The sequence below is a fragment of the Molossus molossus genome, unplaced genomic scaffold (genome assembly GCF_014108415.1).
Source record: "Molossus molossus isolate mMolMol1 unplaced genomic scaffold, mMolMol1.p scaffold_m16_p_11, whole genome shotgun sequence".
Taxonomy (NCBI): Eukaryota; Metazoa; Chordata; class Mammalia; order Chiroptera; family Molossidae; genus Molossus; species Molossus molossus.
The window spans coordinates 54,021,787-54,093,875 of NW_023425346.1; the positions used below are offsets into that span (position 1 = coordinate 54,021,787).

The 72,089-nt window shown below is 38.7% G+C and overlaps 1 protein-coding gene and 1 long non-coding RNA gene across 5 annotated transcripts; both read left to right on the top strand.

The window, feature by feature from the left end:
* The first annotated feature begins 13,122 nt into the window (after positions 1-13,122).
* LOC118625115 lies at positions 13,123-16,108 on the top strand. Its single transcript, XR_004958621.1, has 3 exons — positions 13,123-13,168; positions 14,906-14,999; positions 16,064-16,108. It is a non-coding gene; the product is annotated as an uncharacterized LOC118625115 (long non-coding RNA).
* A 2,409-nt stretch (positions 16,109-18,517) lies between these two features.
* Positions 18,518-53,375, top strand: FTCDNL1 (formiminotransferase cyclodeaminase N-terminal like). Of its 4 annotated transcripts, none has more exons than XM_036254536.1 (6): positions 18,518-18,552; positions 20,628-20,754; positions 23,359-23,454; positions 24,674-24,826; positions 43,784-43,969; positions 52,480-53,375. In XM_036254536.1, the coding sequence occupies exons 2-6, from the start codon at positions 20,640-20,642 to the stop codon at positions 52,914-52,916; spliced, it is 987 nt and encodes a 328-aa protein (XP_036110429.1). In that variant the 5' UTR covers positions 18,518-18,552; positions 20,628-20,639; the 3' UTR covers positions 52,917-53,375. The 4 variants fall into 4 exon arrangements, with proteins under 4 accessions (XP_036110429.1, XP_036110428.1, XP_036110430.1 ...); XM_036254535.1 differs by lacking the exon at positions 18,518-18,552 and adding an exon at positions 19,014-19,142; XM_036254538.1 differs by lacking the exon at positions 18,518-18,552 and adding an exon at positions 20,857-20,911 and having other exon boundaries at positions 20,683-20,754.
* Positions 53,376-72,089: the final 18,714 nt, after the last annotated feature.

A 72,089-nucleotide genomic window follows, 5' to 3' on the forward strand; every position in this document is an offset into this window, starting at 1 on the left:
TTTAAATGTCTTTGCAGATCTTCTGCCCATTTTAAAATTAGATTGTTGTTTTTCTCACTATTCAGTTTGTAAGTTCTTTATATATTTTGATATTAATCCCTTATCAGACATATGATTTTTTTCTTATTTAGTAGGATGCCTTTTTATTTTGTTGATGGTTTTCTTGGCTATGCAGAAGCTTTTTAGTTTGATGTAGTCCCATTTGTTTATTTTTGGTTTTGTTGCCATTGCTTAGGGTGTGAAGTCCAAAATATCATTGTCAAGACTGATGTCAAGGACTTACTGCTTATGTTTTCTTCTAGGAGTTTTATGGTTCAGGTCTTACATTAAAGTTCTTAAAACATTTTGAGTTAATTTTTGTGTTTGTAAGATAGTGGCCCAGTTATTCCTTTGTATGTGGCTGTCCAGTTTTCTACACACCATTTATTAAAGAGACCATTTATTCCCCCATTGTATAATCTTGGTTCCATTGTCTTAAAGTAATTAAAATATATATGCATGGGTTTATTTCTAGGCTCTCTATTCTGTTCCACTGATCTATGTGTTGTATTTATGCTAGTACCATACAATTTTGATTACTATAGTTTGAAAGTAGGAAGTGTGATGCTGCCAACTTTGTTCTTTTTTCTCAGGATTGTTTTGGCAGGAGAGACATGATTTTATCTTTTCCTGATATTATCTTTAAACATAGATAATGTATAATCAAGCATTATGTTAAAAGGTAATATAATGACAAAAAATTTAAAATTATGAAGATGCTAACTATGTCATAGATTCATGACCACATACTAGTCATAAAAATTACAGTGAGGTATTCTGAGTGGGACATGCCCCATATTTTCTTTCTGCTGTCTGGACGATAAATGTAATGGTTGGAGGTAGAGTAGCCACCTTGAATCACAAATTGGAAACTGAATATTGAGGACGGTAAGAAGAGCCTGATTCTGAATGTGTACCCATAATGCCAGTCCTGACCCACTTTCTGGATTTTATATGAGAAAAAATTTCTCTCTTATTTAAACACTGTTACTTGGGGTTTTCTGCCTCTCACAGTTAAACCTAATCCTAACAGTAATTACTGCTGTTATATAAAGTTTTATTGTGATAAAAATAAATGTGAGAGTTACTAAAGCTATATGTGGTGTCATTTGAAAATCTTAGTCAATAATGAGAATGTCATATTTTAATGCAATTAATACACATGTTGCCATTGTTACAGCTTCTTAGTTACAATTTTTGAAAATTTTTTTTGGCAATCCAACATAAAAATTGTAGCACACTTCAAAATGAAAATAAACTCAAGATGAAAATTACAGAAATATATTGTTAAAATAATTCTTTCTGATTCCATGGTAACCTTTTAGAGAACTTTGCTATGTCAAAAATAAAATTTATTGAGACAACAGAGGGACTCTCTTTTCTCAAAATTTCCAACCTGGTTTCTAGCTGTATTACACCAAGCCAAATGTCCCATATCCATATAAAGTACTTAGCAGGTTTAGGATTGGATGCAAAACATATGCTTTAGTATGTATAAAACTGGGGCTAATGGTAGAAAATATGAACTTTTGGGGAAAGTTCAAGTATCAACTAAATTAATCAAGGAATTAAAGTTTAGCATTACTGTTAGTGCTTAGAAAAATGTCTTCTGATGAATGAAGGTGAAAATCCTGTTCTGGAAGTTGACCCATTGTGCCTAACTGTGTGGTAGTGAGCATCACACGTGTAGGAGGTGTTGTTTTTAATCTACTTCCATTGTGTGCTTAGAAGGTAGGGAGGAACAGTAGGGTTGGATTTGGGAACCTACAGAGAACATGAAGAATCAGAGTTTGATTTTTAAAAGGGAAATTTAATGTTTTATAACTAACATATTTTAAGAAATTTCTCTCTTTCTTTTTATTATTTTTGCATGCATGATGCATTGAACAGGCCCAAGCAGGAAATTGAGAGGGATGTTTAAGGCATTTAAAATAGATTTGAAATAGCCCTGGCCAGTTTGGCTCAGCGGTTAGAGCGTCGGCCTGCGGTCCGGAGAGACCCGGGTTCGGTTCCCACTAAGGGCACGTACTTCGGTTGCAGTTGGTCCCCGGCCCTGGTTGGTCGTGCGGGTGGCAGCCACTCGATGTGTCCCTTCACGTCGATGTTTCTCTCTCTCTCTCCCTTCTTCTCTCTCCCTCCCACTCTATCTGTACAAAAAATGGAAAAATACCCTCGGGTGAGGATAAAAAAAAAAAAAATTAAAAAAAAAAAATCCTCAACCGAGGATATATACATATAAAAAAAAAAATAGATTTGAAATAGATACTATTACTATTTTCCTAAATGTTGTTTTTAAAAAAATAAACATAACTTCAATTTTATAAACTGAGTAAGTTGGATTCCCCCTTTTTTATTGAACATACATTCACTTGGGAATCTAGAGGCACTCTCTGATGCCGTTAGCACTACTGCAGAGCATCTCACGAGGGTTCCATTTTAAGATCTCCCAGGAGACAAATGCAATGAGTGCTGAGTTCTGTTTCCTCCTTTCTAATGCCAGAAGACCAAGCTGACCCTGTCAGGATTTGATCCTTTAGCTCAGTGATTTCTCACTAGGTATCTGGACCATTCAATAATGCTTTAATTACCTTTTTCTTATACTGCATTTCTAGTCAGGGAAACATAACATAAGACCTGTCCTTAAGCCATTTTACTTATCTTATAATGATCCCCATTTCTTTTCATGAGGCATTCTCTTGATAAACTGCTGTTTTTAAAGATCACTTTTTGCCTGGAAAATATACAATAGATCAGGTACTCAAGGTTCTTGTTGGGGTTGGGATTTTGGCCACATGTTGCATAATCTGAATACTGTATTAATGTTCCTGATTTTGCTCTTTGTTTCTAATTTGTATAATGGCTATTTTAGCAAATTACACTGTCTAGGTTCTCCCCAAAACAAAGCATACTCTTTAGCTAAACTAAGGAACTAAAAAGCATACAAAAATATTACCATGCTTAGAAAGATCCTTAGAGTACTGAAACTGTTAAGGAAGAAAGAGAGAGAGAGAGAAAGAAAGAAAGGAAGAATGAACAGTCCTATAAGTCAGGTCACATTCCTTGAATTCAAATGTTAATTATTCCCCTTGAAAATTACCTTGGTAATTGATTTATAGAGGTATGTTAGAATTTGAATCACTTACCTACATTCATCCCTAGAAATCTAGCAGTAGTTTAAAGAAGACTTACATGGTAATTTGTCTGTACTTATTACACTTGGAGGAACACTTAAAAAGCACTACACATAAACAAAATACAAAGCAGGCACGTCACTGTGGAGTACAAGTTCCTTCGACTGACAATAACAATTAGTATAAAAAGAGCAACGTTGGCTCCACTGAGGACTACTATTTCCTCAAAAGCAAAAGAGCAATTTAGAGGAAAGCTATGGGAATTAGTCACCATATCAGTGAGCTGATTGTTAAATAATGCCCTGAAGTGACTTTGAAATAACACATGGGTATAGCCATGCTATTGGCAAATGGTACAGAAAAAATTTCTAAATTCATTTACATTTACCTGATCTTTTTTATCCAGTTTTTTAAACCACCAAGAAGTCCAGAAAACACCTGCCCCTCTGTTCATTTTTATAGTATTAGATTTATACTTCTAATAGAGGATTAAAAGGCTACTTTGTAATTATCAAGCACGAATCTCAAATTCACATTCAAAAATAAAGTTAATGTCATACCCAAAGTCATGGAAAAATTTAGAAGTGGTGTTTAAAATAGAAATTTAGACTACTGACTTGAAATCCCATGCTCTGACCACCAGACCACACGCCTGCCCAACGATACTTAAATTTTTTACGGAGGTATTCTTCTTTGTAATTAGATGCAGTGATTAGAGTGTTTTTTGCATTACTCTGCATTTTTCTTTTAAGTCAGGGTTGTAAGCCACATAGGGACTGTCCCCTACAAACTAAACAAGGGCTTTCAGTCTTGCAATACAATCTCTTGATATTTGTTTATAGGTTTCACACATCAAAAAAACAATGAAATCTGTAATTTTTCAAATTACAATCTTTTCATTCTCTGAGTTATGTGCCTATGAGAATTTGCAAATCTTTTGAAGAGAATGTAATCTTTATGCTTACCAAATGTTGGCTTTCATATTTGGGTACAATTACAAATCAAGGCCTTTTTTCCCCCCATAATAATCAGTTTCTCAAAGTTGTGGGTTTTCCTCATTTGAAAATAAATTAATGGGAATTTAAAAATATAATTCATCCAGTTATTAAATCTTTTCAATCTTTAAAATTAGAAACCATTTCTATTCTCAATCTCCAAAGAAGTAGTGGCAGAAAATGCCTTATAGCTTATTACAATTAAATTTTTTAATTGAGAAAATAAAAATGAACAGCTAAAACCAGTTTAATTTAAATTTAAAAGGGAAAAACTTTTATGTGACTACTTATTGTTATATCTTTTTTTGTGGCAGGTATATTTTGTGTGCTTAGATATTTAGTTTTCTTCTATCAAGTACCTTTTAAGAAAGAAGGTCAATTTTGGACCAGTGAAAATTCAAAGTACTACAGATGTTTTTCTAAAGGAATTCAAATTAGATAATATTTAATGTTGCTAAAATCAATGATAACCTCTATAGCTCAAACATCAGTTTTTTAAATTAGAGGTTGATATATAAAGGAAATAATTTTGCATAATTATTCTTTTTAGATTAATAAAGCATAGTTACTAAATTATACAGTTATTTTGTATAGAGACATATTTTCTGAATGGTGTCATATAATTATTTAGAAATTTTATTCTCAAAACTATGAATTTTTGACACAGGTTACTTTTTTTTCTATTAATACCCTGTTTTGAGATGATAATATAGTTATTCACATTATTTCCCAGACTTTCCTGGAGAAATCTTCAGGTTAGGGAGTGGGAGTTGGGGGAGTAGGGTAGCAATAGACACATGTAAAACTTGTTAAACCTTATATATGAACAGGCTTTTGGTGAGGATCTAAAGAGCCTCCCAGAGGGAAAATAAAGAGGAATCAGGAACATTAGTGCCCATACGAAGAGGTAGTCTTCCAAGTAGTGATTGCTCTTTGTCAAAATTCTAGAAAATAAGCTTGGAAGGCAGGTTCTTTATCTAAATTGCTCAATACTGTACCTCTGGTGTCTAGAGTAGCAAATATTTGTTGAATGTATAAATGAGTAAATGAATAATGATTCTTTTGGATACCTTTTAAATCAAGTTGCCAAATTAACATTAATAATCATAGGTAAACTGAAGGTGACCCCACCGATCAGTGAGTGGTATAGGAGGTATACACATGGAAGACATTTGAGAGAACAGAACCATGGTTGGGATCAGGGATTCTTGAGGGCAAGCAGCTACTTGGGTAACTCGAACTTTTTCAAAGGTAAGTCTTAAAAAGACCAATGATATAGTGACATAAAAAACCTCCTCTTAAATGTATGGATGAAATATGATAACTGGGCTTTTTAAATCCCACTTTAAGGGGTATGGTGGAGGAAACAGGAAAAAATTGATGGAGTATAGATGAAATAAAATTGGGTACATGTTGATTATTGTTGAACTAGATACATGGGATCCATTATATTCCTCTATGTTTGTGTTTGAAATTTTATATAAAAGTCAGCAAACACATATCCCTCCTAAGAGCTTGACAAAATAAACATTTATACTGCCTGATATGTAGATATCAGTGTAATCTTAGAAAGCCCTTTTTACAATATATAGATAAAGAAATTTTAAAAAATATTTGTCTTCATGACAAAAAAAAAAATACTTTTAGCTCTAGATGCAATAAATTATAATAGAAATTAGTACCATATTACTAATAGCAGTTTTTTTAAAAAATATAATCTTGGCAAAAAGCTAAGAAGGTTTGCCTAAACTTATCTTTACCCAAAGCCCAAGTCATCCTCAGCACATCTTCACACTCACTTGGAGGAGGGCCAATGAAGTCAAGGAGATTATTGGAAAGGTATCCAAATAAACAAGGTAACTTTTGTAACTCACCTACTGCTGGCCATGTGCAGAAAAAAATATGCCTTCATGTGATTCTCATTGCTTGATCATGAACCAGATTTATTTATCAAATGAAATTAATCTTTGATTCTGGCCTAACAACCATCTTAGTCCAATCAGCTGCCATAAAAGATAGCATAGACTGGGTAGTTTATAAACAACACAGAGTGATTTTTTACAGTCCTGGAGGCTGGGAGTCCAAAATCAGAATGCCAGTGTGGTCGGGTTCTGGTGAAGGCCCCTCTTCCAGGTTAGAGATTGTAGACTTCTTTCCGTACCCTTTTATACCTGTACTTAGGGTCTTTTATAAGGGCACTAATCCCATTCATGAATGCTCCACCCTCATGACCTAATAATCATCTCCCAAAGACATGAAGTTTTCAATACATGAGTTTTTGGGGAACACAAACATTTGACCACTGCAGACCCCTTAAAAATTTTCCACGTCCTTTAAAGTCTAAAATTTTAACAGGGGATGCACGTATTCAACCCCTGCCTCTTCAGAGGACTTTTTCAGCTCAGTGATTTGTGACTTCATAAACAAACAGTCTAATATAAAGTACTTAGAGTACAATAAGTTTGACTTCTCAGTTTATCTTTAGAAACCATCACAAATGATGTGATGAGTTTAAGTAAGAGTTTATGAGAGGTGATTGTTCTAGCCCAATCCCCATGCATTCCTATTCAAAGGATATTTTCACTAACACTGATTTGTGAATGTTTGGCATGGAAGCTTAAATTAAAAAAACACACAACTATATATTACAGGGTTGTACACGTCAAGAATTATCTTTTCATAGTATCTTTTTCATTTTCTTATAGTAGCTAATAAATAATTCTGTTGCATAGTAGACCCCAATACCTTTCTTTGCAGCTGTTACCATTACTATCACCTGACACAGCCTGTCATGAAAATAAATGACTCCATTCTTTATCAGTGTTAATCTGAAAAGTTAAAGCCAATCTTGTTACTGAATTAAGAAAGTATACAATGATATCGATACTAAGACGGAAAAATCAATAGTGTAACAGGGCAAGGTCAAAATTGAGTGAGCTGTTCACTTTAAATTGTACCTTAAACCTAATGTTCATACATTATATTGCAGTTTCCAGCCAACCCCTCAAATCTACTTACAAGAAGAGAGGTTTATAATTCAAATATTGTAGGAAGAGAAAATCTAATTTTGACCTTTGGTCAAATTGATGCTAAATAGAGTTTATGGTTTTCTTTACTTTATAAGCTGTAATTGCAAATACAGTTTCCTTCATCTAACAAACTACTCCACCCTGAAATTTTCAAACAAAAATAGTTTGCAGAAACATTGACAAAAAACATGTTCAAAAGAAACTAACTACTTTCAACTAGAAGGAGAGGGAGGAAAGAGATGGTAGATATTTTTTAAAGGGATATGTTTAAATATTTTGGACGCTTTATGTCCAATTCCTGTTGCTTAAAAAGAAAGTATTTCTCATTTAAGATTTAAAAATACATTAGTAATTTAAATGTCCTTAGTTTGTAAATAAGATAAAAATAACATAAATGTGTATGAGATTGCTTTAAGAGAAAAACACAATATGAATATCTTTAAATATTAAATAGAAACAAAGTTGTCATCAGCAAATGCCATAAAATACTAAGTTATGAGGGTCCATATTATGGCATTAAAATATAGAAATTAATTTAACAAAAATATTTTGAATGATTATATTTAGCAGAATATTTGAAATATAACCATCATTAAGGCTAATAAATAAATTATGTTGGTTGCCCTGAACACTGTTATGCATCTATAGGTTAAATTTAAAACCATGCTTAATGTTGAGATTAACTGACTCATCACCTTTGCCACAATTGCCTAGTGTTCAACATAAGACATGTCATGATTCTGGTTTTGTGAAGTTAGTATATTATTTCAGTATGTGAGAGGTTGGTGCAGGGTAAGAAGTTCGCACTCAGTAGAAATGTTATCCCCTCTTACTTATTATTGCTGCATGTTCCAGGTTCTTACACTGATCTTCTTAGTTCTTGTATATAGATAATTCTGTATGTGTGTGTATATGTATATGTATATGTATATGTATATGTATATGTATATATACATTCTCATACTCAAGTGCTTTAGATTCCAGTGAATATTGAACATGGACTTTCATTTCATTTTATTTATTTTATTTATGTTTTCATCACCATTTATTCCCTCTATGCTCTCTTCCACTTCCTCTGCCCCCACCCCCTGTAATCACCATACTATTGTCTATGAACATGGACTTTCATCACCATGCTCGGCCAAGGTATCACAAAGGAACCCACTAGAATAGTCTCACAGTTCTTTAGTTTACCTTTGGATTAAACTTATCAAATACTGAAATCATAGGTGCAGTAATGAAATAAGAGATACCTGAATCACTGAGAGGACCTAAACATTGAACTAACTAAGGTAGTTCATGTATCCATTACATGAACATCCATTACATGGCCATCCTCATGTTAAAGAGAAAGGTAAGAGGTTCTTATTTGTTTCTAGGAAGAAATTAAATACAATGGAAACAAAGGAGCTGGAGAAGATCCAGAGAAGCATCATACCTTCCCAGAATGGCATCTGTGTCTGGTCAGGTTAAAATGATAGGTTTAGAAAGATGAAACCATTTCCTGAAGTGATATTCCCCCCCCTCCCCACCCATCCCTCCAAATCCTGCCAGATTAACCAAACCAAAATCCACTAAATTAAAACAAAAACAATCAGAAAATGAGATAAGATAAAAATGGATTTTATAATCATTAAAATGGTTAGTTATAATGGCCATTGTGAATATCCAAGAAGACAATACATACACCAAATGGTGAGACCCAAACTTATTTTGATTGTGGAAAACTTAGCACCTCAAAGAGTAAATGTCCCATAGGCCCTCTTTGGAAAAGATTTTAAAGGGATATATGATTGTGGTCTGTAAAATATGAAAGGTTCAAAGAATTGCAACCTAGATTTTTGAATAGTAGAATTAGGAGCTATCTTCTGAAATTTGAGGGAAATACTTACATGTAAAAATTCTTTCTGCAGCATTGGTATATATAGAAAATAAATGGTATTAAAAAAAGTTTAAAAAACTTAACAGATAGTACTTCTACCTTTGATCACTAGAAGGAGAAATTAGAGGTGATCTTGTTAGATCCCTAAACTGTGCCGGGCAGCACTAGTCAAATCAGCCCTTGGAATATGAAAGGAGAATATGAAGGTCGGGCTGTGCTCCCACCCAAGAGGACATTCATAGAATCTTAACCTGTAAAGCCGAAAAGGACATGATAGAATACCTTGTCCAGCTCCCTCATATTACAGACATAGGAACTGAGGTACAGAGAGCCTGAGTCGTTTGTCCAATGTTATCCACTTGGTTACAGCCTGGAATAAAAATGTGCTCCTTCATCTTTAGTCCAAAGTTCTTTCCACTATGCTATATTGAATAATCAGGGACCTCTCTGTATCCACTCAAAGCCAAAAATGTGTTATTCATAGAATTGATTGCCCTCTTACAGAGATAATGTAGATTAAAGAGAGTTAAATACCATTACAATTATTGTCATGGTTGTTAGATTTTACTGCTCTGATCCACCTGCTGGGGCTCTATTTTAAGCCACATTGGTTGGAAAAGTAGTCCACTGTCCTGTAACATGAAATAATTACTTTGGAGTCAAAACAATTATGTGGTAGTTCCTGCATAAAAGTTCTCTTTTTAACAACCTTGCCTTTTCCCATTTCTCAAAGTAATGGTACCTTTATCTTAGAGAAGAATGGATCTTGGATACCCAGTTGTCCTAGTCTGAACCTGGTTGGCAATGCTTGGTGTTTCCATTTGAGGAGATGAGCAAAAGAGATGATCAAGGAAGAAATCTTTTATTATATGGCTATGCTAAGTTTATCTCATGAAGAAGAAAAGGAGATTGTGTACTGAGATGGAAAAACAAAAAAAAAGTTATAGCAATGAAACATTTTGTCTATAAAATTATATTTTAATTACCTCTGGCAGTAGAAACGCTTTATCCATATCTGCAGTCCCATGTAGGCTCCCCATACTCCCCTTAGCATGTGATGCGCCTGGAAGTTTGTGCTGAATATCTTTCAAGTCAGAAACAAAACTCACATGTTTGAAAAAGAGAAAGAAACTTCAAATCTATTATGTTTTATATCATCTCCTTTCCATTTTACTTTCCTTTTGATTTAGAGTAGAGGTATATAAATATACTTTCAGCTGAATACCAAACAGTGTAGTATTATAGCAATAATTTTCAAAGGCTAAAGTTAGATATCATCATAGAATGAACTTCTTGGATGTAAGAAATATGAAATGTACACTTTATTTTGCACTTTTACAATAAAAAATCTCAATAATTAAAAATTTTAAAGTTTGATGCATGGTACAGGAACAAATATAATATTCAGATTATTGTGAATCTCTTTCCCTATTTCTCAATTGATCAACTTAAAGATTCTTATTGGTTTTTTATATAAGGTTATTAGCTTTCACAATCTTCCCTAATTTTACAGCACTTTGCTCTTCCAATACTTCTAGCACATAAGGGAATTTTAACTCCAAGTTATATCTGTACATTCAAAGTGGATATTCAAATATTAACTGGCTCATTGCAATGGCCTTCCTTGTTGGCATTATGCCCCTGCTTTGCTGACTGTACGTGATGCAGACATCATGATGATGACGTAGGTGTGTGGCTATTTGATTTTCCAAAGGCTTAAGAGGAGTCTGTAGTTGAAGCCAAATAGATATCTTGAGCACATACAAAAGTCAAAGTCAAACTTCATGAAGTCCTAGTTCAGAATACGGTAGAACGTTTAAATAAGTAAAGACAATCCTCATTTTGTTTATAGTTTCTGTATTCTCATTTCTTCCTTTTCTGGAAAAATAGACATTTTAAACTAGAATTAACAAATTCCTCTAAAATCCACAAGATGGTGCTATGAAGTGGTGTTTACAATTTTTTAAAACACCATATGCCTTCTAGGTGCTATTTTTAGACAGTGCCAATTGAATACCATTTAATAACATTGACTACAGATAAATGCTATTTAAAAAACAACAACAATGTAAACCACAGTAGTTGGTATAAGGAGGGCATATCTTTACTCCTAATGTTGTTTCTTTTTGATACTCTATCCCATAAGTTAATCTTCTGTTAACTCTGTTATTGATATCAGGTTTTAAGAATATTTTCTGAGAAGATTGGGAACTGAATTTGAATCTCAGCAGGGCTAAGTCATATGTAAAATGTACTGGACTAAAACACAGACCAGAGCTCTAATCTCTGAACACCTAAATTACTACATCCAGCTGTTGTCAACCAAGGGCAAGTTATCCCCTGGGGGACATTTAGCAAAGTCTGAAGACATTTTTTATTTCACAGATGACAGTGTGGTGGAAGCTAGTGTTAGTGGCATCTGGTAGGTGGAGGTCAGGGATGCCACTAATGCACAGGACAACCTCCACAACAAAGAATTGTCCTGCCCAGATATCAGTAGTGCAGAGGCCTGAGAAACTTGACCTATTTATTCACTCCTTTTTTTGGTTTGTCTGTTCATTTATTAATTAGTTCACACATTCATTCATTTATGCACTATTCACCCATCAGCCTATTAATTCATGCCGTCAACAGATTTTTACAAAGTGTCTACTATGACTCAAGATTGCACTATGCTCTAGGGATTGCAGAAACAAGGATTATCCTATTCTTGTCCAATCTAACTGGGGAGAGAGACACTTATGAAATAATATTACAATAATATGTGATCAGTATTTCAGTGGTAAGTGTAAGATGTTATGAGAATATACAAAGAGTGTGATGAATTCTGGAGAATGTGACAGATTCAGGAAGGCTTCACATAGGTGAAGGTTGTGTATTGGGTGGGTGGAGGGTGGTCATAGAAGGAAATCTTGAGCAAAGCACAAACAAAGCCAGAGACATAGAGTTGTCCAAAGTGTGTTTGGTGAACAGTATATTGTTGTGGTATGAGATTAGAGTGAGCAGGAAGGTTGGGAAAAGAAAAAGAGAAAATCTTAAAAATGTAGACTGGGGCCAACCACCATGATTAGGGCCTTGGCCTTTATCCTCCAGGCATTTAAAATATAAAACAGAAGATTGATGTCAGACATGTGGCCTCAGTTTCACACCGTTAAAGTATTTGGTGAGATACATTTCAGATTTCCTTTTAAAATCTTTAGAAGGTCAATATATTAGATATATTAAATACTGTATATTCTTAGATTTATATTACAACTATTGATAAAGATCACACTATAAAGCATATATCTTTTTTATATGCAAAATTGTATTGTCAAAGGTATTTACTTTCACTATAATGAATCAAATGTAATATATTCCTATTAATATATTTGGTGTTTGTTTTAAGGCTGAAAATACTTAAGAAGATCAAGTTATTGTGCAGAATATACAGTCTTCCTATTAGTTTATTCCAATGTCAATAATGACTTTAGGTTACACCCAGGATACATTTTTGAAATATTTTTTCTCAACCTTCTCTATTATTGGTACTTTTATCAATATGTTTTAGATAATCTAGTTATATCTAAGTGGCTTAACCTATGTTTTATAGTTTGAATAACTACTTAAAATATTAGACTTCAGGGAAATAAAACAATAGAGTATTTTATGTCTTACATTAATAAATGAAGAAAACCCAAAGATTAACAACTGTTTGGATTTTACTTGAATAAAATTAGTAACTATTATATTTTATATAATTTGTGATTTACAAAATATATTCTCATTGTATATTTTCACTCAGTATGTTTATACTTGTAATTTAAATTCAGCTTTAAAATATTGGTAGCTAAACCCACGGACACAGACAGTTCAGCTGTCGTTAAGAATTAAGCCCAGAGATAGCCTGGCATCACGTGAGATTAAAAAAAAGCTGGATGGGGGTGGGGGCTGCTGCAGAATAGAAAGATGGGCTCCATATCTGAATTTAAAAAAACCAGAAATGTCCTCTGAGGAAAACTGTCATCCTGTTTCCCCAAACAGAGAAATGAAAACACTGGTGTTAGAAGTGGCCCCGGGAAGGGCAGCGCGGTGTTACAGGCTCCTGAACTGGTTAGTGACTCTGTGACTATGCCACTTTCTTCCTCGCCTGTTGTCTGACTGTCATTGTCTACTCTATTTGATTGCATATTTTGAAATCCTTTTTTCTCCTTCCTCCAAATCTTTATCCTGGTTTCTGTGCCACATTATCTCAAGTATTAATTAAAGCCTCTGATGGATTCTTTCAGATATAAATACCCATTCATAATTATTCTTCTTCACAAAAATTATTATCAAAACCCACCCAATGATGTAAAAAGTAGTGTGGATTTCCCATAGTGCCTGCATTCTGAGAGAGCATCATGGACTTGTTTCAAGATAGAGGGTTAATCTTCGAAAGATAATAACCTTGTACGACCTTATAAAAAGGGTTTCAAGCCCGGAAGTGTGGTGGAACCAGTCAGTGGGTTTCAGAAGGACTTTCGTGTTCACAGAGGGGCCACAGGAGAAGCAGTGTACTGGGGATAAAGTGCAGGACGCAGGACGCAGGACGCAGGACGCCGGACGTGGCCCTGCCCCCCCCACCCCATCCTGCTTTATCACAGGCTCTGCCCCCACCTCGCTGCCCAGCTCTTCCAGTCCGATGCTGTTTGCACAAAGGCTCCAAGGAGGTGCTAGATGATCTCGAGGGTCCCTTCTGAGCTGAGGCCTATACATGTTTACTTTCAAATTCTTCCCAAAAACATAATAACTGAGAGGCACAAGGTAGGGTAAAGAAAATATGAAAAACAACAGCACCAAAAAATTAATCTTTCCCATTTCTTCCTAAGGAATTAGACATTTTCTACTTACATGTACTTAAAATACATTTAAAAAATTAAATCCCTTTGAACACTGCGATATACAGTAAAAGACAAACAAATCAACAGGAAAACCTTCACTCAACCTCCAATTTGAATGTCCAGTAGGGACAGAGCTTGGACATACGCCCAAGAGCAGAAGTGGTTCTCTTCAGAAGGGCTCCTTCCTGTTCCAAGCAGGGGCCGCTCTGAGCGCACGAGTGAATGAGGACATGCAGATCTCACAGCAGTGCTTCTGTTCAGGGCCTCTGGCTCCCGTTCATACAAGACGTTACCCTCCGCGTCAGTAAGAGCTGGCATTCACTTGCGTATACATGGGGCATTAAATAACCACAATGCAGAAGTGCCTACAGGTGCACCAAGCATGACTGGACACTATTGCATATCACAACGTGTGTCATTTTTCTTAATGCAATTTGGCAGTTATTACCCACTGGTTAAAATTTTCAGGTAAATATTCATTGATAAAAACCTCATAACCCAACAAAAATGTATGTTACTAAGGGGAAAATGTTTCTAAACATTCCCAGCATTTTTTTCTGGATATAAGAAGATACATTTTGTGAATTACAGTAGTTTCAGAAATAATCTTTATGTAGTCCTATAAGTTAAAACAAATGTTCAGTAAAGATTCAAAGTCTGTTTTAGGAATTGCTTTTCATCTGCAGTATAATTCATAGCTATTAAAAATAAACAAACAAACAAACAGCTTCAGAAAGAGGCCCCAGGAGATACTTTATTCCATTTAGTGCCTACCTAGGTCCAAGAATAAAGGAGTGTACACTGTATGACCGCGTGGAAGGTATAAAAAAGCGCAAGGAATGAATTATGGGGTGGATAGCTCATAGACTTTTAACTATTGGCTGCTTACATGAGCTATTTCTAGTGTGAGTGAACAGAATGCATCTAGTGATTTCAACATAAGCTAATAACTATGCTTCCATTCTAGACAACTGGTTTTCCATGATAAAGAGATCAGCTGACTACAGAGGAAGAATCCAATTTATGTTGTGAAAAGGGAAAGACATTTCCCAAACTTTAAGGTGAAAAAAGGGTTAATTCTGGAAATTTTATGTGTTTTTTTTCTCCTCCTGCATTAAGACAAAAATTGCTTAGAGATCATTTTCCATAATTTGGGCAGAAATGAATGGGCAATAGAGGTATTTCTGTCAGTTGCTATCACTTTTTTTCTGGACATCAAGCTCCTTGTCTTCATTTAAAATAAATGAATACCATAGCTTCTCTCACTCCAAACTAAAAATGACAGCAGTGAGACCCATTTGCTATTTTAGAAAATGACTAATAAAACACATATTTCATAATATCATGTGATTCAAATAATTTAATACAAGTAATTAAAACACTTTTGCACTTATTTTGAAATGACAAAGTCACTTTAAAAAATCTTTCACTTATCAGGCCATATTTATATGAAGATAAATTTTTTTAATGTTCTATGAGGAGAGTGGGAGGTAGAATTAAATCTGACATAGTACAAGAAGATGAAAGTGAAATCTTCAATGAAAAAAATTGCATTAGGATTAGACTTATGCCCTTCTAAGGGAAATTCTCTGGTCATGTTTTCCAAAACACACATAGATGCTCGCATATGAAAACAGAAAACACCCATAGCATTAATGAAAATGTTCAAAGTTCCATAGTACAATAGGAACCTTCTTAATTATCATATTCTGAAATGTATTAGGTCAGTAGAATTGATTATTTTGTCAGTTTTAGTAAGGTTTTGCCTTCCTGTAAAGTAAGTTGGTCAAATCGTGTATATATGTAGGTCTAGGCAACTCTTGAACAGATTATAAATTATATGTATCCACTGGCCTGGAAATTTCTACCCCTGACATTTCTGGTTTTGTTGCCCATTTTGGGACCCAAAGAGAGGATGCAGGCAGAGCTGAGTGGTGCAGCTTCCTCTCAACACTACAATCAGAAACAGGCTGGCACAAAGGGGACCGCAACCACTGGGCAGGGATCAGGGGGAGGCAAGTGAGACTAAGTCAGCAACTGCAGGGTAGAAGCCAGTCTTTATTTCAAATGTTGCTGTTGTGTTCATTATGGATTTCTAATTTTGCATTAATTTTGATTTTTTAAGGTATTACATTACCAAGTTTTTTGACACCCACTGAAATTTTGCTCCCAAGGTACGTGTCTCACTCACTCACCCTAGTCCCAGTTCTGCTCAAGTAGCACCAGGTTCCAGTGGATCCATGGAACCACAATAGAACACACCCTTTCCCTTCTACCACCTCAGCATTGATGGGCCAGGGAAGGCTCCTACAAGAACTACATTCTCCCTGCTTACAAAAATGAAGTGTCCTCTTTGTCTCCCGGGGCACCATTGGGAGTGTCAGGAAACAGCAGTCACTGGTAGATCTGATCCTGGACTTTTAGCTGTGCTCTCTTCCAGTGCTCCTGTTTCTAGACAGGCACCACAGTGAGCAAAGGAATTAATGCCTGGAACATGGGTTTAGAGGGAGAAACAAGGAGTCAGAGTAACACACTCACCCCCAAAGTATGAAAAATCCCTGCAAACGTGGTAAGTTAAATAAAAAATGAGAGGCTTGATGTGCATATGTTGTAAATGTGACATACAGCTCTTTTAAATCATGAAATGGGCAGGATTACATGTGGTAGAGCTAAACTAACACCAAGGGTACCTTCCCATTTGAAGAGAACAAAATAATACTTTCAATCTTATTACTAAACCTCTCATCAGACTTGCTGATAGCTGTCTCCTTGTCTTTTCCCAAAAGACATGCTGACAGTCCTGAGGCAGGGCCAGTTGCTGCCCCTCCATGAAGAGTGTGGGGTGGGGTGGGGTTGGGGGCTGCTTTCTCTTCATTTGTGTTTGATGCGAGTAGAGTGGAGAAGGGGACTAAGGTTTGCTAACTCCTGGGTGCTTATGCTTTCAGAAACATTATCTTACTTGATGCCCAGGCAGCCTGTAAGGGAGAGGTATTCTCACAGTGAGGGGAAGTGGGGAAGAAGCTCTAGTTCTGGCATTTGCTACAGCTAGAGCCATAGACCTAGCTGTCACACTCTTTTCTGGAGGGATACGATAAGACGAAATGTAATGTTACTACCCTCTCTTTCATTTTAGCAAGTAGTCTCATCATAGGATTGTTTGGAAACATGAAATACAGGGGCTTCAGTTCCATCATCCTCCATAGAAGTCAACTGTGGACACTGGAGTACTTTTTGGAAATTGGAAGCTAAAGCTGTAGGTAATAAAAGCTCTGAAAGAAAAGAAGAGAAAGTTAGGGACATCAATCTGATTAGAAAGTTCTCAAAATTATCTGCTGATATGAGATGGGTATTTGTCTTTAGGTATTATCATGGCTATCTATCTATTTTATACATTTCTATGCAGATTCAGTAGAAAAGATACTTACATATATATTTAATTCCATAGGATCCCAAAGCACTTGAGGATTTTAAACTGATAAGCCAACCTCAAAGGGACTGATTCTTGCAACTAAAACACAGACACCTCTGGGGTGAAATGTGGCAACAGTTTGACAGGCATAGCAGTAGCTTAGGCCAGAAAGGATTTATCCAATTAAAATTATGGGATGAATTTTGGCTGGCAGAATGTAATTACCAGCCTTGGAATGGATCCAGGATCCTGAGGTTAACACCCCTCCTCTTGCCAACAACCCTCCTACCTGCCAACACTCTGAGATGGGGAAGGCTGGATCTGACACAATCGCACATAATACTGTTGTGACATCTAAGTACAATGATGATGATGTGAGAAGCTTCATGAACCTGATTTTTTTTAACACTCATTATGTTACTTATTTTTATGCCACATTAGGCTAGAAACCAAATGTCCACATAAATGTTAATTTCCTCAAATCTGTGTTTAAAAAGTATAATTAGAAAATAAAAAATAGATTTAAAAATTAATTTATTCTGTCAAAGTAGTTATTTAGTGATTACTTCAGTTTAGGAATGAAATTGGATCAAAATGGTGACATTTAATCGTTGCTACATTAAAAAAAAAAAAAGCAGGTCCTGATTTTTTTGGAAGAGAAATGTGTTCTCAACGTTCACTGGTCTAGAAAAAAGAGAAATGCTTAATGCTTACTTCATATTAATTGTAACTTTGGACTGAATGGTCATGTGCAAGTACTGCTTTTGTCCTGGGGTGGGTCCAGTTCATATTTACAAGTGCTCGTGGGCAGTATTTCTCAGGAGGAAATTGACCTAAGGGATGCTCGTGCGTGGGTAAAGCAGAGAGAAGAGCCCCCTGCTGGTGTATGATCAATGGTAATGACCTCATCATTGGATTCTAATGCCCTTTTAGAAAGCCCTTCCTTTGCAAGAAAACTGGGGAGACTTCCAAGATGAAGCAGAGGCGGTGAGAAGGCAGTGCTGCAGAGAATCTTACGCTTTCCTGGACGCGGGCACACGGGCGGAGGGCCGGGCCGGGGTCAGGGTCCGGGTCCCGAGAGAACGCAGGCGGGAGCGCGCCCTGGGCGTCCGGGAGGCGGGGCTGGCGGCGGAAGCTGCGCGCCGGTCACGCGCGGCCACTCGGGCTCGGTGCCATCGCGGTCCGCCGCCCGTCTGCACGCGCAGGTCGGTTCCCCTCCCAGGCCGCGGAGCGTTCGCGCGGCCGCAGGTTCGAGCTGGCCCCGGGCTGCGCCGCTCGGAGACCGTGCTCCCCGCGGACTTCGTGGGGGCGGCCGGGGACTCCCCCGGGGCCCTTGCCAACTCCTTCAGGTTCCTCCTCGGGCCACGTGGCCCTGGGACACTCCACACCGGAACCGGGACGGGACGGGGCGGCGCAGAGGGGTCCCAGCCACTGGTTCCGGCCCCAGCACATGCTTCCCTGGTGCGCGAGTCTCTCTGCGACCCTAAAAGCGCTGCTGGTGGAGCGTGCTCAGGGGGGCAGGTGCTTGGCGAACCGTCGCGCTCTGCTCCACCCCGCGCTCGCCCTGCTGGCACCTCCCGGGCGAGGCAGGTTTTGGCCTATCGCCGGAAGTCACCGAACGATGATTGAAAGGCTGGAAGGTGTAGGATCCCTCTCCCACAAAGGTGTTTGGAGGGCTTGCTCTGGGTCACTTTGTTAGAGGAGGAGGGAGAGAAATTCCTACCCTTTTGACTAACAAGCCAGAATGCTCTCCAAAAGCCTGGTACTGCCGCTAATTTCAGCTTTTGCTGTGAAGGTAGATTTTCCTACCATGTTTGTATGATTTAGCTGTCCACAGGGAATCAAAATGTGGAATGAGAAGATGAAACTAATCCTTTCTCTTGCACTGTTAGGGGTTGCCATAAACACCATTTGTTAAAAAGCATAATTATGTTGGGAAAGTGCCTGATGAGACAATTAAGCTACATAAACACACCGAAAACAAATGAAAGCCAGAAGACGCCCACACCCCTTGTGTAAAGCAATTTTTTGTTTACATAAAAACCAGAGGTCTGCACTGCTTTAATACAACAATGTTATTAATGTCTAGAAAAAGCTAATGACCGTATTTTTATGAATTGTCGATGCGATGATGGTCACAATATGAAAATCTGAACTAACCATGAGCTCCATACTCCCTCTAGATTAGGATGGTTAGGCCAACAATGCTAGTGAAGGGGAAGCCAGTGGATTTATTCATGGAGAGCGCTTATTTGCACCCAGCACATTTAGCTTAATCTCATAAGCTTAAACTCATAAGCTTAATGTTTGTCTCAGAGCTGGACACCATTCACTAAACTGTCCCCCACACTGAAAATGTTACCTGACACAAAATGACCTTTGTCAGATATTTGTTGAATGAATTCATGAGGGCTACTTTCATTTTTAAATAGGACATTTAAAAGGCCAAAATATGATGGCCTGATCTGGAAAAGGGGGATTTTTTTTTCTTATTATTTTGATTTATTTAAATTTCTTCATTTTATGTCATTTGAAGTATGGAAAGATAATGAATTGAAAAATGCCTTTCTAGACTGCTAAAGAGAATCAAAGCAACTTCCATAATGTGTGTAATTAATCCATTTTCAAGGAAAGAAATCAGTCACATTTTTGGCATTATTGAGAAACATACCAGGGTACATGTCAGCTTTCAGTTTTAGGTACAGAGTCCTGTGAAAAGGTTTTAAACTGATTTAGAAACTTTGGAGATCAAAGTACAAGAACATAGTCAAATAGTTGTCACTTAAAGCCCCCAAATCAGTCCCTTCATTTCTTTTTGCTAGAGGAATGGTTTTTATAAGAATCGGCATATTAAATAATGTCCCTCATTCCTCCTTTTTGCATTCCTCCAGTAAGTCTCATTTAACAAAAGGATGGTGCTTATTTGTTACATAGAGAGGACCTGGAAAACAGGGATAAGCTAAGGAAGACTATGCTTAAAAGAGAATAACATACTTTAATGAAAGTTTCACTTACAGGACAGAATTCAGGCTGAATGACTTGAAGGATATTTTCTAGTGTTGTTACTATGTTCATATGTGCATGGCCACATACACAGTTTCCTGATATGTTAATCTGAGGATTTTATCACTTAGGTGTTCTCTAGGAATGAAGTGTTAATACTATGACTAACTGGTTTCCAAAGAGCTATATGTTTGTTTGTTTTTTTGTGGTTAATAAACATGAAAATATGAATGAACTGTAGAGACTGAAATGAAGATTCCTTTTTCTCCTATTCTAGAAAAAAATCAGCATGTCTTCCTCCAGATTGGGGCTCCGTTTGGCTGTCTGTTTACTAAACATTTCAGAAGCCAGAAGAAAACACATTGTTGAGAACATAGCAAAAGCAGCTCTTCTTGGAAAAAATGGTAGGAACAACAGACAATTGAGGGGGATATGTAGTGTTTTAATAATACAGTAATTTTTATACTCTGCGACAGTATCTATAGAACATTCTTCTTTCTTCCTAGATTTCCCCTCTTGCTCTTGGGCTGTTACAGTTTCTGCAAGACTCCAGGATAAGAGGTAGAGCAGTTATGCAGATGTGCACATATGGTCTTTTCCAAATGCCTGCATGTGTTCAGCAGCATAGTTTCTGACACTGGAGCGTGAGTGTCTGAAATGCCCACTGTTTGGGATATTGACACTCTCCTGAGGAGGGTATAGTTACATTAAGGATAGATGTCCCCCTCATAGGCTGTTCATTTGGTCATTAATAGAATGAGCTTAATTGGGCATTATGCTTTTTTTATTCAGCAGGTTACATGAAAAATAAACTTGCCAAATACCAACTACGTTTTAAGGCATTCCTGCCAGCAAAGCCCATACTATCATTGCAGTATTATTATTTCTATTATATTTTCTCTGTATAAAGAAAGGCTCTGAAGCAATTGCATTTAAGTGATGTGTGTAAGGTCACTTAGCAATTCAGAAGACTGGAACTCAAGCCTCCTTACTCCCTGGGCCAATATTTACTGTGAGTGATGTTCATGTGATGACAAGTTCTAGACATCATTTATTTTTACACACACCTCCCCCACAGTGAGTTTACAGACTTATAATTATTTCAATAATTGTAATAATTATTGATATTAATTTGTAACATTATTGTAATAACTTGTTATTAGATGAAGTTTTTGGCAACAGGTGAGCATTAGGACCTTAGCCCGGAAGCATTCAGACAGTATATTTTAATTTCTGATTGTCGCTTTTAATTTAGTTACTGATTAAGCAAGTGTTTCCTTCAGCCCATTTCTAATAATGAGCACATTTAAATGACTGTCTTGCAACTTTCTAGGAGCTGCAAATGTCTATGAAAAGTCCTGATAACTGCTTATAAGAAAATCCTCAGGAGTCAGCCAGCTGTGCTTTTGCATCTCTTTGTGGGAATAGGCACATTTGGGCCCCTCATTGTCCGACAAGTACATCTAATGGGATTGGGTTACCTGTCTCTGTGATTAAATGAATGTTCAGAGACATTTGGGGAGGCCACACACTGATGGATGCCTTGTCTCATCTCACAGTTGTTATCAGCTTATTAGTGGCAGCAGCTCAAATGGAATTATAGCTATTATACTCCATTACAAATACCAAACAATTTACTTCGGCTGAGATTCAGACTGACAGCTCCTCCTGCCAGCAGTAATTTTTTTTCTGTATGTATGCTTAAGAAATTGCAGGAGAAAGTGTTTCATTCTTTCAGCATTTGATTCAATTGAATCATATGAAACTGAGAATAAAAGCTTTTCAGAAGAAGATTTAGGATGAAAAAATGAAATCATCTCTTTTCTTCTAGGAGCTAGAGTATATTGAAAAATACATTAAGAAGAAGGTTGTATGATCTTGTTCTTGCTTCATCTTTTATAGTTATGAAAATGCAGAGAAGGTAGCACTAGTTGAGAAAATGACCTATTGTTTTACAAATACTTTTAAAGGCATCTATTTTTAAGTGAGTGGAATTAAACTGTATCACCTATAATTTTTCTAATTAAGTAATGTTAAAACATTAAAATAGCCTAAAAGGTCTAAGGCAAAGCAACCTGAGTTATAAATTTTAGACCTACACCAGGGCAGGGCTGTATAGATGCTCATTTGGCTATGAGCGAGTGACATAAATTTATCTTTTCACATCATTAAAGTTAATAACATAGGGCTGCTATAAGCTCTGTAGTTTCTGCGTGTAACTTATTTTTCCTCTCTTCTGAAAAGATTAATTGTTAAGCTGCCAGGGGACAGGGCGACAAAGGTATAATGGCATAGCGAAAGGTTTAATTACCGCCTGAAAACTTTTGTCCTTCTCTTTGAATTTGCTTTTGCAGGCTTAAGGGGGACTTTTAAGGGGCCTGAACCAGGCTTGTAAACTTCAAAAATAACTTTGGGGTTATGCGTGGCTGCCATACAGGGTATGGCAGCTTTCTCCTCCAGGTTATACATTCAAGTGAGTCACAGGCCACTGAAAGCTGGAAGTCATTAACATCTGAAGGCTGTTGGTGGCCTCTGAAAAGGAGATGGTGGAGTCAGAACAGTTTCTAATAGACAGGTGCATGCATCCCAGAAACCTGCTTCAGGCACTAATTGGCCTATCCTAGTTTTTCCAGATGGCAGATTTTTATCCAGACAGTTTGTTTTCTGGGTTTGGGAAGGAAAAAAATTGATAAGGCCTAGAAGATGAGATTGAGAAGGAATAGGATTTAGAGTGATACGATGTGTCAATTGAAAGAAGAGCCTCCCATCTTAGGCTGAGTTAAGAGATACCAAAGGTTAGTGTCTGAGCTGAGCCATCTGGTTATGTAGGAAGATGCTGCAAGAATGGACATTACTACCCATGAATTTCATGAATGGCCAATGTCACTTCAAAGGTCACACCCCAGAGTATATCTGGTAAATGAAAATGTAATTGTATCAGAAGAAATAAAGCATTAAGGCTTCATAACAGAAAAATAATTCTTGCATTTATATCTTTTTCTTTACAGGGAAGAAACATCCTGAAGTATCAGTGCTCAATATATTTTCTGATCAGGACTACAACAGATCAGTCATTACAATAGCAGCTTCTATTGATGAATTAAGTGAGATTTCAGTTTCTTTCTTTACATATATGTCTGTTGATGGAGGTAGACCTGAATGCTCTTTAGTCATTGATTTCCTGTGCAAATGTGATAGTCCATTACATGGAGAGTCTACCTCAAAACTAGACTTCATCACTTTTCCGAACATACATATCTCAAACATTTCCCACTTCCTCTTCATGAAAATGAACCTTAGGGTCTAAGAGTTCATACCATTCTTTCCCTAAAGATGGTCACATATCCTTTATGGTTAAGAAAAACATATTCAAGTTTTAACCTGTGGAATAATAGTGTTGAAGTCAGTCTTGATTTCAGTGATATGTTGGCATGGAATGAAACATGCTAAGCGGTTGTGTTTTGGGTTGGGGGCCTGAAATCGGGAGCTGGTTCATGGGTTGAAATGAAATGGGCTCCATGTCTCACCTTGAAAGTTTTAGTGGGGCAACTTGAATTTGAAAGATCATAATTTTTTAAACAAAAACTTGTATTATCTTAATATTGATTAGTAAAGGGTCCAAAATATTATTAAATAAACTTTATTTCAACTCAACAGATTGCCTTTTTCCCACAGGTATGTTTGTTTAAAGAACAAAGAGTTGACTGAAAACTCCCAGCAAACAGGACAAATTATCTTGAATGTTAATCATGCAATGTAAAATTTGCTGCTTTGTTGTTTATCTTTCTTACTAAAGTGGTCTTGTCTTACTGTACTGCTAATGAACACTCAGAGTAATAACATAACACTCTTAAGCTTCTATCATATGTATTTAGGTAAAACAATTTAATGAAAAATCTAATTATTGGAGAAGAGCAAAACTAAAATAGTCTTTTAAAACTTTTTGTTTGTGAGTATATTTTAATATAAATTCATAAAACATTCTGAAAGTAAAAAGGAATTTTATTAGATTAATTTATAAAATTGAAAAAATTTAAAGTAACCAATTGTAAAAAAAGAAATCCCAAGGTGTTTAAGACTCATAAACATTGCACAATTCCTCCACTTTGGGGAAAAAAGAGTTGGAAGAAATGTGAAACTTTATGACAGCTGGGAAGTGGGACAAGGGGAAATCTTGGATATTTTATTATTCTTTATTTTGGATGAAAAGAGACCTACACAGATTACAAAAGAAAAACAACCAGCGGGACGATAAAATATAGCTGCTTCTTTAGCTGTGTTTGGAAGTCTAATGATTGTTTTTTACCATTTTACCTTTTTAAGACAATTCTGTACTGGCTGCCTGCTTGGAGGCCTTCCAGTCTATTGATATGGAGGTTCAAGAGGGAATCCACCCTTGTTTGGGAGCAGTGGACCTGATTCCCATTTACCCTCTCACTGATGTTGGAGTGGAAGAGTGTGGAGCTGTGGCCAGAAGTAAGAGAAAGTTTGGGGTAGCATGTTACTTCTTAATGGAACCATTTTTACAAATCAGAACAGCTTGTGACAATATAATCACTCCTCAACTCCCTGGAAAAGTCTACCTTGAGGACCTGCATCAACAGTAAGCTTTCATGGGTGGCGGTGGCACATTGTGTCTCTGTGACTCATCCTTCTAGTTTCCACGCACGCCAAAGCTCCATGGAACACTGACGGCTGCGGAATGCAGCAAATCAATCATTTGTCCCTTACAAATTTATGATGGATCATGAGCAAACAACAGTAGTTTCTAATGAGTTCCTTAGACTCTTCAGGGCAGAATGATGGTGTGTTTTGCCCATCTGTGTCTTATTTTCTTGAGCAGGGGTAATGATGAGGTTGAAAAACCACTTAAATGTTAACTCCTACCCCTTTTTACTCCTTTTTCCCCCCCATGCATGACTCTCTTTAAGATTTTCTTTAGAACTGAACTGTCACATGCTTGATTTCAGCCCCAGGGGTAAGTTTAATTTGGAAAATTTGAGCTATGTCACTTGAGGTGTTTTTGAATTAGGCAAATTGGGAGAAAAGAAAAGACCTTTTGCCTGGACTGTCTAGCTGCACCATGGTTAATTACGACATGCAGAGGCTCATAACCTTTGGGGAAAAGTCCGCCTTAGGATAATTGCATTCTTCTCTGTATGACCTCAGAAATCCCTGTATGATGTTGCCTCATTTTTATTTAATAGTGAATTGTCTACCATTTGGGATGTAGATTTGGACTCTAGCTGAGCGACATCAAGCACTAGGAATAGGAAATGAGACTTGTTTCCAAAGGAGAACTTAACTGTTGTACTTTATTTTAATATGACCTGACAATCTAAGGATTACTTTGCTGCAAAATCTTAGCCCAAAATTTGCTTTACTTTTTATCCAAGAAAGAGTTAAAATTTAACTCTTCACATAAAAATGAAGAGTTCAGAATTTTTCAGACCAGAATAATGATTTTAATTGTCTTCAAAACAATTATGTTCAATTGCATTAAATCTCAAATTAGCTAGTACATGAAGTTCTTTATTACATCAGGACTAGTCCACCCCAGATGTTCATCCTGCATAGGAGACAGTTGACAATTGGAGGGTCTGGACACAGTATCTCTCCCTTTCCTGCCCTTTTGCTTCATTGGCAGCTACTGTACCTCATGATTTAAACATGGACATTTCTAATTAAATGAGAGCTCAGCTGCATTCTTGAACTAATTTATAACATTTGATTTGAAATGTAATAGCTTCAATCTTCATCTGATTAAAAACAGTCATATACTGTACATGGTTACTATTTTGATACTCTAACATGCAGTTTTTATTTTTACATTCCCCTTTCTGCACAGCTGTTCATCTAATATCATCCAATTTTTTTTTTTTTCCTGGTAACATGCTCAGACATTCTTACAAGGCAAAAGTATTCAAATTCCAGTATCTGGCTGTTCTCCAAACAGTGAAGGGATGTTTTTCACTAGGATAACCCCTTCTCAGGGAAACCAACTTCAAGTTAATAATTTAACTCTCTTTGGGAATAAGGGCAACGGAGAACAGTCCAGTGACATAAAAGATAGTCGATACTGGTAATTGATATTGATAATTCACATACGCTTTGTATGCAAAAATTCTAAATAATATATTTCAGAACTTTTTGATGTCAGCTATAAGCTTGCTTATACCTTAAGGAAGGGGTTAAAGTGGAGTATAAAAGGGGTGTTGAGACTTATAAATACTGTCAAAATCACTTGCAAATTTTTATTCACGTGCTTTCGTGTATACATACATAGACACATATACTCACACATAATTTTGCATATAAGTTTAGTTTAAGAACTTCTAGAATAAAGGGCACAGCATTGCAGAGGCTCAGAGGTGAGAGTGGCCTGGGCTTCAGGACTTGCAGAGGACTTCAGTGTGGCTGGCCAGAACTTAGAGAGGGAGAGGGTGGGGAAAGGCATTCCTGGGAATGTTAAGAAATGAAGTTCAAGAGGTACTTAGAGGTCAGATCATGAAGTCTTACATGCCAGATGAAGAAGTTCAAACCTTTTTGTAAAGCGATGGGAACCACCGAAGAGTTTTATGGAAGAAAATGGTCTGATTGGCTTGAATTTTAGAAAGATCACTCTGCTTGCATGACAGAATGGACACGACGCAGGCAGACCAGTTTGGAAAGTTGATGGTGACCTAAGGTAATAGAAAATGGAGAGACTCCATAGGATGTTGGGGGTGGGGAACAAAACAGTGATAGGTAAGTGTCATCACTTACCAGTGATGAAGGGAAGGAGATTTGGGGGTAAAGAGCATGAATGTATCCTTAACATGCTGCTATTTGGCAGTTGAACGCACTACAGTTGACAGCTAGGAGACACATAGACCTCCTCTGTATTTATTTAAGGTTTACAGTTTTTAATGTTCTGGACTTTGATTTTATTTTCTATAAAAACCACATTTGATCAGGTAGGCTACATCTTATTTTTATCTCTATTATGTCTCTAGGTTTGTCTTCTCCCTTTTTTCCCTTCCTCCCTCCACCCTTCCCTCTCTCTCCTTCATCCTTCCTCTCCTTTTTTTGGTTATTATCAAAATGATACATGCATGTGGCTAAAAGTCAAATGTTCTTCAGGGTTTGTCCCTCAGACTTTAAGGACCTACACAGCCCACCTTTCCCCCCATTATACACAGACTGCAATCCCTTCTCTCCTGAGCCAAGTACTTTCAACTCTTTCATTTTATTATTTAGGATCAACTCTGGATACCTAAATATCAACGGTACGTCTTAGTTTTTCAGTTTTAGGCATTATCTATTGACTTCTTGCAGAAGATGATAATTTAGTTTCTGTCACCCCACCCCTCATCCCCAACACACAGACACACACATACACACACACACACACACTCTTACACTTTTACTTCCCAATTATTTTTTTCAATTATAGTTACATCAATACTTCGTGGTTACATTATTATGACTATATAAACCTTATTCACAATAAATTATTTAGAATATTATTATTTCACCCTTTCTGTAATTTATTTTGCCAGAGTTGATCATTATCTTTTTGATTGATTACTTAGCTTTTATCTACTTATCATGCATTTAACCTTAAACTCTCATTAATAACGTTTATGCATTTAGGTACAACATCCCATGTGTTGAGTGTTCTATCAGTTTATCTTCTTGAAGAAATATCTTCTAGAACTCTCTGACCTGTTCCAATTAGGCTGTTTACCCTCAATTTGTTGTGCTTTTAATTTACTCTCTCAATGTTTCTTTTCAATTTATTATTTTAAATCACATCCTAGTCGTGTCTCGCGCAAGTAGTATCAGTGGATAATTTTTTACTTTTTCTTCTACCTGTTACCCTGGGATCTCCTAGGTGTTCCCTTTATCTTTCTCCATGTTGGACTCTCTGGCTCCTGAATTCCATGTTCTCTCTCTCTCTCTTAAAATGTATGTCCTTGTTTTGGAGGAGCCCATCCTTTGGTAGCTTTAAAAAGGGGGGAGAGGGTAAGTATATTTCTGACAACTTTCAGGTCTGAAAATGCCATTATTCTACCTTCACATTTAATTGTTAGCTTGGCTAGGTATAGAATTCCAGGTTAGAAATAATTTACCTTTATTGTGAAGACATTGTGTCATTGAATTCTTATTTCCATGTTGCTGTTGAGACTTATGACGAAATCATTATGATTCCTGATCTTTGTATGTGATCTGTCATTTTTCTCTGGAGTCTTGTAAGATCTTCACTTTGTTCCTACAGTTGTAAAATCACTCTAATGTTCCTTTGTATGGGCCTGTTACATTCATTGTGCTGGAGACTTGGTAAGCCCTTTAAATCCTTGAAACTCTTGTCCTTCAGTGCTGAGAATTCTCTTGAATCATTCCATTGATAATTTCTTTCATTTGCTCAGTTTTTTCTAGAAGCCCCATTATTTGGATATTGGAACCCTAGTACTAATTCTCTACATTTATTTTCTGTCTTTTTTTCCATCATTTTATATGTTAATAATACTTTCTGTCAAATTTCCTTTGCTTTATATCTGAAACCTTCAATGAGGTTTTAATGTCTTCTGTATTAGTTTTGAAGTGCTTTTTAATTTACTCTCTCAGTGTTTCTTTTTATTTATTATTTTAAATCACATCCTAGTTTTGTCTCACGTAAGTAGTATCAGTGGATAATTTTCTACTTTTTCTTCTACCTGCACAGCATCTGTTCTCCAGCCCCCAACCCCAGGCTACTTTTTCTTGTTTGTTTCAAAGGCTTTCTCAGATGTCTGATGACACATGGTTGGCAGCTCACTCTAAGAGTGGACACTGAAAGACTGAATGAATACTCTGAGTGTGTAGATGGGGTCTGTTAGCTGTAGGCTGATCTGGAGACCTCTTATGTCTCTATTTCTTTGGTCTTCCCTCTTGGGCTGTTCAAGTTTCCCAGAGAAGGATCTTCCAATCTTTAGCCTATAGTGTAGACATAGCTGTCTGTGTTTTAGGAACTAAGTTATGGAGGAGGGCTGAAAAAATTTTAGCATTTAGTTTGTAATTCCCATTTTCATTCATCACCCCTGCCTTCAGTATCCCCCAACCCAGACCCCTTGGGTTCACCTCTTGTTCTAATGCCGTGGTAGGCGCAGGGAGTTTCCTGTCTGTGTGGAGGAGGGGGTGTTCCAACTGCTGCTTAAACACCAGTGTCCCTGTTTTATGTTTGTCTTTACCTTCCCTCCCAAAGTGAGGCCGCTGGTTCTGAGAACTTTCAGGTGCCTGTGTTATTGAGTCAGGTTGTTGCTTGTTTCTCTTGCTGCCTTAAGTCTGTTAAGTAACCACCACTCCTGTATCTGCTCTTCAAGTCCCAATAGTATTACCTCCTCCTCCTTTTCCATTTGTTTAGGTGAGTCAATGTTTTTTTAAAAAAAATTTTTTTCTTAATTGATTATTTAGAGAGAGGAAGGGAGAGGGAGAGAGAGAAACATCCATGAGAGAGAACATCGATTGACCGCCTCCTGCCCCCTACTGGGGATCGGGCCCACAACGTGGGCATGTGCCCTGACCAGGAATCGAACCAGTGACCTCTGGGTGCACGGGTTGATGCTCAGCCACTGAGCCACGCTGGCCAGGGCTGAGTAGATGCTTTTAAAAATACCTTTTTACCATCTTTTTCTTACGGTTTTTGGAAGAAGTGAAAATAGACATAGGGATCTACACTCCTGTCTTTAATTGGAAGTCCCCACTTCTCTGATTCTTCTTTATAATTTTAAATTTTCTTGGATCCTTCAAGAACAATGACTTCACCTAATTTGGAATCAGTGGTAAATTTACAGAAACATTAGTTTTTTTTGTCTGACATCTAACTCAGTAGTGAAGATATTTAGTCTCATTTTCTGGACTTGTATAAGTTTTTCATAGGCAATTTTTCTGAAGGATTCCTGTGGGTCATGCTGCTTCCTGTGTGTTTTCCACTTCCTTACCCAGTGTCTCCACGTGCAGGAACCAGTGCCTCTGAAACATGACCCCGTTTCCCATTAACATGCCTTCCTGTGAAGGGTGGAGTGAAGGCAGGAGGGGTCAGGGCAGAAGGTGCTTAGAAAGTCTCCCAATGATTTACCAGTGAAAATGGGCATACCTAACATGTAAGTTCATACTATTCAGCTTTAAAAGTCTGGACCAAAGCTATGAATCTTGTAAATGATATGGAAGCTTGCTTTTTCTTTTATGTCAGTAATCAAATGAAATAATGTTTGTGCAATGCTATGTAAATTGACAATATTCAGAAAGATAAAGTGCTAGCTAAGTTAGTTATATGTGTAAAGAAATACTTCCTGCATGATTGATTTTTTAAATTTATCTTAAAATTTACAAAACATTAATGAATTTGATTAGAATTATCAGCCTTGTTAGATGTTTTTTCAAGTATTTTTATGACTTGGAGAACTTGTGCCATGACAGATTCACACTACGTCAACACTTGTGTGATAGTCTTGAGACCCTTTGATTACTTTATTACAGATTGTCAAAACATGGGCTGATCTGGCAAATCAGGAACAACTTTTCACTTCAAGGATTTTCTACTCTGATTCTCCAGTTGCTATGGAGATCGTCTCATAAAACAGCCTTGAGTTTGGTTAAGATTAGTCCATTTGGATGCTGGGTTCTAACACAGTTCTCTCTATCATCAGCACTACCCTCACTGCCACAGCATTGAAACACGGTCGATTTTACAGGCACATGTTCACATAGTTTTAGGACATCGCATTCAGTTTGAAAGTTATATAATACTGCCACCATATAAAAAGCTGAATAAACAAGGGATGGTGCATTGGGAGAGTACTTAAAATACTAAGATCTTTTTTAAAATTATTATTTTTTCTTTATTGGTTTTAGAGAGAGAAGAAGGGAGGGGGAGCGAGATAGAGACATCGATGAGAGAGAACTTCTACTGGCCACCTCCAGCATGCCCCTCACTGGGGATCAGGCCCACAACCTGGGCATGTGTCCTGACTGGGAATCAAACCGGCAACCTCTTGGTGCATGGGTCAGTGCTTAACCACTTAGCTGCACAGCCGGGCTGAAATATTAAGATTGATTCTAGTGACTTGAGTACATTTTATCTATGAAGGAGAGTTACCAGGTTGTTCATAAATGCATATTGCTACAGGCTTAATAAATGAACAGGATTATATCTACCACTATAAAACAGAAGTACTAGTGAGGAAGGAAAAGGCCAGATGGGAGAACCAAAATATACCTACTGCCCTGGCCGGTTTGGCTCAGCAGTTGGAGTATCGGCCTGCGGACCAGAGAATCCTGGGTTTGGTTCCTGCTAGGGGCACGAACCAAAACACAAAAAATATAGAATATAGCTACTTATTCTTCTGGCAATTATAGATGAACTCAACCATGCTTGAAAAAGCTACACTCTTTTCTCTTATTTTGACTCTGCTGTAATCTGAAGTCCAAGAAAGTTAAAACCCCACAGGCCAACTCTTGACAGAGCTGTTAGATAAATGCTCCTGTCTTTTGTCCCTGAGATGGGTAATTCTAAGGCCCATATTCCAGCAAAATCAAGCCCCCGTTGTTCATTATAGTGACTGGCTGGATAACACACCCAGTATTAGCTTCCTCTCCTTCCTGTTTTCTCTCTTGATGTATATTGAATAGTGTTTATTGAAAATACTGACAAGAATAAATGTACTACAAGAATCTCTAATTGGAATGAGTAAGTGAAGTGCATGAAACGTTGCTGCCTGAGTATATACTTCTTGTAATTCTTTCCTAGTCTAGAAGTCACTTATAAGATTTAGAGTTAAAAACTGGGAGGCCCATCTACCCACTGCTACTTGACCCAGGGAATACTCAGGATTAAGCCAGGGTTATTGCGGGACACATTAATTAGCATTCACCCCTTACTAGCAAAGGGAACCTTGGGGGCACTAAAAGTTTAGGGGCTATAGATTTTCTGATTTTGAGTAGTTATCTACAGCCCCAAGAGATTGATTTTGTATGATTACTGATGTTGTTTTAGAGAATGTACTTGTGTGACCCAGTATTAAGGCCACCAGGGTTGGAAAAGTCTGAGGAAATGACAGTGACGCTCAATGGCCTGTGAGATTTAGTGCATCAACCCAAGTCTCTCCACACCCTCAGGCCCCAGCTGTCAACCTGCTCCCCATGGTCAGGAGCCTCAGAGCATGTGATAGTGAGACAATGTGGTCATAACACATTAGATTATTTATCATGTGTTGTTTGACTATTACAGTTACATACTTTAAATAACTCATTCTTCAATTTTAATTAATCAAAAATATATAGTAAAATAATATCTTGAGATATCAATTATTGTGTGTTTCTGTCCCCAGTAGCCTGTGTGAGTTTCCTGGGCGGTCTGTGTTATCTGCTGCCCTGAGGGGTGGAGAATTGTTACAGTGAGAGTGAGGAAGTAACTGTTCATGTGTGAAGTTTTGACAGCTGAAAGGAGAGGCCTTGGGAAGGCAGGACACAACATTCGGTCTGTAGACTAGAACAGAGAAGGAAGGAGGCCACCTCTCTCCCTGCCCCAGGAAGATGAGGACCGGGGCACTAAAAATAGCACACTTCTTCCTTCCCCAACTTTTGGACCAATTCAACAGTAGAGAGAGGCAGATGAGAAGCGGAAATGCTAACTATTACTGATAAAGCTGATAGTGACAGCTGAGCTTACCCAGCGGGCCAGTTAGACATACTCCTCCTGCCAGTCTCAGGCAGCACTGCTGACAGGTGGCTCCTAAGAAGGAAGAGAGGAAAAAGTGGACCTACACAAACCCAGCTTCTCTCCCAAACTTCTCATCATGGAATGCTGGGAGCAAGCAAGGCCAGTGTTTAATTTCCTAGAGCTGCAGTAACCAAGTGCCACAGACTGGGTGGTTTAAACACAAGAAATTTATATATAAACCCAGCTCTGGAGGCTAGAAGTCCAAGATCAAGGTGTGAGCAGGGTTGGTTCCCTCTGAGGGCTGCCAGGGAAGGGTCTGTTCCATTTCGGCTTGTGAATGGCACCTATGTTCACATGGCATTGTTCCTGTATATTGTCTGTGCCCAAATGTCCCCTTTTTATGAGGACACCAGTCATATGGGACTAAGGCCCCACCCTACTCTGGTATGACCTTATCTTAACTAATTCTGTCTGCAGTGACCCTATTCCCAAATAAAGCCACATTATGAAGTCCTGTGCTGGAGGCTAAAAGCACGAACAGCCCAGGGGCTGTGCCTTCAGCATAAGAGTTTGGGCCCAGGGGCTATGATTTTAACATGAATTTGGGGAGGGGCACAATGTAACCGATAACTGCCTGCAAAACCAGCAGAACTCTCTCCGTGTGGGAGGAATGTCAGTAGTGGGCAACAAGCATTTTTCTGCAAAATGAGATTTAAAGAGGTGGCATGGGCATGTGGACATCCCTTGAGAGGTGGCAAAGAGGAGAGGGACTTGGGAAGGGGCAAGGGCGGACTTGACCCATTTGGGTGGAGGCAAGATGGCGAGAGTTGGGGCTAGGTTTGAGACTACTGAGAGGTGGTTGAGTGTTGTTGGTGGCCAGTGGCCAGGAAAATGTGGTTGCCGAACACACACAGGAAACCAAAGTAACTCATGCACACTAACTGTGTGCCGTTTTGGGAGCACTGGTTGGGCTGAAGGGCACTCTTCATTGCTCTGGGGAGTGGGATTTATGTCGAAGGCTATTTACACATTGCTGGTACATTTACCAGCCGGATTCTTCGCTATCCCCAAGGCTTTGCCATGTCCCATCTGAACTACTCTTTGGGGCAGCCCCCTCTTCTCAGTAGCCCCCTGAAAGAGATTGAGAGTGCCTTACAAAGGGGAGCACTTCATGGAAGTGACAGGCCCAATCCTAATCCCACCTAGGCATTACATATGTATGTGTATGTGCTCATGAGTTGCCGATCAGTATGAACCACATAACATTACATCGCGTTGAGTGGCTACAAAGGGAAGCCAAGTGGTAAGTGGGCAAAATAAGAATTTTGGAGGTAAATAAACTTGGGTTCAAATCCCAGATCTGCTACTTAATTGCCAGCTGACTTTAAGAAAAAATTTTAGTCTTTTACATAGTCTTTCTTGTTTTTTTATCTATACAGTGGGGGATGATATCATCCTGTGAGGATGGTTATGGGAAATAATGCCTGTAAGTAGAGCCCCTGGTTCTCTGCCTCCCACCAGAGAACGGCTGTCACTACTTCAGCGATTCTCTGTGGCCTTGCTGAGGTGGGTGCTGAGTTAGGACTCAGGCTGTTCCCCTCCACCGTAAAGAGAATGGATCACTCTGCTTTGTTTTATGTTATCAAGATTCCCAGTAAGGTGCCTTTTAAGAAAAGGGCTTATATGACAGGATGTTTGACAACACTGCGCTGGAGATCTCTGAAGTGCTTTCAGTTCTAAAACCCACATTCTGGCAGACAGCTTCTTCCTTATTGCTTCTTCGTTTGCAAAATGATGTTCAGTATGTATGTCAGAGTAGTATTAGGAAGATAAGTGGAGAGGTATTTGTGTTTCCATTTCCCGCGGTAGATGCTATTGTGGCTATCAGAGAAGTGTAATGACACCTTCTTCACGACAGCTGTGGCCATGCAGGCTGCACCTGAAACAATCAGTACCACAGGACGGGACGAGACAAGTTACTGAATACAATATGTTGTATGTGTTAGGCCACTCGGGAAAGTATAATTTTTTAAAAATATGTTTTTATTGATTTTCTAGAAAGAGAGGAAGGGAGAGAGAGCCAGAAACATTGATGCGAGAGAGAAACATTGATCAGCCACCTCCGCACGACCCCCATTGGGGACCAAGCCTGCAACCTGGGCAGGTGTCCTGACCTGGAAATCGAACTGGGACCCCCCCTCCCAGTCCAAGGATGACACTCAATCTACTGAGCCACACCAGCTGGGTAGGAAAGTATAATTTTTAAATGAACAATATCATGTCTGCACAAAGTGGTATTTATATCAGCATATGATTTATAAAGGAGTAATGTCGGAAGCCGGCTACATGTCTGACAGAGTCCACGGAGCCTGGAGGTCTTGAGTCAAAGACTCAACCTCCCCCACAATCTCAAGGAATTAGGCTTGCATTGTGTTTGTGCAGCTCAGGGCTAAGTGTGACCCCATGTACCTTGAAATACCTGAGAAACAGCCTGGGTGGGCCTGGGTGCTCCTGTTATCCGCAAGGCAAACTAATTCTATACAGCATTGTTGTAGCCCTGGGCATTATATCAAGAAGATCCTATTTTCTTATATCACTAAACTTTTGCTGTCAGGTATAAAAGGCATGTAATAGAGCATATCGAGGCTGATCCTGCTGAGGACAGTCCTGATCCCATATCCGTGTGGTTGTCTTCATTCCCACCGCTCGAACTCAGGGACTCTGCTCTCCAGGCTGGTTCCTGGCATAGTAACAGTTATTCTTTTACATATATATGAAACGTACCCCAAAGTACTAATTTACCATATGGATTCCTATATCTCCATGAAAGGACATGGTACATTAAAAATTCGGGGGCACATAATTCTTAAATTTATATGAGGATAGAGGATAGGTGAATTTTTCTTTATTCTGTAGCTGGAAAAAAGACCTAGAAACATTAAGAAACTTACTCGTAAATTTTGCATCAAGACAGCAGTAAGGACCCTCACAATTGTATATTACTTACCTAGAACTTTTTACTAATTCTCTTTTTTAAAATTTCAAGCATTACAGGAAAGGGTGAAGTTCACCTCTACCATCTCCCCCATTCATGGTTTTCTGAACCAATCCATGCCAAGCTATATGGTATGAATATAGTAGGCTTACACTGAATTTAGAATTTTCCCCTGCTTTTATTTATATGTATGTATGTGTGTGTATATATGTGTAGATAGATAGATAGATAGATAGATAGAAAGAAAAATCCAATGTAGTATTGTTTGTATGTGTTTACAATAAAAATGCTATAACTTTTTCATTCAGCAAGGTATCTTGGAAGTCTGTCCATGGTGTTGCCTCTAGTTCTAGTTCATTCCTTTTAACTGCCCGACAGTTATCATAGTATGGATAAAGCACATTTTATCTGTTCCCTGTTTGTGGACATTCAGATTGTTTCTCCTTTTTCCTACTACAAACTACAAAGTGCAGCAGTAAACATTCTTGAATAATCTTTCTTGTGCACAAATACAATAATTTCTCTGGAGCCAAAAGAAAGGAATGGAATCATTACGTGCAAGTATTTGACACTATTTTTGCAGATACATTTTTTACATGAAAACCAATCCATTGCTTTTCCTCATTTCCTCATTTTCATAATATGTAACACTTTTTTCTTTGCATTTTACTTTTTACTGCTGTGATGATGATAAATCGCCAATTCAGCAACACAAGTGAAATTATTTTCTTTATTAAGCTAAGTCCTGTTATTTTGAGTGATAGATGTTCTTGTCAGCATATCACTATTTGCAAATGTATTTGTCCTTTCGAAATGAAACGTGAAGAGTAAACAGTAGCACCCAGTGATGTGTTGTAGAGTTTGGTTTTCCCCCTTAAATTGTTTTTTGCTATCTCAAGAAAGAACAGGCCACAGAATGTGTCAGTAGAAATGCAATTTAGGAATTGTACTTGATCTCATTTTTCAGCCTAATGTTTCTGTTCTTTCATCGTAAAGATCAGCTGCATTTTATTTTTTTCCAGTCCCTTAGAATAACATCCAGTTCTAGTCAGCATGTTTAGTGTACTTCTCAATGTTCTAGCACAATAAATTTTCGTATCTCGTGCATGTGTACATATGGTAAAAATTTCTTCAAGTTCTAGCCACGTGGGGGAGGAATATTGTGGCTGCTTCGTTAATGCAGTGTTTGTGTTGGAGCGGTTAGGGCCCGTGCTTTAACTCTCAGCACTGGGCGTAACAAGATGGCTTTGATGGTGGCTTAAGAGACTAGTGGGATGGTCACAGCTTCACACTTCAAAGCCGAGCATATGGGGTGGATACTGGGTAGCTCTTTGCTCTTCGGGGATGGTTGGGAGACAATTCTTAACAGCTCTGTTTAATGAAGACGTTGGAAAAGAAATGCTCTGTCTTTAAAATAATTTTGAATTGCAAAGAGAGAAATTTCCACCACCCCTTCCATAGACTAAACTAAGAATAATTTCTCCCAGTCTGTACTTAATTAGAGGCAGTACATCATCACAGCACTGCACTGTGTTTTCAGACGCTTCTCTCTCAAAGGACTGGAGTGAGATTAATCGGCGAGTTTTATTTTAGGGATGTGTTTGAATTTAGGCAAAAACTTTTAGGGCTATCTGTTTTACCATCTGAGAGATTTTCGTGGCTTCTGGTAGAGAATCTCCCCCCCCCTTCTTATTAAAAAATACTAAATAAAAAAATCAACTAAACAAAAAACTTGGCTATATTGAGAATGCTGTACTAAAACTAGAGGATGCTTGTATGATTTCAAGTCTAGCACCCAGGTTAATTTAAGATTCTGTGCTTTTTTACCTCTACTTGTTACTGAATATGAGGTGATGGGTTTGAAAATACTCTTTTGATTGCTATGTACTTATGAAAAGATTTGATACTCTTGAGTATTATTAGAGTTCTTTGAAATAAATAAACCATACATTTATACTGTGGGTGGGCAAGAGGAAAGAGAATTTATCTGTTCTAGAGGAAAGGGAATGACAGATTTGAGGTTTTTTCCTAGTTGTGCATTTTGGCTGCCATGGAAAAATGCAATGAAAGTTAGCTTATCCATTATGTTCCTTGAGCTGCTGAAATGCATTTCTGTTTAACAGTTAAATTTCAACTTCATTTATACCAGTAGCTCTAAATTACTCCTGAAAGAACAAAAGCAGAAGGGGAAAGGATATTAAATACCACAGTAGACAGGAAGTGTGTTAGTGTAAGGTGGGCACATACATTTAATTAAGCAAATTCTTATCTTCACGGACTACTTCAGCTATTGTATATTCCCAATACAATACTACATTTTGGTTGTACTTATGTCTGGTATAGGCTCAGAGAAACATATTTGTTATTAATATGAAGCTTAAACTTCTTATCACATAGAGAAGTGTCTCATTGTTTAGATCCTCCTTTTGCAAAGAGGAATAACCAACTCATAGAAGTCTCTAAAGTTAAGACAGAAAATGATAAATATGCCTGTATAGAAATGACTGAAAATCATTTTTGAGCAAATAAGTTCAGCCAGTTATGAAGGTTAAAATATATTTTAAAAATAGTGTCATCAAATCAGCCTTTTCAGAATATGTCCAGTGAAAATGGAAAGATCAGAGCTATTGATAATAGTGGGGAAAATTTTGTCCAAAATGGAAGAAAAACTAGAAACTTGTTCTTTTAATAAAGAGCAGTTTGGGAAACTGCAGAGTTTTGCTTCGCCTATTTCAAAGTCGCATGATGGCATCACACTTTTCCAGCACAAGGTGACCCAGATGTTCGCTGTATCTGGCAGTACTGACGGGCTCAGGCAGCCCCTGATACAGGTGGCTTTGCCAGCTGCGGATGGGACTTTGAGGACAGCTCATAAAACATGATGATAGTGGTGGAAGATTGATCCTGTGGTTTCTCACCACAGATACGTCGTATTCCCACTGGTGTTAAACCCAGTTTGCGTTTTGTTAGCTGACCCCTTGCTGTCATTTTGAGGTTTGAGAGGGACACTGCTATTCCAGGTTTGTAGCGCCCAACATCTGCAAAGTGCTCAGGAACCAAATTCAATTCATTCAACTTAACAAACCTTAATTGTTCAGGGAGCTTGAAACCTAGATGGAGAAACAAAAGTCCACAATTAACTATGTAATACAAGTAGATTAGATTTGATGTTATAGCCAATAAAAGCTGTAAAATACTACATGAACACAACAGAGGAGAAATGAATTTCAGTGGAGGGAGAGTGCGATTATAAAGCAGGAATTAGCTCAGTAGTTCTGGTTTCTCCGTAACCATTGTAAATGCTAAAAAATCCCAGCCCTGGAAATGCTGGACTCCACTGGGGGAGGGAGTCGTGGCTTTACTGGACATGCACACAGAACTATTGCTTTAAACAGCAATGCCACTGACCTCAAAACTGATGGAAGTCAGCTTCCCACAGGCTTGAGCTTGAAGTGTTCAGAATGTTTATCTTTAAGAGGCCTATTTGTTTGCATGATGTGAGCATTTGCAATTACACGGAATGATTGTTGCACAGATTAATTGTGAAAATAAAATGATAAAATTAAAACAAGCTCTTTTGAATATAGAATTTGTGTCACAAATAAAATAACTTGCTGAGAAGTATTCTGACTAAATTTGAGATATTTCTTTGAAATTCAGGCAATCTACATTTACCTTTCAACAAAATTTCAAATACCTCCCTGCCCTGGGCCCTTGGGTGCAACCATTAGAAACATAAATGTTATTTCCTTGAGTATGAAGAGTATAGTATAGTGTCTCTATTACTAAATATCAATTTGGTTTGGTTCTCTTTTCATGGTATGAGAATAATGAAATATTTTATTTTCTAGCTTCACTAGAGAACAAACATGAAGTTAGATTCCTTCCACCATGAATTTGTGTAGAAGAGAGAATGGAAGAAGAATGTTGTTAAAGTGTATATGGATTTCTAGTCAGCAGGGCATGCCAGCGCAGGAAGGTATTTCAGACTCGTTGGGATTCAGAACAGTGGAGTAGGCTGGCAAAGGGGAAGGCAAGCTAGCACGTGCTGAGTACTGAACACTGCCTGTGCTGGATGCGTCCCTTAGTTTATCTAATCTTCACCTCTCCATCTATTCCACAGGGTAGTTTCTTTTCTTTCTTTTTTCTTCACTTACTTTATTTTTCTCGCTTTTTGTCTTCCTTTTTGTTTTCTTTGGTTTTACTAAAGTATTTTAAAGCAAGTTCTAAAGATCACGTTATTTCACCCCTATATATTTAATATCTATCTCTGAGCAGTATGGACTCTCTCTATATATATGCAACCACAACGCTATTATCACATTTAACAAAAAGGTAATTCATTGGTACCACCTCACACTCAATGTGTACTCCAGGAAGATGCTTTCTGTGATGGGCTTATCTGTGTCTGGGATTCAGAACAGATCTGCACGTGGCTCACACATCGCACTGATTACTGTATCTCTGTCTCTTTTGATCTAGACCTGTTCCCTGCCCCCAGCCCCTTATTTTCTCCCATTCACTGGCTTCAGAAACTGGGTCCACTGTCCTGTAGTATTCCCACATTCTGCATGTGTCTGTTTGCTCCCTTGTGGGGTTATTTTATTTATTTATTTATTTATTTATTTATTTATTTATTTATTTATTTAATGCTTTTCTTTATTGATTTTAGAGAGAGAGAGGAAGGTAAAGGAGAGAGACAGACAGAAACATCGATGAGAAAGAACATCAACTGGCCGCCTCCTGCATGCCCTCCACTGGGGATGGGGCCCACAAACCTGGGCATGTGCCCTGACCAGGAATTGAACCGGCGACCTCTTTGTGCATGGGGTGATGCTCAACCACTGAGCCACACCGGCAGGGCTTGTGGTGTCATTTTAATTTGTATCTTTATCCCTCACATTTTCTACAAAGCTCTAGAGGCTTGATTGGTTTGAAGCTCAATTTTTTTGGCAAAAAGTCTTCAAAGGTGGGCGTGACCTTCATACTGCCATGTCAGGAGGCCACAGTGCCTGGGTATCTAACCTCTGGTGATGAAACATGAACTGCCTTTGTTCCTAACTGACTTTGCATGAGGGTTTGATCCTCTGATGGTCTTTGCCTGAAACAATTATTTTCTTAGGGGCTGCAAAACGGTGATGTTCTAATTGTGTCATTACTTCTCCATTTATTAGATGGATTTTTTTCCTATTAAAAAAAATCTTTCCCATATCAGTTCAGGCTATCTGGCTACCCTGAAATTCAGTTTATACAGGAAAGGCAGGATAAATGCTTTCCCCACCTTTTAATTGCCAAATTTCTAACTAAGGAGTTAGAGCTTTAGGGAAAGTTTTTTTTTTCTTTTCCATTTTACAGATAGAGAAGTTGAGGCTCAAAAATGTCAAGTAAATTGTTCAAGATCCCAAATAGCTATTAAGGAACAGAAATGGTATGCAGACCAAAAAAAGTATATATTATTTCTATTAAGTCAAAATGCGCTCCTGCTCTCGAGCCCCGGATTGCTGACAGCTGATGGTTGCTACACAAGTATCTCCCACCGCTTTGCTCTTTAGGGACCTGGCTCCAGAATCTTCCTCCACAGCCTTCTTGACTTTGTAAACGTATGCAGTCCTCCAGAACTGCAGTCAAGTGGAGGTGCTGGCTGGAGAGGCAGAGAACTGGGCAGAGCCAGCGAGTGTGTTTCTCTGCCCCCACCGGAGAGGCTGCGGGCATCACAGGTTGTGTTGTAGGCTGCAACGGCCAAAGTGTGGGTCACTCTAAATTATGATTGGAGCAGATATCAGTGATCCGAACAATTAGGAGAGTTGGGATATTAAGACATCTTAACATCTGACAACTCTCCAAAATGTTCTCCCCCATCCTCTGCCATTCCAGATTTGAGAGTTTAGCCAACTGCCTAAACATTATTTTACAATTTTGAAACCTCAGTTGACTGTATGTGTCCTGGCATCTGGCCTCACCCACTCCCCAGGAGCAGTGGTCCTTTAGTAACTTAGAGTCATACTAAAGAAGGAGAGATCACCTGGCCGGTGTGGCTCAGTGGTTGAGCGTCGACCCATGCACCAAGAGGTCACCAGTTCAGTTCTTGGTCAGGGGACATGCTCAGATTGTGGGCCAGATCCCCAGTTCTCTCTCATCGATGTTTTTTTGTTTTTTGTTTTTTGTTTTTAATCCTCATCCGAGGACATTCTTCCACCCTTTGCACAGACAGAGTGGGAGGGAGAGAGAGGAAGAGAGAGAGAGGGAAACATCAATGTGAAAGGGACACATCGAGTGGCCGCCACCCGCACGACCAACCAGGGCCGGGGACAAACTGCAACCAAGGCACATGCCCTTAGCGGGAACTGAACCCGGGCCTCTCCGGACCGCAGGCGGACACTCTAACCGCTGAGCCAAACCGGCCAGGGCTCTCATCGATGTTTTTAACTCTCTCACTCTCCCTTCCTCTCTCTCTAAAATCAATAAAGAAAAAAAAATGAAGGAGTAGAGATCACTTAGTTAATTTTGGAGATTTTCTTGGCTTCTTGATTTGTCACATCCCGGGCTTCTAATGCTGGAGTCTCTACCTGACTCAGAGAAAGAACACTTCCCAAGACTTCATACAACCCAGAAATATAAAGTCTTTTTTTGTAGCCTACACATTTAACTCCTCCCAGCAACATGGCAGTCTACATTAGAAACAAACAAAGAACAAACCCTAAAATTGCAGTTGGAGAGTTTTCCTATGCTTAATGAGGCCAGAGGCCCGGTCTCAGCCCCTGATGTTCCCTGATGTGCCTCCCGTAAAGAAGGCCCACGTTCCTGCTGTCCCAGACCACTACCCAAATTCCTAAATACCTACATTTTATACATCAGACAAAAATGTATACTATCTCTGCCCTTGCTTACAGGGCATTGCCATTACCCCCATGAAAACGTGCTATCGGCTGTAAACAGAGGTTCTCTGAAGCAGTTCTCTAGAATAAACAGGATAGCCATTCTATAACCTATCTTGAGAAGATAAGGTCAAAGACAGAATCTGGATATAAAGAATGGACGAAGATGATGCAAAAATACTGTCATTCAGAGTCGCTGCCATAAAGTTATGCCTAACTATTAGGGTTTTTTACAGAACGGCTGGCCTGGCGCTGTCCAGCAGAACTTCCTGTGATGATGTCGGTGTTCTTTGTTTGCGCTGTTCAGTGAGGAGACCACTAGCTGCATGTGGCTATTGAGCCCTTGACGTGTGGCTTGTGCAGCTGAAACACTCAATTTTTAATTATATTTTATTTGAATTCATTAAAATTAAAACTTAATAGCACATGTGGGCAGGGGTTACCATGTCAGACAGTGCAGATCTGGCCCTTCTTATCTCTCCTAACAATATACATAATTTGGGGCTGTTATAAATTTGTTCAAAAACTGAAGGCACCAATTTCATTAATCTTAGTGATGAATTTCCCTTGTGAAATTAGATTTGTAATGGCTTAGAAACTCTAGCCTCCTTGTACAAAGACAAACTATTATGAGACTGACTTCACGGGACGATAAATTGTGCTCAAACTTTGATTTTAAAAATGAATTTGAATTATATGCTTTAGTGGTGATGGCTACACAATGGTGGGAATGTACTTCATGCCACTGAATTTTACCTTGAGAAATGGTTAAAATGGTAAATTTTGTGTTAAATGTATTTTACCACAATGAAAAAATTAATGCTTTATTTTCTTTCTTTGGGCCCCATTCTGATTTTGTTACCATCTCCCACTGCCCGCAGGCCTTGCTGAGAATCTGGTCCTGCATGTCCCGGGCAGCAGCGTGTTTCTCTTCGGGGAGGCTGACCTGCCGGCGAAGCGCACTCTGGTCCAGAGGAGGAAGCAGCTGGGCTGGTTCACGAGGAGGGATTTCAGTGCTCTCGAACCTGACTTGGGAGCTGCACCTGCCCGAAGATGTGGTTTAACAGGTGCTCAGTATGGTCTTGTTCTGCTTTTGTTTTTAAACTTGATAATAGAATCCTGAGATTTCCCTTTACTTGGTCTCCTCTGCGTTACGGAGGTTACACTCGGGGCTTCTTGTCGAATCGAGTGAGGGTCTGTCTCAGCTCTTAGTCTCACCTGTGTCGTCGTCATAAGCTGATCAGAGAGGCTAGAACCCTCCTCAGGTATTTGATGAAAGTCCCTTAGAGTGATATTCGTGATACATAACAAGCCCTGCAGCATGGCCTTTGATGATGAAAATGGTTGTGGCTCCTGACACCAGGGTAGGGTCCTGGAGACCTGCTGCTGTGCCAGCTGTGAGGTTGTGTCTGGTGTGATGGCAGCACTTGGCAGGTAGGGACTCAAGTAGAGGTTACTACTTGGGTAGGCAAGTTTCTCAGAACTTGACCATCCAGTGTGGCCACGTTGATGCATACACTGGAAATCAGTTCTGGAGGCCGCTGGGGAAAAGCTTCTCTAGACAACAAGCTTCTAGAACAGAGAACACACACCGGGAATGGCATTCTCCCGTCCCCTGGGTCTCACCGGCTCTGGCTTCTCTGCTGCTCCAGCCCTCGCGCGTGGAGGGCTTACTGTGGGAAAGGCGTAGCGCCCCTCTCCAAAACTCCATCCCTAGTTCCCGCACTTGACCATCCTGGCACCATTTATTTGAGTCTTAATTCTTTCATTGTCAAATATCTTCTGGAGGAGTCACAAATTCAACCCCGTTAGGTAACATTTTGGTAGTCAGTTAATACCTTAGCGGTTATGAAACGACTGGGTACTCAGGAGGTGGGCAGGCATAGGAAATGCCTTTCCTCCCGGCGCAGCTCTGCTGCCCTTGCGGAGGCCTGGGCTGCCAGTGCCTGGTGCAGAACCTGCCCTCAACGAGCGGTGTCTGCAGGCGAGTGGAGTCGGGCAACGCGAACACCAGGGCTGTGCGGTGCTCGAATCCTGGCCTTGCTGCTTATTGGCTGTGTGACCTCCAAGAGTTCCTGAATCCCAAACCTCGTTCCCATATCTATGAAATGGATAGAATAACTGTACCTCCCCCATAAGATTGTGAAGTTGAAATAATAGCTACTAAGTGCCAAACGCAGTACTAAAGGGCCGTTTATTTCTCCCCTGTAGAAAGGAGGTATATACAGAAGTGATTATGAATGTGTTTTAATAGTTATGGAAAAAAGGAAGAAACTGCCTGCTCCCTGACAATTTGAACCTAGCGTATTTTCCCACGATTTGTCTCACAAGTGTAGAAGTTAAATTTTGTGACTAAATTCTCAGACATCTTGTTCCGTTTTCTAATTTGAGCCTCACAGAGGACCGGCGGGACCACCCTGCGCACCTGGTCAGCGCAGTGCCAGGCAGGGCGGGAGGCAGGGGCGGGGCTGGTGTTAGGACACAGCAGAGCAGGCTTCAGCTTTAGGTTCGGCAGACCCTTGAAAAAACTCAGTTCTCATTTTCTGCAGTGCTAGGAGAATGAATGGGTGTTTGGGGAGAACTTTAACCTGATATAAAAGCATATCTGAGTTAAAGGCCAAATGTTCAAAATTGGCACAAAAATGTTTAAAGATGGTATTTTAAAGGTAATTTTGATACCGGTAAAGATGTAGTTGCAGACACTCATGCTGCTGATGATACTATCAATTGGTTTAACGCTTTGGAAGTGAGTTGGTGATATGCATCAAGAGCTATAACTGCCTGGCAGGAGTCCTGTTCCTAGTGATAAATCCTCAGGAAATAATAAAAGGTGCATGTACTTGTGTACGAGTATATTTGAGAATGATTAAATAAACCATGGCATACCTAAGTGAAAGACTATTATGCAAGCAATTAAGCATGATGTTGTGGAAGAATGTTTAGATACATGGGAAATATAATACATGTAGAGAGAATTTATAGTTAATTAATGCAACGAATAATTTGTTAAGTGCTTGTATGTACCAGGTACTGTCATCAGTGGGCAAAATAGAATTTATATGTCCTCAAAGAATTTATATCCCAGTGGGTAGGGGTGAGGAGATAGACAATAAATAACAAGCTTAATAAATAATGAATTATATAGTATGTTGGAAAATGAGAAGTGCTACAGCCAGAAAAAGAAAAGAACAAATCATGAGTTCTGGGATGGAGGTGAACTGCGATTTTAGATGGGATAATCCAAGTAAGCCTCACTGTGCAGGCGACTTTGGAGCAAAGGTGAGCAGCGAGGCCCGTAGCCATGTGGAGAGGTGGGTGAGAGTCTCAGACAGAGGGACTGGCCAGTTTCAGAGCCAAGGGGTTTAAAGTAGTATACACAGTATGATCTCAGTATTGTAAAATATATATGCATCTATTTTATTTATTTCATATATTTATAAGACAAACATTAAAAAATTTGTAATGCTTCCAACTTATTTCCATAATTTCTATAAATTGATCTTGTGACTAGTTTCCATTATCTTTCATGAAGGATAATTATTAAGGTTTGTCAGTGGTCTGTTTTATAAAAGCTGGGTTTCAGTGTATTTATTCAGATTGGATTTGATGGAAGATTCAAGATAAGAGGGAAAAAGTAGCACAGCTTTTTCCCTACGTCTTTTTTGCTAGTATCTCCTGACAAGTGGTGGAAGCCTTCATTTGTGCAAAAAACATAAAAATTATAAGAGTTGCTAATGCTAGGCAGTCTTGTTCATCCAGAGGTGGCCCTTCATTTAATAGGCTCAAAGCAGTTTCTAGTAGAAAAATCACATGTCCAAGGTGGAACAGTAAATAAGGAATGTGGATAAACAATTTGTTTAGTATTTCACAAACCAGATTGTAATTCAGGTTTAAGATATGTGATAGTCCAAGTCTTAGATTACCTTGCTTGCACAAACTCCCTTAAAAAAACATTTATGTGGGGAGGAATGAAATGCTATCATTTTTTAAAATACTGTATATTGAAGTAGAATTTATAACACTTCTGTCATTAGGGTATAAACATTACTCATCTAATTTTTCAATGCATTTAGTTCCAACAATGGTGATTTCCCTTATTTTAAAATTTAATGGCTTTATATATTTTTCTAACTTTTTTTAGTTCTATCAGTGTTTCTCAACAAATTTTTCCACTTCTTCCATCAAAACAGAAAAGCCTCAACACATTGTTGCTGTTTATTTCTTTTCCTAAAAAAGAAATTAAATAGAATGATTGGTGCTATCAACTGAACACTTACAGTTAACTTTCCAGTGACAAATTAATCTACACAGTACCCCAGAGGAAGCAGATCTATAAGGGAACAGGTTTCTGTTTTGAAGTTCCCTAAGAATATTATAAACAGAAGAGAAAAAAACGTGAGCTCAGAAATGACTAACACTCAGTCAGTGCCAAACAGACAAAATCTTTTAAACCAAATTCCTTTTAAAAGTTTGTAGTTGGCCAGCTCGTGGGGAACATAAATTAGGGCAAAGCAGTAATAGTTGATACTTTGGATCTATAAATAAATACTTTATACATATATATTTAAAAATGCTAAACATTTATGGGATAATTTAAACACTGCTGGCTGATATGTTATGTGAATGGCCTGCATATACTGTATGCATCATTGTTTAAAAATACAGGGACAATTCTTTGAACTACATAGTTTCATATGATGTTTTAGGAATCATAGATGGAGGTAATCAGCACATCTTGGAATCAGGGACTTCTGTTTAGTTATTTAAATGGGTTACTGAGAGTTGCCCCTGCTACTTCTCTCTGTGTAAATCAGAAGTGTAGCATCATCAGGCACTTTTCTTGACATTGAATAATGCAATTTACTCCACATCAAAACTTTTACTTAGTCTTTGAAAAATAATTTCTTGCTTTAGAATGAGTCTTTCAAGTTTTAAGGAATATATTTTCATAATTTTCTGTTTGATTGTAAATCCAGTTGGGATGATGGGAGATGAAAGTCGCAATGTGTAGTTAAATATGCAACCTGTAACGGACACATGGACTTAGGCGTTGAACTGGTGAAGGGCACTGTTCAACTATGGTAGGTTACCCTCACCCGGGCTGGCTTCAGTCCATGGTGACAGTAATGTGCCTACTTCTGTTATTTCCTGTGTGAATTATTTCTATTCTGAAAGATTCAAAGTTGAGAAATTGAGGTTCACTATTTCTTGCAGAACAGGAAAACAGTGTAGGCATTTTTCAGGAAAAAACAGCAGAGCAAAGGCAGTGTCCTGAAGAGATGGAACTTGAATTCAGATCTCTGGGGTGTTACTCCCAGCTCTGTGCCACATGGTTCTCACGTAGCTTTCCTTTCTGTACATCTGGCCACATGCATAAGAGTCCTGCATTCTTCCTGCCATGGGAGCACGGGACTTAGCAATTATGTTTGAGTTTTACGGCTTTAGCCATCAAATGTTCTGTTTCAGCCATGGTTTCTCTTTAGTCCATGTTCTAAAAAATATAAAGTACCAATATGCAATGATGACTGATTGTTCTTGGTGTAATAACTGTTTGTATTGTTGAACCTGAGTTCCAAATCTGTTGCCTTGCTGTCTTTGTTACTCTGAAGCAAAGACCACATTTAGGCTAGGTTTTATCTTATTTTAACATTTTTCATGTTTTTATACCCAGCAACCTGCATGGTTCCTGACACTCAGCAGGTTTTCAGTAAAAGCAGATTTACTGAGGGAGTTGCACATTGGTTCATGAGAATCTCTTTATTTATTCAAATTGTAATGTAATCCAAAAATCTGAAGCTCTCTTTAGATACAAAAATGCCAAACATCCCCAAACACCACCTGAGCTCTCTCCTCAAGCATGTTTTAATGCCAGCCACCAAAGATGAGCTTAGTATAGTAAGTGGAACTTCTAAAGACATCCCTAAGCAACTTCTGGCCCACTAAAATAAAACTTTCTATGGAGGAAAACAGAGAACTTTTTACCTTTAATTGATTGAAAATGATGGTACTTAGAGCTATTTTTGAGAATAATTTTGATCTAAAGGGGAAAAAAGGACTTGTGTTTCTTCTGAGTGGTGCTTTTTCATTGTTCTAATGGGCTCTTCACTATTGTTTTGTCTGAATGCAGTTTTTTATTTGTGTTATTCCAGACGCGGTCCTACCACAAGCATCTTTAAACCAGACATTAATAGCATAGTTCACAGTCATTACTGCCAGTGCTTAAACACAAATATTACATTTGTGTTTGCAAAAGCTACACATCAGATGTTAATTAAGTGCATTTGGGTTTTTTTTCTGCTTAAACAATCTGGCAAAAAGAGTTTACATCTATATCAGTTCACCATAAGGTCTCTACAATATCTGAATCACCAGCCGCACAGTATATGATAAAAACAGTGTTTCCACACAAGAAAATAACAGAATTGTCAGGAAAACATCAGGCCTGTTATATTTTCCTGTGAAATAATAGCAACTGAATCTCAGTTTCTTTTTCTTTTTGATAAAAAAAGTATTTAACTAGGAATAAACACCAATATTTAGAATGATAAATTTTTCATTAAAAGAACAGAACACATGGAAGTGAAATCATACCAAAGATTTTTTCCCTTGTTTTTAGCTTGCTTCAGGGCGTTGTGACAGTTGCGCTGGAATAGAACTGGCTTTGAGCTTTGCAGTGAGGAGAGTCTGCTGCCACAGGAGCAGCCAGTGCCAATCTGCAGGAGACAGGAGCGGAGCGGACCCCCACCAGAAACAAACTTTACATCAGGTTTCTAATTTCAGAGCAAAAAATGGAATTACTTTAATTATATGACATTTAACTAGAAATATGATGTGCTGGGATTAATTATCTTCCTTGTTTAAAAATTCTTACTAAGTTTAAATTAGCATAAAGAATCAAATTCAGCATTTGAATAAGGTCAATATAACTGCTGGATTTAAAAGCAGAATTTGGTTCATTAGAATTAACTCACCAGATTGATGTTGGACTTGGAAAAGATTAAACGGAGGAATTTGGGAAAGCATGTATTTGGGCAGAAAGTGGTTTTCTTTTCCTCCTTTTTTTCCCTCCCTCCTTTTCTTCCTCCCTTCCTCTCTCCCTTCCAAGGGAGTAATGGATCATGGCCTCATAACCCCTTCAGAAAGGAAACTACTACCTGACTGAGTGAGAAACTTCTCGGATTCATTGATTGTCTCTGTTTATTCACTGCTTAAGTAAGATATAGCAATAAAACAAATTAAATTATTGCATAATTTAAGTTTAGTAGAAGAATTTAAAATAACATAACAATGGTATACATGAAAAAATGATCATTCTGTGTTAAGTGGTTACCTCATATTTTATTTAAAACATAATATAAAAATTACTTCTGATATTTAATTTTATTTTTCTAAGAAATAATTAACTTTTAAGTATGCTTTTGAAGGTATTTTGAAAATAGGGTTAAAAAAATAAATCAGTGTTGGGACAAGTATATTCTTTATCAAACTCTTGTGCTCTGGGCTTAAAATCTAAACTTTTTCTATATTTAATAATTTATCTTTGGCAGTGAATTTATTTATTAACAAGAATGATCACCTTTAGAAATTCTACTAAAAAGGGACAGTAATTGGGCACATGGTGGTAAAAGGTGCCTTGGAATTTGCTGGGTGTGGATTCAGGAAGCCTGGCTGTAGGGATGGGATGGCCCATGCCACCGTCCTGTGGGCAGGAAGAGCCCGGGTCCCTGTGAAGGAACTTCCAGTGAAAGTGACTTACTCTCTCAAGCTGATAAACTGCATGTGACTATCTGAATACTGATTGGACATATCGACATTCTGAAATATCAAAGCACAATAGGCCCAATATGTATTTTGAATAGTTGTGCTTACTAAAACAGAATATATATGTATGTGTATGTATATATATATATATATATATAGTGTGTGTGTGTGTGCATACATATACATATACATATACATATACATGTATATATGTACTCTTCAGCAAAACATGAGTGAGGTTGTTGGAGTGATGGTGAAGATGAGGCCACTTCTTGAGTCAGGATAGGGTATATCAGATTTGTGGAAATTACTACCTGTTGAGGGGTGGAGGAAAGAGAGAAACCATGCTTGGATGTTTTCTGTTAATGAATGACATTAGCATTGACAAAAAAAATTTCCAATGTACTCTGTGCAATGTTAAAACTGATATACTTCTCAAAGATATTTAGAGTAAGTGATTGGTGTATGAGATTATGGGAGAGAGATGTATTGACTGTTAGGAAATTTAATTTTTATGAAATCAGCATTATGGAGAAATACTGTAATCTGATTCATTTCTGCAGAATTCCCAGTAGGAAGAGGCCCAGCCTTGAGAGTTGAAATGTTTCATTATGTGTACATGTGTGGGAAAAAGACGAAATGTGGTTTCCGTGTGCTGATTTTCTGTAAAGCATCTATTAGTATGAGAGTGCCCAGGCTAAGGCAGAAAATCCCCCCAAACCATGGCTGTCTAGGGGAAAGTGAACCCAGAAGGATATCTGACATCATGAGCAATAAGTTTGAAGGTAGCAAGAAAACACTATGACAGTAAAATAATGTTGAAATAGTAGCCGAGGAATTGTCATATGCTGAAGATGAGGTCAGCCTTTTATCCTCCATCAATCCCTAATCAGCCTTGCTTTTAAAAATGTAAGGTTCCCCCCAAATGAAGAAACTGCAAACCTAAGCTTTTTATACCAATGCTAATTTAACCAAGTTGTCCATCTTATAATGTAAACTATAATTAGAGCAGTGCTATTTATGTAACATGAGCTGCATCATTTCTGAGACAAGAAAAAGAGGGACATTTGCCCCTGAGCTCTAAAGTAACAGGGTTCTGGAGTGGCATTGGCAGTCCCAGGCCCCGGGGAAGCTGGGGGTGGAAGAAGGAGGTGCCTCCAACAGGTTGTACCAAAGAGGTATGCATAGTGCTCCAAACGCTGCCAAACCCACATTCTCATGAGACACAGATGTCTTTTCCTGTCCCAATCAATCCCAAGGCTGTTTGTCACTTTTGAGTGACCTCCTTCCCTAAACAAGACTGTTGTTGAAGTTCACTTGAATTGAGTGTTAACCTAACTCAGTAATAACAGGTGTGTGTTTGGGGAGGAAGGGATGGGTATAGAGTGTGATTGTTTAATGTCTCACAGGCCCTTAGGCCTGATGCTGAATTCCACACTGACATTGTGGAAATGTCCTTGGAAATGAATGAAGGGCAGACTTTATGAAGCTGTTGATATTTAGTATTAAAGTGTGCTTTCCTTTTTCTGTTGATATTTTGGAAAGTCTGGTCTCTTATCTATTCTAGAAAAAACAACCACCATATACTTTCAGAGTAGATAAAGGTTTCTGCTTGTAGGTCAAATAGCTCTGTTATTAAAAAAAATACTGTATTTGTATATCTTTTACAAAATTCTGGAGTTGATAATGAGAGATATTTGTATTATTTTTAAGTAGAACCAAGTAAAGGTAGCTCCTTGTATTAAAATTGGCTAAAGAATAGAACATTCAGAAGGTTTTTGCTTTGTTTGATTAACATGCTTTTCTAATTATTTAGGCATTGGCGCCAGCCCGTATGTGATGAACTGCAATGTTACCATAGACTCTCAAGACTTGGCTTTGGGAAAAGAAATTGCTAGTGCCATTCGGGGCTCAAATGCAAGTGGATTGAAGGGCGTCCAAGCGATGGCTTTTCCCCATGAAGGGAAAATTGAGATAGCTTGCAATGTAGAGAGCTTTGAAGGCCAAGAAGTTACAGAAACCTCAGAAGACACTCGATACATGGCTTATAGTGTCCTTGGGGACCATTTTTCTTATGTATCTCCTCATTACATAGAAGCTCAAGTTAAAAAGTTGGCGAGTGATCGGGGAATTGGTACTATAGGGAGAGCATTAATTGGATTTACACCCCCAGAGTGCAAGAACTGTGCTGAATATGCAATAAAGGAAAGTATTGGGGAATTCTGGAAAATACGGGAAGGTGTTTTCATGTGATCCAGTTTAAGAATTCATGGAAATTTTAAGGAAAAATACCAGTTCTTACAAAGTTGTTGTTTTTTTTCCCTGTGAAGATGAGGAGAAGATATAAAGAACTTAGTTACAGCTGTGTGTTGGAAGATTGAAAGCATTCCTTGTTCAACAACCAGTCTTTATGGATTGTTCATAATTGCCCTATGATATTTCTAGTTGCCATTAACACTTCATGAGAACCTACCCTGCACCAGGTTTGTGGAAGCCCTCCTGAATCAACTGAGTCATGGCCATGGCCGCTGAACCATCTTTAATCATTGTGAGCAAAACCCAAAATGGACTTGATTTACTTGGTTTTCCCAAACTCTTTATTCCCAAGATCTGTACTCAACTTTCATTTTTCAAGTAATCATTTATTTAATGTGTACTTTAAGAAATCAAGTACTAAGTGATTAAAAAGTGGAGAGAATTATAAAATAAAATTACTCGTTCAAAGCATGGTTGTTCTTTTTTGCCTTCCCACTTTTAGGATAACCTGTTGTTTATTCCAGAGATAACTCCAAAAACCCCGTTTGTCTAATTCTTTAATGTTTATATAGGGAAATGGAATGGTGGTGTTGGGCATAACTTCAAGGAATTGTGTTTATTCTTTTTGGAATTTAAATGGAAAGTCTGAAGATTTAGGGAATATATTGCTTTTGAGCAAAGAGAAGAGTATCAGTGGAAGAATGTTATTTGAAAGAAATAAAAATATGTAGTCATTTTGTGAACTAAAAGAAGCCACTTGTTGATTCTGACAGTTTTATGTAAATCTTTAGTATTTATATTGCTTTAGTATAAGGTACTTTCTATCCATAAAGCACAAAGAAATGTACTTTTCTGATGATTTTGTTTAGCAAGAAAGATTATGGTCTTTCCAAATAAGAGCACATAATGTGAATTTATTTTAAGAAGTAAAATAAAAAAGAGATTGAATTCAAACCTTTATAGGATCCAATAATCTATCCTATTTTTTTTTTTTTTTTTTTTACTTACAGTTGACTCTTGAATCTGGTTATATTAATTTTCTCCCAGAATTATGTTTCTTTGGGTGTTTTTGCTGTCAATATAAATACCAATAAGATGGAGAAATGAGGGACCAGGTTTGGTTTTCAGGCACAAGGAAGTTTGGTTGCTGTGGTGAAGAGAGCAAATGCTATTCAGTTAGATCCAGTGGGTCAATTCCTTAGACGGTGAGCGCTGAGAAGCAGTAGTGCCTACTTCTTATGTCGCTTTGGCAGCGGCCATGTGACCTGGTGGGACTAGCATGGGAGAGTGAATTGGAGGGCTTGGTTTTGCCTCCCATGTAGCCGTAGTTTTTTCATCACCTCTAAGATAGGGAGAGAGTTCTCATCTTGACCAAGGGCTGTATTCTGGGGAACTAGATGGAATTACTTTGTAAGCTGACATGTAAAAATGAAATGTATAGTTAATATTCTTTCCAGATCTATTCTAGAGTTTTGCTTCAATTATGGGCATCAATAGTCAACAGATGAGAGAGGGTAAAAGCACATGGTGCCACTGAGTTATTTGGGGTTGTAAGAGGATTTGATTCATTTGCCAGTTGCCTGAATTAACCTTGTCAGGTTCCTATCACTGCATTCACAAGGCCCATTTAAAACCAAACAACTGTTTAATGGATACAGAGTTTCAGTTTGGGAAGATGAAAGATATTCTGGATATGGATGGTGGTGATGGTTGCACAACAATGTGAATATTTATTGCCATTGACCTATATACTTAAAAACGAATACCCGGCCAGTGAGGCTCAGTGGTTGAGTCGTCGACTCATGCACCAAGAGGTCGCTGGTTCATTCCTGGTCAGGGCACATGCCCAGGTTCTGGGCCAAATCCCCCGTGGGGGGCATGCAGGAGGCAGCCAGTTGATGTTCTCTCTCATTGATGTTTCTATCTCTCCCTCTCCATTCCTCTCTCTAAAATCAATAAAGAAAAAAATTTTTTTTTAAAGATTAAAATGGTAAGTTTTATCATGTATATTTTACCACAATTAATTATTTTAAAAGTATATATCCACAAAAGTCATAAAAAAAGGAAAAACAAACATCTGAATAAGATCATTTTACTAAGCCCATACTTTCTAAATAGAATTTTGGCAAATTTCTCATATCCATTAAATATACAAACATACAAGAACTGTTTTTCCCTTTTTAATCTATGATGATGGACATTGGCACTATATATGAAGTTAGTTAATGGTTGATCAAATTTTGCCTGTATTGAAAAACAGTATTTTACTATTTTTGTTATAAAGAATTTTCAAAACCAGTACAATCCCATCTTATCTCTTGTTTATATTCTAACTCCCTTGTGGTTGTTTTTTTGTCTTTCTCCCTTGCCATCCTCCCTTGCTCCACCATGGTTCTCCAGAAAATCTGAACTAGCAGTAAGTTGCCGTAGGTTTAACCCGTGGACAGATACCGTATCATCAGCATCGCCCATGCCTGAAGCTGGCAGAAGTAGCTGGGACAGAGCCATCACATCTAAGGATTATCAAGCTGGGTTGAGAAAATCTGACAAAATGAACTGACAAATAACCCGACTCATATTAACCTTGACTCATACTGGCCTCTTAGAAGCAAACCGACAGTTTGTGCAAATGTTCCTGCAGCATTTTTTTTCTGTGGGACCACAAAGTGGACATTGTATGGAATGTGGCTTCATAGCCCATTTAACCTCCCTCTCCTGCCAGACTCTGCCCATGACTTGTGCGGGTTGTGACTAGGGCAAAATGAATGTGGGCAGACAGAGTTTACATTTCATCAACTCTTCAGTGTTTCTGCTCTACCCCACATTAAACTTCAACTTTTCGTTTCTTAGAAGAGGGACAAGGAGAGCAAAAAGCTAGGCGATGAGGGTGATAGGAGCTTTTGTTGTTATTTTTGTTGGGGGGCGGTGTCACTGGTTTCCACCCTGAATTTGGGCTTGATTCAACAATAAATTAAAACTGCTTCAGCCTAAGGGAGTGGGGCGGGCTAAGTAAAATAAAACTGCAAAATAAAACAAAACGGGGGGTAATATTTTCATTCCTCAACATAATGAAAAGCCTTGCTCAGTAATTGGTTTGTGCTATCTTGGAAGTGGCGTCCGTGGTCCACAAAGGACCGCTCTGTGAGAGATCTGCAAGGAATTTATCATTCCCTCTGGCTGAGCCAACGCAGGCTTGATATACAGTTTTGTTTAGTATAAATATTCTCATGTTACTGTTTACTCTGGGGATACGAGGATCTCACTGACAGGGTACGTGCTCCACTGCCTCGCTTTTAAAAGGCATTTATTTGACTCTGTTGTTTGTACTTGCCCAGAAACTTCAGAGAACGGCCCAGGAACTTGTTTGATAAGCATCCAGACCATGCTCCCGGAGTATGTCGTGCTCGGGGGTTAGAAAAGCTTATTGTTTTAAGCAGGCTGCACATGGCTTCGAAGGAGCCCATTTTTCATAGGTAAGAGCAGTTCAGACGCTAACAGCCGTCTCTCGGAGTGCTCTCGGAGCTGTAAGAAGAGAGCCCACTAAGTGTGGCTCTGGTGGAACTCAGCCTGATGTTGGATTACTCTGCCATTTCCTCTGTCCCCATTGGAAATATTTTGAGGCAATTTAGTTTGTTGTGAATTAAGATGTGAGCCAGAGACCTAAACACGGGACACGTTTCTCTTCGTAAATGTGTAGTGTGCGCGTCGCCCAGCTAGCATCTCCCAGCCCCGTGCCCAGCCTTCTGTACTGTACGCGGCTTTCTGCCCCGGGACCCTGCACACTGCATTTCTCCTCTGCCAGCTGGTTTCCCATTGGGCTCGGCAGCGTGGGGTGCGGGTGGGGAGGCTGCAGGGCTGGATCCAGGAGGAGAGGGGCTTGTCCCACCTCAGCAGTGGCTCGCAACCTCACAGTGGTGGGTCTTGGTTCCAGGCTCCAGCTTTTTTTTCTTTTTTTTTCCTCTTTCAGAACCGGCCTCGTCAGGCTGTGCAGAAGCACCAGCCTTGGCAGTTTTGCCACCTCAGCTTCAGCGGTCTGGGCCCAGATCTGCCAGACCTCCCCGCTGAGCTTCTAGGCTCCGAGAACCAGCCTCTTCCCTTTGTTCCTGCAGCTGGGGCCCGGCGCTTCCTGCAGTTGTCTCTCTGGGGCACCATTATCTCTCCTGGCTCCTTTAGTTCTCCAACTGTTGGACAATTTTTAAAAAATGTTACCTCTTTTGAAATGCTTTGTGGTTTCTGTTTTCCCTCCTGGGTCCTGTCGGAAGTAACCCACCAGCTGACCAAACTGAAGGAAGCGAGAGAAGGCAGAAAGTACTCATGTGCTTTGTGTGGACATAGTTACTAATGGAAAGAGCCCATCGATGGTCACTCACCTTGTCTTCTCATTACCTTTTTGTTCTCTTAATGTCATTGTTTTCTTATGTCCAAGTTCTACTCTGTGTTCCCTTTCACAGTCTTGCTATTCTTTCAGCTAATAAGGAATCTAAGTGTTGACCTGGGGTAAGATTGGGAAATACAGTAAGCCATTGGGCGGAGTTTTCCAATGAATGTCTTTAATGTGGTAGTTTCTTTCACCGTTTAAAATGATTGTAAAGTTGAAAGAATTACAGTCTCTTCAGTCTCACAATAGTTACTTGACTTTCCTTTAGTACCAATCTTCACCTACCAGGGAGGTGATGCTTTTGAGCTGATGCCTCCAGCCTACCAAACCTTTCCAAAAGCTTTTGTGCATCATCCTCTTCACTTTTTCTTAGGAAACTCCACCTGCAATCAGTCACTGTTTCTGAACTTCTTCAGTACCTGTATCTTCATGAAGACCAACTGCTTTGGAAAAGTAATCACTGTTTATTAGAGTCGTCTAGCAATGACCCCTTGTTATAAACCATACTGTTTCTGGTGAATGTAAATAATTTTTGGTGATCAATAAGTATTATTCTTTGTCTACCCCAAAATTATGTTTAGTGGCTTATCTTCCTTCATGATACCTACTGCAATATTTCACAAAGATAAAAGGAATATAAAATAGCAAGATACAAGGAAAGAAATCTTCCGTGAACCCTTTTAACATTGTTAATTGTATTTTTTTTTTTATAGAATTCCAACTGTCAAGTGACTATAAAGTAATAAAATTCCCCAAGTTTTTTTAGCTCATAGGGTCAACCAGGAGCTTCCTACTACTGTATCCCATCTCCTGTAGATTTCTGCCAGTCTCCTAACCCTAAACAGTACCCTTGGACCCACAAACCCAGGACTCCAGGCCTCTCTTCCTACCAGGTGACTTTTGTCTCTAGTTTCTTGTGATCCAGTTAGAAACTGTACAGCCAGTGGGTTGACCCTCCCCTACAGCGGAAGGCTCACCTCGGAATCCGGAAACTTCTTCCAGACCTCAGACCTCTCCAATACTTTTGTAATTTTCCCTCACTTAAAATTCCTTCCAGATCTGTCTTTAACACAATTATCATCTACCGAGTTCTTGCCCATTTATTCTTTCCTGTACCTGGAAAATGCATCAGCTTCCAGTCATAGCTTCCTCCCCTGGACTATCAGTGCCTCGGCTGTGGGACAATGTGTTCTGTCCTGTTAGACACAACCCTGCTTCCTCAAGTGAGAGGTGGAGGACGGACCCCCACATCCCCAGATTTCTCCCATATGAATTTTCCTGGGTTGAGCCACAAAACTTGCTGCAACTAATTGGGAGATTCCTGGAATCACTCCCACAGTCTTGAAAGAGCCAAGTCAGCCATAGGACCCGAAATGGTCCCCATCAGTATTTAAGTCAGCAAGAAAAATTGCCACCAGATGGTGCCAAAACTGCAGCCAGGACCAGGATGGATTTGGATTGTGCAAAACAGTACCCCGGAACTTCTTCTGGCTGGTGGACTGGACAGAGTCACTTGGGTTATTGCTTTTATTTCAAATTCATATCCCTACACTTTATTCAATTATGTGTTTTGGACTTGACACATTTAGTTGTGGCAGGGTTTTATTGATCTCTTATTTGTCTTGCTGGCTAGACTGTAAAGGCCCCGAGGACGGAGCTTTATTCATGAGCATTTATTGAGGACCTACTGAATTGCAGGGGGCAGACTTACAGGGCGCAATGGAACAAGCTGCAGGTGCCCTCACTTGCATGGACCCCCAGTAAGGCGTGGGACAGACTCGTAATAAGCTCATATGGTCGTTTGATTTGTAAAACTTGAAAATGTAAGCTATTTTAACCAAAATTTGTTGAAACTGCTGTTTCTTCCCACTTAGACTTTTTTGTTGTACTTCCCTTTGTGATTGGTGGTACCGGAGTGGCCAGGGTCAGCCTCACGGGCTCGCAACCTGTGCAATAGCTCAGGGCCCTGCCCTTGGTTCAGTGCCCTCGTTCACCGAAACTCTGCATACTTTCAAAGAAGAGGATCCCCGTGTTCATTTCCACTGGGCCCCACAAATTATGTAGCTGGTTCAGGGAATGGCTGTGGGCATTTTTGGACGCAGTTAAAGGGAACATTGAGTTAGGGATAATTAAGATTTAGTGGGATATATTTATGTGGTTCCTAGTCACTTCCATGTGCAGGTAAGCTGCTGCCTGCTCCTCCGCGCAGGAAGGGCTTCTAGGAACAGTCCTCTCACCCCTGCGCGGTGACACACGAGGCCGGGCCAGAGCTGATCACAAGTGAGCGTGTCCTCTGGGGCCCAGCAGCAGAAATACCGAAGTGTGGGAGAAACACAAGGTTCTAGAGGTGCGGGTCTGTGGGGAACCTTTCCGCTGATCAGTAGCGTACAATCGTAAACTAAGATGTAGTTCTTCATAATGCCCATCCAGAGCAGATCTTCTGTCCTGCAGGAGTGTATGCATATTGACGTAGCATTATTTCTTTTTTTTTTTCATGATAATAATATGAAATAGAATTGATAAAAATTAATGTTTTGGGGGAATGAATCATATGTCTGTGTGTGAAGCTGTTTGCTGGGAAGTTGCCTGCCAAGCGTTAACAATTACAAACAGATTTCTATCAACCATTCTAGGAAGAACAATGAATTTAGCTTTGTATTCTCTTTATATAAAATGACAAATCACTGTCATTTGAATAGGCGATCAAAGAGTATGCAGCCATAAAAATGTGGAAAAGATATAGAAAAGTATCACAGAGATAATTAATAAAAATGTCATCATTGCCCTGGCCGGTTTGGCTCAGCGGTTGGAGCGTTGGCCTGCGGTCCGGAGAGACCCAGGTTCGGTTTCCGCTAAGGGCATGTACCGAGCTCGGTTGCAGTTTGTCCCCGGCCCTCGTTGGCTTATGCGGGTGGCGGCCACAGGATGTGTCCCTTTCGCATCGATGTTTCTCTCTCTCTCTCCCTCTCTCTCTCTCTCCCTCCTACTCTATCTGAACAAAAAAATGTCATATTATTTTTCACGAATTTACAATAGTGATAGTATTTCTCTACTTTTAAGTGTGTTGTCATTTATTTTATCATTCTAAATTCACTTGTGAGCTTATTTTTATTTTATATATATTTATTTTTAATTGAGTATAATTGACATAACAGTGTATGTTTCAGGTGTGCAATGTAATGATTTGATATTTGTATATATTGCAAAATGATCACCACAATAAATCCAATTAACATCCATCACCATATGATTACTTTTCTTAAAGATGGCACTGAAAATTTTATAAGCTTCAGGCCTCAGAGAAGCCATGTGCTGAACACATGTGAGCACTTGACTCATACACTATTTTACTTAATCCTCGCGACATTTATCTGAGATTGTTATTATTCCAGCTTTACAGGTGCAGAAACCGGGGCTCAGGTTAAGTAACTTCCTGGAGGTCACACAGCTGGTCAGCTGCGGGTCCGGGTATCTGTCTAGCTCTGTCCTTTCTGAGGGCCATGCTTTACCCACCGCTCTCTAGTTCCTAAAGCAATGCATCGTTTCCTCAAAAAAGTCTCCTAAGACCAGCAGGCTAGGTTATATGCTCCATAATGTCTGTCCTTTCTTTCATGTCCACATCTCAATTATTTAATTGCTCAAGTGAATGTTGTAACTATGCTTCAAACTCCATGGAGGAAACTGTCTTATTTACAGCAGAGGGGTCAGTATGTATAGTCATTGAATTAGTTCTTTTAGGTCTGCTAATTTTCAGATGAACCTCAGAGCAGCTTCTGGCTTCAAACGCTTTTCCAACTTTGTTCCTCCCAGGAAGAGGAAGGGTCTGGGGACCACAAAATGTTAAGCTCAGAATTAACACCCTGAGAGTGTTAGGGTTGTGCAGCTGATAATGGAGAGATGTGATTATGTCATTCATTCATCTTCATATGGAAGCTTGGTACCTATTTTAGGAGCCAGGCATCCACACCGAGGGGGATGCAGGTGGTGGGCATTCATGCCATAAAGTTATATTTTCATAGTTTTGCATTTTAGTAAACTGAGTCATCTTAGAATGGGGGAACACCTGTGTCCAATTTTCTCTGGAATGTACAACCGAGTTCTCGTATACTCCTTATTTCAGATGAGGTTTTCTGGATGACACCATCTGGCAAATGTCACTTTGATTAAAGTAAATATGCAGCATAGTTAACACTGGGAGCCTATTTGAATTTCCCTAAGTAGCCACATATTACAGAAGCAGGAGGCAGCCGGCCCTTTGGGTTGGAGAACTTGAGAGTGTTTCATTCCATGGTTTGGTGTCAGTCGAATGGCAGTGTGTGGCCTACTGCGCTTTGAAGGGTTTTGTGTATTTTTCTTTTCTTACCATTGGGCATTTTTTTCTCTCTTTCAGTTTATTTTGACACTAAGAAGAAAATATATAAAAATTTAAAAAAACCTTAGCTTTATGATTGCCAAGTTTTTCTTCCAAACTAAGAAAAGAAACCAGTTGTTGAAAAATATGATGAATGGTATCCTTTGTTTTATTTTCAGTGTAGCACATGAGGGCAGTGCTGTTGGCACGAGGCCAGATTCCCCAGGCAGGAGGGGGCGCTGGGCCTGGACGAGGCCTGGTGGTGCTGGGTGTCAGGTTGGTGTGTCAGGATTTCCTCTCCGCCGTCGCAGACATCTCTTTCCTTTCTCGCACCACCACCCCTCCTGTCTTCCAGTCACTCACTGTGTCTCCAGCGCTTGCTCCTGATGAGGATGTCATCTATTTGTAAGCAAATGCCATTGGTACAGCGTGGGGCTTCCAAGCCTTTGAGCTGTGGTTTCCCCAATTTCCACAGCTACTGACTTTATTTGACTGTGGGATCATGTATGGTTGAGGGCAGCAGTCAGTTGTTAATGTCTAAGCAAACCCGAGGGTTGTTAGCATTGTTCCTCGTTTGCTGTTGTCTTGTCACCAAGTGGTTTGGAGAGGCAAGGAGCAGAGAGCCCACATCCTTTGTTCTGCCAGCCAGCCTCAGAGCCGCCCCCTTCTGCTGTCTCTTTGCCAGCCTCGCACCGGCACTGAGGGGAAGGCATGGGTGGCAAGGTCACACTTCACTTGCAAGGAAGTGAGGGAAGGTCTCAGAGGCCTGTAGAGCGTGCACGTGCTTTCTAAGAAGTTAAACCCGAGACTGCTCGGTGGACACGGGCAAACTGTGACTCAGCAGGACCAGCAGCACTTGCCCAACGTGGAAGTCCCTCCTGGGAACTGTACGTACCTTGACTGGAGTATCTAACTAGCTTATTATATATTTTGTTTACAACGGTGTTTTCGCCACTGGACTGCGAGCTCTTTGAGAACGGAGACTGTTTTACTCATCTTGGTGATTACAGTGTATGGCATCAGAAAAATCTTTGTCGAATAAATTAATGTGCAAACAACTGAAGTCAGAGCCCTGGTGTTGGGCCGGGACTAGACAAGCCTCTAGGCAGAAGGTGGTTTAATCACTGATGAACTGACGACTTGAGGTTTTGTTGCATGATGTGGTTACATGGAGCGGGTATGTTTCAAGGAAAGAACTATTTACGGCTTCTAGGGAACAGAAATTTTGGCTCTGCTTATGTGTGAGGCCGGGGAAATGGGGTAGAGACACCAAAATTCTTTATAAAAACAGGTAATAAAACGACTTCAGAATGAAACACCTGACTTGACTTCGCCTGGCAATGTCAACAGAGGACAAAGTGCTGGTCCGAGTGCCTCACATCTCTTCCCATTGTCTTCACTCTTAAATTCAGGCTGTCCTTTAAATGCCCCGCGATCCACTTGTAAACTCTTCAAGAAATAATGATGCCAGGTTCTGTTCTTTGGCTACCAGATTGGAGCTTTTCTCTCCTTGCTTCATTCAGTTTATTGAGCTGTGCTGGAAAGTTCACTAATTTATTCTATGGAATCTTTCTGTACAAACGGTCCCAGGCTGAGGGAAAGAGACTTAACGAATCTCCCAAGCACTTGAAACGCGGAATCCATGTTTTAGAAAACACCAGTGAGTCGGTGTCCTCAAATGTCATCAATAAAAGACAGTCTCCATCATCAGTTTTCATTAACTGAGCTCAGAGTTGCCTCCTTTTATTGCTTCTTACATGTTTACAGTATCTCATTCTTTCCTTGATTCTGGAGTTTCGCACCATATGGCCACATCTTTAAGTCATTTTTCAGCTGCTCTATTAAATAGTAAAATGAGATTCAGAACAGATTTCTTTGATTTTAAAATAGCATTTTGGGTGTGTAACTTTTTTTTTTTTGTAAATAAAAAAAGAATTAAAGCACTCAAAAGCATGAAATTTCAGGTATTCCTACCCAGACGGTGAAATATATAGCTTTATACTTAGAGAAATATATGCTTATCTCGTGGAATTTCACCTGCAGTGTTATTGATTCATTCATTTTGCATATTGCAATTCATTTCTGCTTAAATAAGATTCAGCCTTTGCAACTGCTAATGAACATAGATTGGAAATGAAATTAAAAGTATGTCTTTTATAACTATTCAATATTATATGTCTCATTAGAAATGATTGCTATAGTTTATGCATATACATACTACATATCAATAATGCCCTATTGCTATAGTTGTGGTTATGATTCTGCTATTTCATAAAATAAAATCTAGGATCCACTTATGTTTTCCTTTTTCTCTGGAATATTTAGTGGTCAGTTTTTTGAGAAGCTGCAGAAGGGAGAGTGTTACTGCCAACATTTAGATCCCACAGAGTGGAGCTGGTCAGTGAGGGCTTAAAGCATATCCTCTTGCAATTTAATACAGTTTACTTTGTAAAGGATTAGACATTTAAAAGGCTATTAAATATTTACTGCTAGTTTTCTGAGCCAGAAAAGGCATTTTGGTGTAAGCTGATTTTTTTTTTTTAAAGGACAATACTTAACAAAAGGAAAGTGCTGCATGAACAAATTTTGTAATATGAGTAAATTTGCCATTGATTCAGACTTTAGCAGCAGGGACTGTGTCAGTCATAATTAATCAGTTTATGAGTAGGTGATCTGAAATCTTCAATTATCCATTAAAATGTAGACATCGACTTGAAGAGATGACTGACCTTGCGTTGATTGTTTAACGTTAAAACCAAGTGCACTCAACATCCAGAGGTCAATAGTGTCTTAATTGTAATTCAATAGAGTCCGTTTTAAGCAGTGTACACTTTGCAAGTGTTATAAGTACAGTTTACATGGTTTAAATGAAGCGATGGTACTGTTTGCTGGACGAACCTTCAGTTGAGGATAAGTCCATTGAATGAGTATCTTTTGGTTACTGTTGACATTTTTAAGTTTATTATTTAATATGATACACAGAAAGGTAGCAATTTGGAGCAACTGTTCTAAATAATTTAGGTAAGATTCTGCTTTTCCTGAATTATCCTGGTATATTCCTTGTTTTTATTGTCACCATGTCAAACATCCATAATATTTTTAACTGGTAGTAAAAGTGAACAATTATTTATAATCTTGTTTAGCATTTTAAAATCACGATCACCTCCACCTGTTCCAGTGTATCCCATTCATGACATACATCTCTGGAAGGAGGAGAAGTACCGCCCAGCGCGCTGTGCCCCATCTCTGGATCGTCAACATCGTCTTCGAGGCCGAGTGAGAGGGCCGCGTGTTTTCCACAAAGCAGAAGTCGTTACCTGAGAGTTCGTGGTGTAGAAACTGCGTAGACGTGGTGGGTTTTCCTAAAAACGTGAACTGAAGAGAGATGGCAGTTACCCAGACAAGTGAAAGAAGGACGATTGGCAACGTGATGCGGACAGTCCTCAGATCGGGTGGACAGTTCTCAACTCCACGCTGCCGGCTGGAGCTGACGCGGGCACAGAGAGCCCTCCTCAAGGACACCTGCGGGGAGGTGCCCGCTCCCGCTTTCCGGGCCACTGCCTGGCATGGGACAGCTAACTCTTCTCAGAAAGGTATGTATTCAGTAACTATTGCTTGAGGACTGTGTGCCGGCGGAGTTCTGAGAGCGGTGCGGCGGCAAGGCCCCTGCGCCCGGGGAGCTTGTTCCTGGGAGTAGTCTACAAACAAGTAGGGAGGTTGTGCGGTGCTGCACACGGAAACACAGAGCAGTCAGGAGGGTGTGGGGAGGGCGTGTTGGCATTTTTGTAAAATGATCAGAGAAGGCCTCACTGACAAGATGCCTTCTGAGCAGAGAGGGTGCAAAGAACAGATGTGCTTGTATGGGGGGAAATTAAGGCACAGGACAGCGGAATAAACCAGGCAAGCCTCGAGCCACCTTATGTTCTGTGGTCATGTTTAACGAGCATGGCAAGTGCGGAAGAGACACCTTTCAAGGGTCCCTTATTCTCCAGAAAATAGCAACTTGGAAAAATAATTTTATCATCTCCCATTTATTAAGTGCCTTGTATAGCAGGTTGGGCATTTTGCAAACGTTCAAGTTGAAATTTTTATGATGTCCTTTCTCTGGTAAGGAAACTGATGCCTCTCTGAAGCTGAGTGACTTCCTCGAGCCCACGTAGCTCTGACCGGCGGAGCAGCATGTGACCTCGGGCCTTCTGACCCCAAGGTCCCTCCTTGAATGCTGTTGCCTTCAAGAGGGTAAAATGCCTGGGAATGGATTATTAAAATACTTTAAAATGTGATACATCTTAATGTTTTTAATTGAGTAAGAAAGGCTGAATTGTCTACTGGAAAAAGTCAGAATAGCAAATGGCTACCAACCTGTGGTTTCATTAAAGACAGCAAACTATTCCACCACAGAGAAGTAGAAATGTGGCCACGATCGCAGGAGGTTGGGCTCTTTGGGCCACTGATCCACATACTCTGTCACTCCTTTCTCCTCTCTAATGAGAAGTACTTGCTTTGGCCACAATGCTTTTTCATTTCTATGTGCTTTATTAGGATGTTGGTTGTCTGTGCAAATACAGCCAGCTCACTGTTGTGAGTAAAAGCCTCCCAGCTCCTTTAAGCAATCTGGGAAACACGTTAAAAATTTGCCAGCTCCCAAGTTTTCTATCAGTCTGTACTCAAATAGGTAATATTAATAAGATTAATATTCGTTACTATTTATCTGGAATTCTACATTTTTTAGGACGTCTGTATTTTCAAGGATGAAGTTTAGCAATTTCTGTCCATCTAAGGCATATCAGCCAGGTACTGATTTGTTTGGACATCAGTGGACGGAAAAGTGGTCTCCAACTGGGATAACTGGAGACGCAGATCTTAGTCTTTATATCGCTCATTTCTGCAAGGTTTTGGTCCTACACTTTGAACTAACCTTGCAGAGAAAAAAGTGATAACGAAGTGCAGTGCACATATAACGAGTATCTGTTAAAACACTAGCTCTGGAAAGAAACGAGTTTAATGCAACATGGGAATTTTCTCTACTTCTTTAGCAGATTCACATTACAGCTGGTTTTGGGTCTTGGCCCGAGTTCTTGTGAGTTCTTGATGTCAATGCCATATGTTTAGGACGTTATATCCATCCATCCATCATTAAACCTTCCCTTCATTCATGGGGCTACACAGTTATTTTAGTACTGGACTCTACATTTTATTTTGTTGTTAATCCTCACTTCAGGATATTTTTCCATTGGTTTTTTAGACAGAATGGAAGGGGAGGGGGAGAGAGAGGAAAATATCTATGTGAGAGAGACACATCGACTGGCTGCTTCCCATAGGAACCCACGGGACCGGGGATTGAACCTGCAACCCAGGCGTGCCCTTGACCGGGAATCGAACTCGGGACCCTTTGGTCCAAGGGCCAATGCCCCAACTGCTGACCCAAACCTGCCACGGCTGGACTCTACATTTTGAAAATGAAAATGTCTGTATCAAAGAATTGACTTAGAGTTTTAATTGTCTTAATCAAATCATGATTAGCTCTAAAAAATGAATAAAATTTTGTGGTGAAGATTTACAAGGGCAAAATAGCTGAATAAATGCACTGAACAAAACTTTGAAATACTTTATCCCCTCTGTTCTCTAGTTTGTTTGTGGTAATTTTATAATTTTTTTTTGTATTGCTAATAAACTTTAATACGTTCTATGTTTCCGTCAGTTGCTTTTCAAGTACATACCCCCCTTTCCATCCATTGCCAGACCGTTTGCAGTAACTCTCAGAGGGCTTCTTCGGAAGACTAGAGAAGAATTATGCCTTGGGTTATTTGTCCTTTATTCATATCTCACCTAATTTATTATTTTTCCAACACCATGTAGTAGTATTTTCATTTCCAACAGTCTCATTATGTTTCTAAGGGAGCTTTGGGGATGGAAATACTTGCAGGCAGTTGGAGGTGTTAATTCCATATGTACAAATGTGGTAATTAGGATCAAGGGCTGTCTCTAGCCATTGTGTGATCCCAGAAGCATTTTGAAGTCATTGTCTTCGTGTGTGTGCTCCCTAATCCATTCGTTAAATACAAATTAGAAAATTATGAATTTAATAACATATTTGAGAGTACAATGCGAATCCAAAGAGAGAGGGGAAAAGACATGTCCCTTAATTTAACCAGAATCGATGATTAAATTACTTACGTTCGGTACTAGGAGATTTGAAAATACAGAAAATCGTCCCCATGGTTTCTGTTTGGGATCTTGCTTTGGATACGAAGTGTGCACATATGGGGCAATTAGAGTTGGAAGCAATGCGTGGACACAGGAAGGAGATAAACGTGTATGCTGGGCGTAAGTGGACTGTAGAAATAGGAAATTGTCAGAGGGAAACACAGTCAGTTATGTAAGGAACAGGTTATGCACAAGGGTGAGAATCCTAATGAAGGAGAGAACATGAGCAAGATCACAGAAGTAGGAAATCAGCAAGACCTCGTCTCGAGGGGCTGTTGGGAGGCACGTGTGTAGTCAACACCAGAGGTGACAGAAGGACCAGGCCTTGGTCTTTGCCCTAAGGAGCGCACAGCCAAGTGGGAAAAAGAACATGCCAACCACCCGTCAGAGCACCGGTGGTAAGTGACCATGGATGGTAAGGGCAAAAAATCTGCTGTTGGAGGAAGTCAGTGAAAGCGTCCTGACAGAGGAGGTAGAATTTGAAGAATAAGACAGGGACTTGCAGACTCAGGGAATACCAGATTTAGTTGGATAGAAGTAAGTCTCTGGTGAGAAATAATCTTCAATATACTTTAAAATCTAGTATCAATTATGCCTAAATATACGAAAAGACCTACTACTCTGTGAGACCTTGTTGCACAATTGCTTTGGGACTTCACATTTCAAGTATTTGTGAAAATTGGTAACAGCCCTCAAGTGTAATATAACAGTGACCATTTTCCCCAAATTTCATCTTCCACCATTTTTAGGTTTTCCTTTTTCAACAAAATTCATGAAGTTTTTTTTTTAAACATAAAATTGCATGGAGAAAAAAGGCGAAGTTCATAATGCAAACACTCCACAATTTTATCTACATATCTTCTAAAGAGGGTAACATAGCTAATTCTTTTAGTACTACTATTGAAACTAACTCACATAAGTGATGTGATTTTTAAAAGCTGATAATATATACAAATATAATATAGCATATAGTAAGTAAAATAAGCATGTTATACATACATATGTGTACATATTTGTTTGAACAGGACACCTTATATTTGCTTGTCGTCTCTTCACCTTGTAGTGTAGCATCAAAAATTTTTCTTTATACTATTAGTCCTTTGAAAGCAGTTATCAAAGTAAACAAAAAGATAGACTTGACCGTATAATATTATATGGATTTAACATAAATTTCATATTATGTACAATGACACTATTAAATGTGTTAATACAACACATAAAATGACCAATTCTCTTTAAATTTTAGTGTTTAGCATATTTGTTTTGATTGTACGTGTGGGAGCTGTGAGAACTGCTCTGCAAAAATACTTTGCAAGTTACCATAGTGACTAAATTGTGGTGCTTTATGATGTTGTCTTTCCCCTGGGTCTTAATTCAGTTGCATTGGTTTTTCAATCGCAATCTAATAGGTGACGTTTAAATGTTCCTATTGAAAAACATTTTTGTATACCCACATGTAGGTTTATAACTTTACATAAATGTATAATTTGATAATATTATGCATTCTGTAAGTCTTCTTTTTCTCTTTCTGTTTTTGCTGGGTTCCCACATCCCTTTTCTCCTCTTCTTCTATTCCTATCCTAATAAACTATGTTAGCAAGTGGTATGTAGCCTTTCATTTTTTCTCCATTTTCATACAATTATATACAGACCTATGTATGAATTTACAAGAATAAAGCAGGATTTCATGGAAACCCTTCCAAATTAATTGATATACAGTAGTTCCTATGTATTTTTCAATGGCTACTTAATACTTCATGTTGTGAATGGTCCATAATTTATTTAATGACTTTGTTGCTATTTTTCCTACTATGAATAGTGCTTCGATAAACATCATTATACATATGTCCTCACTTACTGGTGGTAGTTTTATTTCTATGGGATAGGTTCCAAGATGTTGGGATTGCAGGTTCAAAAAACATGTTATTCATTTAAAATTTTCATAGAAGTTACCATGTTACTTTCAAAAAGGATTGTAACACATTACATTTATACCTAGCAGCATTTGCGAGCATCTTTTATGTCTTTTATGCATGCCCCTGCATTCAATAATTGTTATAATTCTTTTTAGATTTTTAAAAGCAAAATTTCATTTTTATTTTTATTTGCATGTTCCTGATTATTAGTGAATATGTTGGTTGACAGTTCAGATGAGTTTAAAAAATATGTTTATTTAAAAATTGTATCTATTTAAGAATTACCTATTTATATTCTTGTCCATTTATTAGATTTTAACTTTTTAAAAATCAAATTGTGAGATTTTTTTGTATATTACAAATATTCCCCTTTGTATGTTATATCTGATACAAATATATTTTTTCTATAGCCAATGTTTCTCTTTTGTCTTTCAGGTGTTTTATGTTATATACAACTTTAAAAATTTTTTTCAAAGCCCTTCAAAAATATTTTAACATAAAATTATCTGATCCTCTCCCCCACCTCCCTCAAACAAAGCCCTGTTGGAATTCTATTTGGACTGGCATTATGTTTATATAATTGAGTTTTTTGTTGTTTTTTTTATCCTCACCCGAGGATATTTTTCCATTTTTTGTACAGATAGAGTGGGAGGGAGAGAGAGGAAGGGAGAGAGAGAGAGAAACATCGACGTGAAGGGACACATCGAGTGGCTGCCACCCGCACGACCAACCAGGGCCGGGGACAAACTGCAACCGAAGTACATGCCCTTAGCGGGAACCGAACCCGGGTCTCTCCGGACCGCAGGCCGACGCTCTAACCGCTGAGCCAAACCGGCCAGGGCTATAATTGAGATTTTAATGAAGCTAAATCTTATCCACCAAGAACCCAGTATGTCTTCCACTAGTCAGGCCTTATTTGAAGTTTCTCAATAGTCTTGTGGTCCTCCTCAGATGCCAGGTGCTGTGTCTTTCTTGGAAAATGTATTCTAAGTATCTTATCATTGCTACTGTAAATATAATATATTTTTTTTTATTTCTAGGTGCTTAAATGGAGAAAATAGATTGATATTTAGATATTTATCTTATATCCAGCCATCTTGCCAATTTTGTTAATTCCAAAGGTTATTTTTTTCATTTGCATTTCTCATGAGCTTCCTGATCATGCATTTATATTACCAACAAAATACATAGTTTTATGCAATATCTTCTTTTCCATTTTTTATGCCAGCTGTTATAGTTTTTCAAAAAATCCCCAAGACAGTATTAAATAATAATGAAGATACCGAACATATTTGCTAAGTTCTTAATTTTGATTAAAATGGTTGCAATATTTTGCCATTTTAGGATAATATATGCTCTTGTTTTTGTTTCACCTTTAAGTTTTGTAAGTTTCTTTTATTGCTATTATTGCTATTATTCTTAGAGTTTTTATAATGGGAGATGACTGCTAAATCATATCGAATAGTATTTGGCATTTATTAATATATTTAATAATTTTCTTTTAATGTGATAGATTTAGTGCTATTAAAACATTTTATATTCCTTGAATAAATCACCCTCATTCATATTAACTACTCCTTTGGTACACTGATTGTATTTTTGCTAATATTATATTTAGAATTGTACTTATGTTCATAGTGTAATTGACACACAGTTAAAAAAGTTTTTGTATTGCTATCTGTAATAGATTTTGATATTAAGGTTATACTTCTTTATGAAATAAATTCAAGAGCTTTCCATCTTTTGCTATAGTCTGGAATAATTTAAATAAGTTTTCAACTATAATTGTTTAAAGATTGAATAAAACCATATTGCCCTGGTGACTTTTTCAAAATGATAGCTCTCTTCTTTGGTAATTACCATATTCAAATTTCACTTCTTCTAAGGTCAATTTCAGTGATTTATATTCAGTTAGGAAATAATCCATTGCCTCTAGATTTTCAAATTTGTTTTCTATAAAGTTACATATAGTATTCTCATAATTCCTAGTTTCTTTAGGTTTATTTTGTGGTTATTTTCCCAGTTTTTTTTATAGGGATCACTTAATTCTTTAATTTTTAGCCTTTTTTTTTTTTTCCCCTGTAAAAACAAATAGTTTAAGGCCACAAATTTTCCTCTGCAAAGATCTTGCTGTATCTCAAGGGTTTTATTATCTAAACAGTTCCTGGTTTCTGTTTTTCATCTTTAGGGTTTATTTAAGAGAGTACTTTTTGAATTTCCAAGTTGTTAAGATGCTTTTGGCCTTCCATTTGTTATTAACTTTTAATTTTATTATATTGTGATCATAGAATATGCCCTATTAAAATTTTTTCTTTACA

Excerpts from the sequence above, each read along its gene's own strand:
- FTCDNL1 (XM_036254535.1), top strand. The coding sequence starts at position 19,092 with ATGCTCTCCAAAAGCCTGGTACTGCCGCTAATTTCAGCTTTTGCTGTG. Across the intron at positions 19,143-20,627 it reads TTTCAGCTTTTGCTGTGAAG|AAAAAAATCAGCATGTCTTC; the intron begins GTAGATTTTCCT and ends CTCCTATTCTAG. Across the intron at positions 43,970-52,479 it reads CCGAAGATGTGGTTTAACAG|GCATTGGCGCCAGCCCGTAT; the intron begins GTGCTCAGTATG and ends CTAATTATTTAG.